General features: G+C 34.2%; 6 protein-coding genes and 1 long non-coding RNA gene across 16 annotated transcripts; 5 read left to right on the plus strand and 2 right to left on the minus strand.

The window, feature by feature from the left end:
* Positions 1 to 6,852: 6,852 nt before the first annotated feature.
* Positions 6,853 to 18,060, plus strand: LOC7455871 (vacuolar protein sorting-associated protein 53 A). 2 transcript variants are annotated; one of them, XM_002322532.4, is made up of 25 exons: positions 6,853 to 7,066; positions 7,155 to 7,250; positions 7,347 to 7,441; positions 7,687 to 7,743; positions 7,841 to 7,991; positions 8,596 to 8,666; positions 9,244 to 9,368; positions 10,321 to 10,481; positions 10,600 to 10,741; positions 10,874 to 10,937; positions 11,367 to 11,549; positions 11,644 to 11,685; positions 12,090 to 12,194; positions 12,281 to 12,340; positions 13,241 to 13,318; positions 13,892 to 13,999; positions 14,095 to 14,160; positions 15,069 to 15,146; positions 15,228 to 15,361; positions 15,445 to 15,538; positions 15,792 to 15,869; positions 16,434 to 16,496; positions 16,729 to 16,797; positions 16,886 to 16,981; positions 17,458 to 18,060. In XM_002322532.4, exons 2-25 carry the CDS (start codon positions 7,202 to 7,204, stop codon positions 17,749 to 17,751), a joined length of 2,463 nt encoding a protein of 820 aa, XP_002322568.2. In that variant the 5' UTR covers positions 6,853 to 7,066; positions 7,155 to 7,201; the 3' UTR covers positions 17,752 to 18,060. The 2 variants fall into 2 exon arrangements, with proteins under 2 accessions (XP_002322568.2, XP_024443602.1); XM_024587834.2 differs by having other exon boundaries at positions 7,176 to 7,250.
* A 1,069-nt stretch (positions 18,061 to 19,129) lies between these two features.
* Positions 19,130 to 23,932, minus strand: LOC7455874 (DEAD-box ATP-dependent RNA helicase 53, mitochondrial). 3 transcript variants are annotated; one of them, XM_052448021.1, is made up of 9 exons: positions 23,392 to 23,932; positions 22,960 to 23,087; positions 22,433 to 22,844; positions 22,131 to 22,229; positions 21,734 to 21,958; positions 21,066 to 21,227; positions 20,247 to 20,544; positions 20,037 to 20,213; positions 19,130 to 19,353 (listed from the first exon to the last, which is right to left on the minus strand). In XM_052448021.1, the coding sequence occupies exons 1-8, from the start codon at positions 23,773 to 23,775 to the stop codon at positions 20,080 to 20,082; spliced, it is 1,842 nt and encodes a 613-aa protein (XP_052303981.1). In that variant the 5' UTR covers positions 23,776 to 23,932; the 3' UTR covers positions 19,130 to 19,353; positions 20,037 to 20,079. The 3 variants fall into 3 exon arrangements, with proteins under 3 accessions (XP_052303981.1, XP_002323192.2, XP_024443568.1); XM_002323156.4 differs by having other exon boundaries at positions 20,037 to 20,544; positions 23,392 to 23,931; XM_024587800.2 differs by lacking the exon at positions 19,130 to 19,353 and adding an exon at positions 19,579 to 19,943 and having other exon boundaries at positions 20,037 to 20,544.
* A 3,490-nt stretch (positions 23,933 to 27,422) lies between these two features.
* LOC7453740 (probable glutathione S-transferase) lies at positions 27,423 to 41,058 on the plus strand. 4 transcript variants are annotated; one of them, XM_052447909.1, is made up of 3 exons: positions 27,423 to 27,872; positions 27,993 to 28,194; positions 40,671 to 41,058. In XM_052447909.1, the coding sequence occupies exons 1-3, from the start codon at positions 27,561 to 27,563 to the stop codon at positions 40,832 to 40,834; spliced, it is 678 nt and encodes a 225-aa protein (XP_052303869.1). In that variant the 5' UTR covers positions 27,423 to 27,560; the 3' UTR covers positions 40,835 to 41,058. The 4 variants fall into 4 exon arrangements, with proteins under 4 accessions (XP_052303869.1, XP_052303868.1, XP_006373657.3 ...); XM_052447908.1 differs by lacking the exon at positions 27,993 to 28,194 and having other exon boundaries at positions 27,424 to 27,872; positions 40,469 to 41,058; XM_006373595.3 differs by lacking the exon at positions 40,671 to 41,058 and having other exon boundaries at positions 27,434 to 27,872; positions 27,993 to 28,579.
* On the plus strand, positions 30,137 to 32,547 carry LOC7455876 (probable cinnamyl alcohol dehydrogenase 1). Its single transcript, XM_002322537.4, has 7 exons — positions 30,137 to 30,517; positions 30,615 to 30,744; positions 30,843 to 30,956; positions 31,165 to 31,395; positions 31,477 to 31,762; positions 31,841 to 31,991; positions 32,095 to 32,547. The coding sequence occupies exons 2-7, from the start codon at positions 30,659 to 30,661 to the stop codon at positions 32,289 to 32,291; spliced, it is 1,065 nt and encodes a 354-aa protein (XP_002322573.2). The 5' UTR covers positions 30,137 to 30,517; positions 30,615 to 30,658; the 3' UTR covers positions 32,292 to 32,547.
* A 1,852-nt stretch (positions 41,059 to 42,910) lies between the features above and the next one.
* LOC7453739 (probable cinnamyl alcohol dehydrogenase 1) lies at positions 42,911 to 45,123 on the plus strand. Of its 3 annotated transcripts, none has more exons than XM_024593275.2 (7): positions 42,911 to 43,065; positions 43,163 to 43,292; positions 43,391 to 43,504; positions 43,701 to 43,931; positions 44,013 to 44,298; positions 44,377 to 44,527; positions 44,631 to 45,123. In XM_024593275.2, exons 2-7 carry the CDS (start codon positions 43,207 to 43,209, stop codon positions 44,825 to 44,827), a joined length of 1,065 nt encoding a protein of 354 aa, XP_024449043.2. In that variant the 5' UTR covers positions 42,911 to 43,065; positions 43,163 to 43,206; the 3' UTR covers positions 44,828 to 45,123. The 3 variants fall into 3 exon arrangements, with proteins under 3 accessions (XP_024449043.2, XP_052303866.1, XP_002322570.4); XM_052447906.1 differs by having other exon boundaries at positions 42,918 to 43,089; XM_002322534.4 differs by having other exon boundaries at positions 42,919 to 43,292.
* Positions 45,124 to 46,311: 1,188 nt separating this feature from the next.
* LOC112326046 (uncharacterized) lies at positions 46,312 to 47,824 on the minus strand. Its single transcript, XR_002979798.1, has 2 exons — positions 46,939 to 47,824; positions 46,312 to 46,804 (listed from the first exon to the last, which is right to left on the minus strand). It is a non-coding gene; the product is annotated as an uncharacterized LOC112326046 (long non-coding RNA).
* An 888-nt stretch (positions 47,825 to 48,712) lies between these two features.
* LOC7455877 (uncharacterized) lies at positions 48,713 to 54,057 on the plus strand. Of its 2 annotated transcripts, none has more exons than XM_024587607.2 (14): positions 48,713 to 48,906; positions 50,036 to 50,282; positions 50,372 to 50,414; positions 50,706 to 50,732; positions 50,840 to 50,932; positions 51,429 to 51,622; positions 51,719 to 51,890; positions 51,984 to 52,106; positions 52,474 to 52,590; positions 52,894 to 52,914; positions 53,054 to 53,112; positions 53,283 to 53,373; positions 53,482 to 53,587; positions 53,698 to 54,057. In XM_024587607.2, the coding sequence occupies exons 2-13, from the start codon at positions 50,074 to 50,076 to the stop codon at positions 53,560 to 53,562; spliced, it is 1,230 nt and encodes a 409-aa protein (XP_024443375.2). In that variant the 5' UTR covers positions 48,713 to 48,906; positions 50,036 to 50,073; the 3' UTR covers positions 53,563 to 53,587; positions 53,698 to 54,057. The 2 variants fall into 2 exon arrangements, with proteins under 2 accessions (XP_024443375.2, XP_024443376.2); XM_024587608.2 differs by lacking the exon at positions 48,713 to 48,906 and adding an exon at positions 49,599 to 49,801.
* The last annotated feature ends 268 nt before the right edge of the window (positions 54,058 to 54,325 follow it).

Raw genomic sequence — 54,325 nt, forward strand, 5'->3', positions numbered from 1 at the left:
TTGGGTTAGCATCTCAAATCTATAATCCGGATCGTGAGACCATAATAACCCTATAAAAAATAAATCAAAATAAATTATGAAAATCAATTATTGATCAACTCAATATTAAAAGAGCAAATTCAAAAAATATTAAATTAAAAAAACTACGCAGGTCAACTTATGTTAACCTATTAAGCATACAACTCAGGTTATGAGATCAGGATAACAGTATAAAAAAAATATGAAACCTGATTTTCAACCAACTCAATGTTAAAAGATGAAATCGAAAAAAAAATCCATGAGACTATGATAATTCCACGTAAAGAAAATGAAAAAACATTACGAAGCTCAATTCCTAAACAATCTAATATTAAAAGATGAAGTTAAAAAAAGCAAAAAGATTAAGTTGTTCGAGAGTAAAATTGAAACAAATAATTAAAAAAATAGCAAGAAAAATAAATTGAGTCAACCTACCAAACTCGGGATCCTGGTCGTGAAATCAGAATAATTTCGTGGAAAGAAAATAAAAAAATATTTAATTAAAAAATGACAAAAAAAATTAAACAAGGGTCAACCCACGAAACGTATGCCCCGAGTTATGAGATCAGGATAAACTCATAGAAAGAAAATAAAAAATCATGAAACTCAAGTTTTAACAAACCTAATATTGAAGAATAAAATTGAAAAAAAATTATTAGAAAAAAAAAGCTCAAAAAATAATACTCAAGTCAATTCAGATTAACCTATTAAACTCGTGACCTGAGACCAATATAAATTCATAAATAGCAGATAAAAAAAATACATGAAGCTTCACTTCTAATAGATCTAAGGTTGAATATCGAGATCGAAAAAAAAATTAAATCTATAAGACCAATATATAACCCAGCATAAAGGAAATCGAAAAAAAAATTATAAAGCGCAATTCTCAAAACAACCTAATAAAAATTAAATTAAAAAAATATTAAAAAAAGAAAAAGATATTAAGCTGTTGAAATGTCAAATTAAAAAGAAAAAAAAACACAAGACATTATTATAATAAATAGTGTTGCGTGGGTGTGGCTAATGTGATTTAGCCACACTTTTTAATGTTTTTTTAATAATTTTAGTGAATAGTATTTAGTGGGTGTAATTATGATAATTTAGTCGCACCCTCTATTATTTTGTTAATTCCAATTAATAGTATTTTGGAGGAGTGACTACAGTAATTTAGCCACGCATTTTAATGTTTTTTAATGAAAGAAAAGTTTGTGAGAAGGTTGTAAAACAAGATTTTTGTATGAAGTAGAATTTTAGTTTACTAAAAAAAAAAACAACCTTAAAAATTATTTAATCATAATTTTGAAACTCGATCTAAAAATTAACCTAGGATAAGGCTCCAGAGTCACGGACAAAGAGTTAACTCGGGTTGATCAATTTTCTTACAAAAAAAAATGATTAAAATAATATTGTTTTAACAAAATAAATTCAAAAAAATCAATGGGTTTCTCATCGGATTTTACTCGGTGGATCGGGTCTCGTGTAAACTAATATTTTGATCGCATTTTGAAGAGTGAAGAGGTAAAAAGAAAAATATTTCATTTTATGCAAAACGCCTATGTTTAGATAAAATTGTTGGCCTAAACAAAATTTGGAGTTATAAAGACCCAACCTCACCAAGGTAACATTTGATTACTATCTTATAACAAAATTAGAAACAATAGAAACAGAGGTGACATGACAAAAAATAATAGAGACAATTATTTTTGATAGTGATGTACAAGACAAATAAACTATTTCGTATGATATTTGGTCATGGTAGACAAGACAAAATAAAATATAAAAAAATTATTTTACCATTAATATGTATTATTGTCAAACTTATATATTTTAAAAAATAATGAGATATTAATATTTTTTTACTTTAGTTTATACTTTATATTGAGTGTTGAAATTAATAATAATATAATAATCATAGTTATAAAACCTTAACCTGCCAGACAGGTTGACTCCAGTTCAAGATTGAAAAAAAAATAGAGGAAGGAATAATCTTATTTGACCCAGTAAAAAACCAGAGTCGACTCGGGTAAAAAAGCCTGATGATTTTTTTGGTCAAAATGAGGTTGTCATGATTAAAAAAAAATTGGTTCAACCCGAGTTGACCCTCCTGACTTGTGACTATGACCTTGCTTTAGGGTGATTTTCAAGTTGGGTTTTAAAAATATGATAATAATCATTTTTATTCATATATACTATCCCGACCTATGACTTGAGTCAACCCTTGAATTGGGTTTTAGAACCATGATAGTAATCACTTTTATCCTTATGTTGAACTGGGTTGACCCGAGCCTTGCCTCAGGTTGGCCTCCAATCCGGGTTTTAAAACGAAAACAATAATATTTTTTATTATTACATTGATCCAGGTCAATCCAAGTTGACTTTCTCGACTTGTGACCTCGACATCGCTTCAGGTTAACCTTGAATCAAGTTTTAAAACTATGATAATAACCACTTTTATTCATACATTGACCCAACTCAATAGTCAACTTGACCCGTGACCATGATCTTGCCTCGAATTAAGTTTTAAAACTATGATAATAACTATTATTATCATTATATGTATTAGTTGGACAATTTTAGAATTTATAATTTTTTACAATGATATATTATGAATAAAAAAAATATTATCTCTAAAAATATATCACTTTGTTACCTCCTGTTTTTGAAAATACATGAATTATCTCCAAAATTATACAAGGACAAATTTATTTTTATATAATTGTCTCTGCACTTCAACCAAACATAATTCTATTTTTATTTTCCATGTCATTTCTGTCATAGAACAATCACCTGTTACTACCTAAGTGTCTGTTTGTTTATGCGGTCGCGGTTGCGGTTGCTTTTAAAGCAAATCGCAACTTGTAAACGTTTGGTTAAGGAAAAAAAGTTACTTATTGTACATGGGTCCCACAGTTAATTGCGTGTGAAATGCAGGGAGAAGAAAAACAGCTAATTGTTGCTTTTCTTGCACGGATGAAAAGTCCAACCATGCTACATTGTTCATTGAACATGGAGCATGCCTCCACTATTCACTGAACAGTGGAGCATAGCTCCACTGTTCCGACCGGACCGGGTCTGGTCCAATGCGCAAAATGCATTGAACCGAGTCCGACCCAGCAAAATAAAAAAAAATATTTTTTAATTGTGTTTTATTCGCTTGGTGATGTAGTATTTGCAGAATTTGATCGTAATTCTAATTTTGTTCCTGATTATATTTTACAAGTTATGTTGTTGCACGTTTAAGAAACCAAGAAAACTGTCGAATGTATTTCAGACGTGATGAAATTGTAGATAGTTGAATAGAATAATAAAAAATATTTAACTAAAAGTATTATTTATTTCATGATGTAATACACAATAGTTAAATCTACAATATTTAAATTAAAAGCCATCAATATATATATTAAATTATTTTATAACCTTAATTTCAAAAGCATTTTTAACCAAACACATTAAACTATTTTTTATTCAACCTCAATTTCAACCACAGTTTTAACAAACATATATTTTTCCAAACTAACCTCAACTAAAAGTATTTTTTATAAAACAATTTTTTTCAAATCACAACCACAACAACAACGACAATACCAAAGTTAAATTGGGCAATCCATTTATTAAGGATTTGGATGTGGTTGCATTTTGGCAATCCATTTATTAAATTGGGAAGCAAGTCTTGCCACAAGGTTACCAAGTTACTAGTTACTGCTAAGAATTTAGTAGGAGAAGGAAACATAAAATTGTCTTTGAATAACAAATTTATTGATCGGTTGTATTTGTTTTTGCGTTTCAAAAGCGTTTTTGAAAAAAATTAAATTTTTTTTATTTTTTTTGGTTTCAAATTAATATTTTTTGGTGTTTTTAAATCATTTTGATGCGCTAATATAAAAAATAAAAAATTATTATTTTGATACTTTTCTGAGTGAAAAACACTTTAAAAAACAACCATAACTACAGGCTCAAACATTCATATATGTATAGGATACAATTGTCATTATAAAAAAAGTGCAGGGTTAATTTTGTCTGAAAAATTGTTGGCTAAGAATACTGGGGAGAAGCGCCTTTTCCATTATGTTCTTGGTGGGTGGAAAAATCTAGAGAGAATTTTTTCATGATTTCCAGCTTCAAATTTGTCAAAGCAAAAATAAAAAACACTTTATATTTTTTTTTAATTTGTAAAATTTATGCATTTAAACACAAATTTCATCTCCATGCTCCTTTTTATTTGTTTTTCCTGGAAAAATAAAGTAATACCCAATTACTAAACACACCCTTGAATTCTTCGAACTGCAGCGCTTCAAGGCACCTTTGCCCTGATTCTTTTGGTGGCCACTCCCACAAACTGGAAAAGAAAAAATCAGCTGCTCCCAGGTGAAATTAGAGAATAAATCGGACTCCTGAAAAATCAAGATAAAAATAGACCACATTCTATTTATATGATACGTGTTGTGTTCTGTGGGTCAGATATTTTTTTATAAAAAAAATTATATATACAATTTTTTAACATGTTTTTGTAATTTAAAAAATTTAAATTCAAATCAAATTTTTTGTGAATACATGCAATCAGATATTTTGAGAATCATATATATTAATAAATAAATAAAAAATTATTAACAATACCTAAAAATAATACTTAAAAAAATCAAGAGATAAATATAGATCAAGATATTTAATCTCAAAAGACGGGATATTTACTCGATTATATTTGCTAAATTTGTTTATTTAAATATTTTTTATTCAAGCAAGCGATAATAAAAACAGAGACACAAATTAAATTGATTTAATAAAATAAAAAGGGAAAAAAACACTATATAAGACTGCACATATTAGAAATATCATCTGAAAATAATTTTTGTTTTATTTTTAGAAAATAAAGTTCATCAATACAAAATATAAAAAAATATATAGATAAGTAAAAAAAACTCTTCAAATTTAAATACATAACCAAAAAAATTATAGTCATTTAAAAGAGGCACTCTAAACAAAATGAAAGAGAGAATTAATATTAATCTAAATATAAATTAGAGAAAAAACCATAAAAAACCATTATTTTTTTTAAAAAAGCAAAATTCAGGTGTTGTTGGTCCCATTTTTTTTGGTTGCAATCATCCGCCCCAATTATTTTTAAGAAAATCAGATGATGCGTCATCTAATTTGTCTAGATTCCGGCTACTTTGGTGGACGCAAAATCAAAGATTAAGTTTTCTTGTCCTAAAACCCATTTTCAACCAATTTTCGACCCAAAATACCTATAAAATACTTTAGAAACTGCGATAAACCTATCAATGACCTTAAAAAACCTAAAAAACCATCCTAAAAACTAAAATAAATTTGAAACCAAAAATCAATTTGGGTTTATATATATTTTTTACGAACTTTAAAGGTAAAAAAAACACAATACATAAATTCTTCCGTTAAATGAAACTATTTGACACAAATATCATCTATTTTGGTGGCTTAAATCAGTATTAACGACATGTTTCTCTTTCCACTGAAATCGAACGACCTCTCTCAACTAGGGACTAAACAATATAAAAAATAAACTTTTATATTAAAATTGAATTTGAAAAATATTGAGGTTTTAAAATTGTATAATTTGTATTATTTTTTAATTTTGAGAACCAAAATATATTTTTTAAAACTTACAGCGCACCACCTGTATTTGACCCCTTTTCATTTTTGTCCCTCTTTTTTTAATCCCATCCTTTTATAAGAAATTAAAATCAATAGATTTTTAATTGGGACTGAATTGCAAAAAAAAAAAAAAAAAACTTGAGAATCAAATTAAAAAAATTAAAAAATTAGTAATATTTGTCACGGGTTTACTTAGTGGCTGTTGTGTGTACGTTCTGAGGTTGTAATATTTAACAAAAACATGTAAAATGGATCAACATTTATCTATATATTTTACTTTGAATTCATGTATTAGTAATAGTAGATGTTTTATATCATGAAAACAAACAAAGATATATTTGAATATTTTCTCAACGTTCACTTAGAAAAATTCATGTTTATATTAAAAAAGTGATAAGAACATTTACTTCTCTAAATGTAAAAAATATCATAGAAATCAGGTTTAATTTAAAAACAATTTTATATTGCCATTTTTGAATAGAAAACTATATAATATGAACATAATTTATAGTGTTATGAAAACTGTTCTCAAACTTTAAGAAATAAACATATTCTATAAGTTTCTTATAAAAAAACGTGAAAACAAAGAATAAAATTGAAAAATAAAAATTATATATTATTAAATAGTGCCTAACCATGAAAACTCAACTAACCCAAACAGACTCAAATGATTTATTAACACTATGTAATAATAAAATAAAAATTAATTTGTCAATTATTCATTTAATTTACAGTTAATTTTTTAAAATATTTTTTATATGAAAATATAATAAAATAATATATTTTTATTTTTTAAAATTTATTTTTAATATTAACATATTAAAAAACACAAAAAACATTAATTTAAAATAAAAAAAATTAATTTTTTTTAAATATTTTTAAACATTATAAAACTTCTAAAAGTATCTGTACATCAGGTTCTATAGAGCTTTGAAGGGTGTTTAAAAGTATGGCTGAGATTGTTTTTCAAAGTGTTTTTTTGTTTGAAAACACATTAAAATAATATTTTTTATTTTTTAAAAATTATTTTTGATATAGCACATCAAAATAATTTAAAAATATAAAAAATTATTAATTAAAAAAATAAATTATTTTTTAATTAAAAAAACAAAAATAAATAAGTTCTAAAATTGACCAATGACAATGACCCTGACTTCATCATCTCAGCAATAGAGGAGAACTATCACAATAATGGTAATAATAAAAAAAAAGAAACCCGTGAAACGACAAGCCGAGAGGAGAACTACTTCATGAAAATGAAATGTTAAAATAAAAATAAAAATACTTAGTATATTTTTATTTTCCCTTTTGTCAAGAAAAATTGAACGTTGAACGGTTGAAGCAAAAACTGGAAGACAGACAGAGTCCAGTGGTCGAGAGGAAGAAGAAGATCATTCCTCCACAAGTCGTTTCTCTTCAGGTAAATCACCAACCACCACTCAGATCTCACAATCACTCTCAGAAATGTAGATCTATTAAGATTTTGGTAATCTAATTCTTCTTTTTAGGTGAATTTCGGCGACGTGAAGAAATCTGGCGTTTGATTTTGTCAAAGATGGACAAGTCAAGTGCACTGGAGTATATCAACCAGATGTTTCCTACAGGTTTTCTTTTGAAGTAATTCATGTGTTAAATTTAGTGGAAATGATGTTTATATTTCGGAGTATGATTTGTTGATTGATTCGTAAATTGATACGCAGAGGCGTCTTTATCTGGAGTTGAGCCGCTTATGCAAAAGATACATAGTGAGATTCGTCGCGTAGATGCTGGAATACTAGCCGCTGTTCGGCAACAGGTCGTGAATTGTGATCTTTTGTGCGTTTTAATTGTTGGTAGTTATGCATCTGCCTTGGCATTGTGAAGTCTTGAACTATTGCTGCGGCCGAGATTTTTGTTTATTTGTTTTTGGTACTAGATGAAGGAATATTATATGTAAATGTGTTATGCATTGAGGAAATAGAGAATTAGAGGTTAGAAATTAGAAAAACGCTTGTGTTTGTTTTTGATGGCTGCGGTTATGTGCATTTTGATGTGATTTAGAGCAATTCGAGAACAAAAGCGAAGGAAGATCTTGCTGCTGCTACACATGCTGTGGAGGTGAGTTGTGGGTTAAGTACAGTTTGTGTTTCATAAATGTGTTATTCTTGCTGGTAGACAGTTGTGAATGGTTTTTAAATTTTTCCTTGATGAGTAGGAACTCATGTACAAGATTCGGGAAATAAAATCCAAAGCTGAGCAGAGTGAGACAATGGTTCAGGAAATATGTCGTGACATCAAGAAGTTGGATTTTGCAAAGAAGCATATAACAACCACAATTACAGCTCTGCATCGTCTCACCATGTTAGGTTGGTCATGCCAATAAAAACCCATTGCTGTAATTGGAACTATTAGTATGCAATAACTGGTGATTTTTTTTATTGTTATTATTAACTACATCAAGCTTGTTGGAATAAGTCATTCAAATTGGATTGGTAGAGGTGTTGAGATGAGTTCTTGCAAGTTGATCAATATGATATTTTATTGCAAGGAAAAATTAAACTTGAAAAATAAAAAATAGCATTATATAGATCGGAAATATTGGTGGAACTTCTGATTGTGGTAAACTTTACCTTTCATGTATAAGTTGTTTTATTGAAACAGAATCAAATAAAACGTGAAAAAATCCCTGGAAAACTGGTATTTCGACCTCATGTGCAAATGCTTGTTTTCATCAAAACATGTTAATTTTTCATCATCTATATCCTAGCACATTGGTGCACCTTTCTGAGCATCACACCTTGTCCTACTTCCAAAAGTCCCATCCCTAGGGGAGATGCAGTATTGTGAAATGCAACACCTTTTTCACTCTAGAGAAAGCAAAAGTAAAATGTGATGAATCCTTTAATATTTTATTTGAACATTTAGTGCATAAATTGGTGGTATAACATATGTTTTTCGGTTCTATGGCAGTGTCTGCTGTTGAGCAGCTTCAAGTAATGGCTTCCAAACGGCAATATAAGGAGGCAGCTGCCCAGCTGGAGGTACCTAATCTGCTAGGGCATCATTTTATTTTTCTATTTTGGTGATTAAGAGGTGCTTTACTTTTTGTGTATCTAGTTGAACATTATCTCAATGATTTTCCTTTTCTTTTATTTCTGTGATTTCAGATAGAGACTAATGTATGTATTCCATTGCTTAAATGAGTTTTATTTTTTTTGGCTCAATGCTTTCCATTGGGGATGAACATGTGAATATCTTAGGACTTGTGCAAATGAGTGAACTGCTCCTTTGCAGTCATTTACTAACTTACTGGGACCACAACATTGAGACATAGGAGACTTGTGATTCTCATAAACTTCAGTATAAATGAATCGACATCCTTGAAATTTTTTTAGAAGGCCCATTGTTTACCCATTTGAATCTTCACCATGCAAACACCCTTGGAAACTGAAGCTTTTTGATTATCAATTTCATGTCTTATATCTGGTCTCTACTGTCTCAGTTGTATGATGGATTGTCTATGGATCTGAATGTATTTCAAATATTTTTGGAGCTCTTTGCTGTTACTCTTCTGATTTGCATTTTGTTTAAAACACACTGGTTCATGATGAATTCCAGGCAGTAAATCAATTATGCAGTCATTTTGAAGCCTATAGGGATATACCAAAGATCACAGAGCTCAGAGAGAAGTTCAAAAATATTAAGCAATTACTCAAGTCACATGTATTTTCTGATTTCTCAAGGTATGCTCTTCTGTTTCTTGATTGATGCACTTGTTTTTCACGATGAGAAATTGGAGATTTTTAGCAGGGATTACAAATTTAAGTAAACCACACAAACCTGATAGGACCTAACCTTTGCCTGCGAACAGGACAACCAATGCCTGGGTATGCTATTCAAAGATAATGATTTGAATGCCTATCCTCTGCTGTTGTGCTTGCCTTTTCTATCTGCATGCCTTGAACTTGAAGTATCTATGTTCAAGAATTTATTACAAACCAGTAGGATTTTGGACTCGAGATTAATACCTATTAGGTTTGTGATTTGATTTCTGGGTACACATAATGCACTTTAAAACCAGTTAAGTATGGTTTTAAACTATGCATGTGATTTGATATTTCTTTTGTGCATTATGTAAAAGTTGTAGATGATGTGCATCTTGATTTTAATCTGTAATTGTTTCCCCCGTGTTTGTAAAAGATATGTGAGCTGTTATAATATAATATTCAAAGCTGAGTTTCTCTTACACTAATTTGCTTTTATATTTTGTTCTGTTTTAATGTGCATATATTTTTGTTATTAATATACAATGAGTAATTTTCTTTTTGTAATTAAAATATATGGTGACTGTTTTCTGGCATTCAAGTTGGCTAACTGACCCACCCATCATGTTATATCCAATTGAAGAATAATATGCTTTTCAACTTTTTTTAACTGCTGTGGATGTTTAAAACTTTTGCACAGTTCATCTCATTTATAACCTAAATTTTGACTTAGAGCTCTCTAGAAGACAAAACCAATGAAAAAAAGTAAAATGAAAGAGAGCGAGCTGTTTCCAAAAGGCTGATAAATAGAAACAAGAGCAACTAATCATATTCATGTTTCAAGTACTTTTCCGTTGTCTATTCCTTCTACCTCTCTTGAGATACACACTATCTATGTTTATTTCTCTTTTTCTGTGTTATTTTATCTCAGCTTAGGTACTGGAAAAGAAACAGAGGAAGCTAATTTACTTCAGCATTTATCTGATGCATGCTTAGTTGTTGATGCTTTAGAGCCATCTGTGAGGGAAGAGTTGGTAAATAATTTTTGCAGCAGGGAGCTTACTTCCTACGAACAGATCTTTGAAGGAGCTGGTCTGTTGCTCTTATAATCCTTTTCTGTTGCACCATTTTATTATGTCCGTATCTTTTTTTAGTGCCATGCTTTTGTATATCCTTAATTTTGAAATTTCCATGTTCTCTATATGACCAGAACTAGCTAAGCTGGATAAAACCGAACGAAGATATGCGTGGATCAAACGTCGGATAAGAACAAATGAGGATACATGGAAGATCTTTCCTCCCTCATGGCATGTTCCTTACCGGCTCTGTATCCAATTCTGTAAGAAGACAAGGTGGGTCATTGTATTTTGGCATTAAACTTTTTTCGAGTATGAGTAACATTATCTTTCTGGAATAACAGCAGTGCTTTATTTGTAGGATAATAATGTAGATAACCATAAAGTTTGTTTTCAATGTGTTTACAGAAAGCAGCTTGAGGTTATACTTGATTATCTCAAAGAGAAGCCTGATGTTGGAACCTTGTTGATGGTAACCATTCTTTTGTTTATACATGTTGCTGATTTTTTCTTGAAACAAGTCACAGTATAGCAGTAGATATTGTATTGAGTGTTACTTTACTCTTCATTTTCCATGCCAAAGAAATTTCTTTCATAGTGATTTCTCTGGTATTGCTGATTTTTATTTTTCAGGCTCTGTTTTGAGTAATTTTATCTTTATTTTAAGCAATTTGTAGCAAGTTTTTACTTGAAATGCTATGCAGCTCCATCAAACTTTAATCCCTAAGAGACTGCGTCACCACACAAAACCTTCATTTTGCTCTATCTAATATCTTGGATAATTCCTTGGCAATGTTAATCATGTTTAATTTCTTTAGCATGTATTTTTTGTCAATTCTTTATTTCTTTATGACAGTTTGACCTCTCCTGATGTTATCTATACTCTGAAAATTGTCTAAAGGCACTACAAAGAACTCGAGAATTTGAGGACGAATTGGCTGAGAAATTTGGAGGAGGCACTCGAAGTAGAGAGATTGGAAATGAGATTGAAGAAATTGGTAAAGAAAATAATGGTCAAAATGTGTCAGATATTCGAAAGAAATATGAAAAAAAGTTTGCTGCAAACCAAGGGAGCGTGCCTGAAGTATGCATTGAATACTGCCTGATAAGTAATTAAAATGTTGTTAAAATGGGCTATCAAGTTAATTGTCTCCCCTTCTGGTGTTCTGTGCTTGCAGGAGAAGGATGGAAATAAAGATTTGTCAGTGCCAGGAGCTGGGGTAGATATTCTCCATATATGTTTCCATTACACATGGTTTAATAATTAAATATGCTTTATGATATGCATGGCTATTAATGCATATGCTGCATTGGACAAAAATTTGAAATTGATGGTGATTTCCAAGCCCATTAGGAACATCTTATTATGAAGTCTCTTAGTTGTTGAGCCAAAATAGATTGTAGATTGACTATTATTCAGGGCTACAAGAATGATAAAAAAGATCCTCTGCTTGGATGCATCATGAAATTTTAATTCAATAAATATCTCCCTTTCAGCTTTCTGATATTCGGATCTTAGGATATTCATGTGGTCTTTCTGATTCAATTTTGATATTGACATTTTTTTACCTTGCTACAGATTTTCTAAATTCTTGACAATTGTCTGTGCTCATTGATTTTGCAGTTTAACTTCCATGGAATCATATCATCTTGTTTTGAACCTCATTTGATAGTATATATCGAACTGGAACAGAAAACACTGATGGAGAATCTGGAAAAACTTGTTCAGGTTGTTTGGCTATATCACTTCTCTACATATGCATCTTGAAATGGCCTTGTGCTTATTTTTCAATGAACTGTAATTTCTTATCATAGGAGGAAACATGGGATATCGAGGAGGGTGGTCAGAATAATGTCTTAACAAGTAGCATGCAGGTAAGCAGCTGGACATAAATTGTATTTCTCATCATTACTGTAACCACAATGTATTACCAGTAGTTATATATAATTTACAGATACCTGGCAGATGATTCCATGGTAGTTAATATACCTTATTAGCATATTTTTTGCACTGCTAACTAAATATTACACCCTTTTAGTTGTTTTCTCTTTTAGAACAAGTTGACTTATTTTCCTGGTGCGAGTTTCCTGTAATCGTTAATTATTATGCATTTATTAGCATTCAATTTACTTCTCCAGATTGTGGAAGTGTAGATGGAAAACACATATATTAGGTTGCTAGTGAAGCATAACTGGTATAACAAGCATATACCTTATTATGCTAGTGTTATCTGCCTTGCATCAATCTCCAAAATTCTTCCCTTTCAGGCTGTAGTCATTTAAATGCTTCTTATACTGTTCATTTTGCATTACGAGTGAAGTCTCAATCAATTCTAGATAGAATTTCTTGTAATCTTAGTTTTTCTTAAATGTGCAATTGACTAGATGCCTTTTCTTAGTGGCAGTGTTTTTTCCCTTTCAATTTATTTTTTGATCGATTATAATAATTAATAGTGGAAGAATAATGTTAACGGGGCCAGGTTATCAGACAGCCAACTGAATTATTCTCTCAATTGCTTATTGTAGTCTCAATTGGAATGTTTTGTATGAACTGTCAGCATTTCTGCTTGCCATTTAGTGTTCGATCCATGCATTATGTGTTTACAGATCTGCAATTTGGATTGTATCTGGAAAGGCATGCTCTTGCCAAAGCAAGGTGCTGAAATGGCGATGAAATGGTTACCTTAACACTTGATCCTGCACCTATGCATGTCTGCTTAAGAATTTCACTGTAGCATTGTATTCCAATGACATGGAACCCTGTTGTGTTTTCAGTTGTTTCTTATAATCAAGAGGAGTTTAAAGAGGTGTAGTAATCTCACAAAGAACCAGACATTATTAAATTTGTTCAAGGTACCTCGTCTGAATCCATATCTTGGTTTTCATTTATTATTGTCAGTGTTACAGTTGTAATAATTAAATATCTTAAATATTTGAATATAGAAATGCATTTTGAATTTATGTGCACATGGGTGGTGACAGGATATTAAAGAGAATTTTTCTAATTTCATGTAACATATACATGTCATTTGGAAACTATCACGAAAAATCTCTTTTCTATCCCATCAATGTACCTTGGAAAGTTTATGATTTTAGGTTAGTTTCCTAAAGCTTTCATACTAAACAAGAAACAATAACAATTCTAATGATTAATTTCATTGGAAGCTGTGAAAGCAATTAAAAACAATTCAGACTTCAGTTGCTCAAATAGTTTCTCCTAGTCAGCAAGGCATTCCAAGAGGTTGGAACTTGTGTGGTTGCTATCGCAGAATAGGTGATTTCAAGTTTTAAACCATATCTTAATTGTAAAATGGATTCTACAGATTGTCTTGTGTTCAATTGACCTTGAAGCTGATGAGATGGCCTCTGTCATACGAGTATAGAAAATATTGGAGTTAGCTTATCCTATTTTCCTTCCATCATTAGGTATTTGAAAGAGTTCTCAAAGCATATGCAGCAAAGCTTAAAGCAAGACTACCTAAGGGTGGTATGGGGATTGTTGCAGCAGCCACGGGTATGGATGGACAAATAAAGGTATCAGCATACATATCAGAATTTCATAATTGCTTAAATCAGGTTATCTTTTACATAAACTATTTGTGTTTTGCTTATAATTTCACTTTGGACAGACATCTGACAGAGATGAAAGGGTGATTTGTTTCATTGTCAATTCAGCTGAATACTGCCAAATAACGGTCAGTCAGTTTCTCTGTTTGTTATTTTTCTCTGCAATTGTTTTGTATTGCATGTCTGTCTATCTTCCCATGTCATTTGTTGGCAGAAGTATATGTAAAGGACAAAAAAATTGAATCTCCAGAAAAACCCCAACAATAATTCATTATCTAAGGTGTTTTTGTTTTTCCCATTTTCTTTAACTAGTTAGAGCAAAGCCACCTACACAAGAAAAATAAGTTCCAAGGTTGCAATAAATCATGAACCAACATTTACAACTCTATATCTGAAGCCCCATTAGTTATATGATGAGATTCAGTAGATTTGCAATGCATGACCTTTTGAATAGGAATTAAAAAAGAAACAGTAAATGGAAGTGGACAAAGGAGTTTTCTCAACTGGTCATACCAAAGCGTGGTCCATGAACAATAGTCAACTGATCTGACTAGAGGCATTTCAATTGTTGACTTTGAGTTTGAAAAGTATAATAATCAAAATGGATACTGATGGTATTAGTTTCCTGAAATTAAAACCATGTTTTGTATCAAAATCAGTAACAAGAATTTGGCCTTTATAGCTGACCTAATTGTAAGTTTCAGGAAAAGATGTTTCAGCGGTTATGATTCGAGTGGCTCGTCATAATTGAAGTGTCAGTTGCCTATGTGCTATTGTACATTTACCAAGCTTCATCACTGTGTTTTTCTGATGCACCAAACTGCAATATTGGGTGTTCAGTCATGCTTTCCAATACAGGCAGCATGTAAATGCTATTAATGAAGCCTATTCTCAAAAACATTTAAGTTTGTTTGATGCTTGCTTCTTCTGATTGGAAGTGGTGGACGTACCATCAGCATCAAGTTGGCTATTCATTTGTCCTTGCTACAGGTGATACTTTGAAGTCTTCATAATCTTGCTTTAATTTTCTTGACAGTCCGGTGAACTGGCTGAAAGTGTATCCAAAATAATCGATCATCAATTAGCTACTGGAGTGGATATATCAGCAGTTGAGGTACTACCCATCCATCAATAGATTCTGTCATAGAAATTCTGCTTTTCATATATATAGCACGGGAGTCTTTCGATTGTGCAGGAAGAATTTTCAGGGCTTATTACAGAGGCATTAATGACCCTAGTACATGGCCTGGAAACTAAATTTGATGCTGAAATGGCTGCAATGACACGTGTTCCATGGGCAACACTTGAAAGTGTTGGCGACCAATCAGAGTAATCTGCATTGTTTAAAATTCTAATCTTGAATACTTGTGTTGGATACAAATTCCATAAATAACAGAACTATCTTTCTGCAGGTATGTGAATGGCATAAATATGATCCTCTCAAGCAGCATTCCAGCACTAGGAAGACTTCTTTCACCGATACATTTCCAGTACTTCTTGGACAAGGTGATTGGAGTGGGAGAGTTCATGATGATTATATTGCTATCTTGGTCTTAGAAACCTAGTGCATTATTTACTGTAGATCATTATTTGCTTTCTTTTTCCCATTTATGGCACGTTATGTTTTTAATCTAACTTAATGTCACATTCAGCATCATTTATTGAGGGTGATGCCACCCTTTGCTTTGGTTATCCCATGAACTTGCATGGTTAATACATCTCTTCCACACAAAGTGATCATTTTGAAATTTTTGTGCAGCTTGCATCATCCCTTGGCCCACGCTTCTTTGCCAACATTTTCAAATGCAAGCAAATATCAGAAACTGGAGCCCAACAAGTAAGGACTATTTTGATTGTTTCTTTTTTCTCTTCCATGATTTAGCTTGTTGGCTTCAATGACTAAAATTCAAGGATTGGTAATTCATGCATCTAGCCAATAACACAGCTGTTAGTTACATTATGTGATGCAAGGTTTTCTTTGTTTTGGCATTTGGGTTGCATCCCATGCACCAACTGAAATTTACTTCTGTCTTGAATATTTTTTTCTTCTATGAAATTCAAATTTCTTAGTCTATGCATTAGTGCATGCAAACTAGTTGACAATTTAAGCTTGTAATTTGTATAAAAGATTTGCATGGTGTTTGTTAAGCTGGAGCACCTAGTCTGCTATTTATTGATTTAGCTGTCTATTTTTCCTTTTTAAATCTATGTTGTAGTCTATCTTATCAGAAAACTTCTATACAATCAGATGAGTGAGATTGGATTTTTTTTTTAATGGCTTATTGCCTTTGAAAAGATTATACAAGTAAGAAAATAACGGCTTAAAAAAAAAATCCTTGGGACCATGTCATTTATTGTTTAATGTAATTCAGATATTACAAATGGCATGATGCAATTGCAGATGCTTCTAGATACCCAAGCTGTCAAGACAATTCTTCTGGAGGTTCCTTCCCTTGGTCGACAGGTGAGTTAGCTCTCCCATATAAACATTTGTACATTACGCATGGTCAAAGAGCAGTGGTAGAATTTAAGAATTTGGATACTGTTTGGATTGAAGCCTTCCAGCTTTGAAAGGTGCTATACTTCAGTAACCATAGCTCTTATCGAGCCTTATTGCCCAGATCTACAGAATATGATTTTATGGGCCTTGTTGCCCAAACTAAACTGTTTTTCTCTGTTTTATTTTGTTGAAACAGACATCAAGTGCCGCTAGCTATTCAAAGTTTGTGAGCCGTGAGATGAGTAAAGCTGAAGCACTTTTGAAGGTTTGTAATGAACTTTATGATGGTTTTTACTTTACAGCTCATTTGCAGTTTTTTTTTTTTCTAATACGAAGTAATTTTCATTTTACAGGTTATACTCTCCCCAGTTGATTCTGTGGCAGATACATATAGGGCACTGCTACCAGAGGGAACACCAATGGAGTTTCAGCGAATTCTGGAGCTAAAGGTTACTTGTTCTCTCGCTCTTTTCTTTCATTTCCTTTTTTCCCCCTTAGGAAGAGACTAATGCAATTTGATTCCGCATAGAGGCCAAAAGGTATTAACCTCGCGTGGATTTGGTTCAACTTTTTTTTCATTTGGTTTTTACATCTCTAGGAAGTAAAACTGCGTGATTTTATGTGCGTGCTTAATTAGGAACACAAGTTTTATTCCCACTTAAAAATGAGAAAGGAATGCATATTTGGTTCCACAATCATGGATATACTTTTACCTGTCAAACTTCGGTATATGGCAATTCCTGCTTTCTAGTTGTGTGGTACCGCAATTTCTATAAAAATCAACAGGTTGAAATTCTGTGTTTGCTCCAACAACTTTCAAGTTTCTGAACACCTCAGTAGTTAAACCTTTTCAAGCAAGTCTGCCATTTTTTTAAAATCAAATTTCTTTGTTCTGACGCACTCTTCATCATGATTGGTTGATCAGGGTCTTAAAAAAGCAGATCAGCAGACTATACTTGACGACTTCAACAAGCACAGCCCTGCAATTACTCAACCTTCAATTGCACCATCTGTCGCACCAGCTGCCCCCCTTGTTCCTGCAACTCCTGCAATTGCCAACTCAACAGCTGGATTTAGTGCTTCCCGAGAAGATGTACTTACTAGAGCTGCTGCACTTGGACGCGGTGCAGCCACAACCGGTTTCAAACGGTTCCTTGCTCTAACTGAAGCAGCAAAAGACCGGAAGGATGGCCCGTTTAGGAAACTCTTCAATGCATGAAATTCACACAATATTGTACATGTACATGAGGCACTTGTTCATCTTTCGTTTTTCTGTAAGTTCATAGGTTTCATCACTTTTTGGTCACATAATGATGTCAACAACTACCTATAAATTTTGTGTACGAGAAAAGAGTCGGTTCTTCAGAAAATCCCCCTCCATATGCCCCTTTCGGCTACAAGAGTATAAGGTAAAAGTTGAAGCCAGGCCATATTTTGCTTTTGCATGAATGCTGGTTTACTTGCAGTATGTTTGTAAGCTTCTGAATTGAAATTTGTAGGTTTTAATAAAATTTCTTTTTTAGAATTATTTTGAGAGTCAATAATTGAATTTCAAATAGAATTTAATTTTTAAAAACGATACAAAAGTAAATTAGAGATCAATTTAATATTAAAATTAGCTTTTGTAAAATAGTTCTCTTTTTTTGTCTTTCAAAAAAAGATGATGAAATTAATATAAAAAAATGAATTGATTTGAATTCTATTTATTTTAAATATATAAATTTATTTATCAACTGTATTCAAATTGAGTTAATTATTCAATAATTAAATTATAGTAAGGAATTTGAATTGGTTTCAAATAACCCGTTGCTCATCTCCTAATTATTCTGTCATCTCTCAGGAGGGAAACCACGCAAGCTGCCTGTCTAGGTATCGGCCTTTTATTACAAGATCTCTATGTTTATTTTTTATATTGACAAGCAGGGATCAGCCGGAGCCACCACCGGTGGTCCTTCCATAGCTTGAAACTAGCAGTGTTCGTCACAGTATTAGATTGGCTTTTAGGTCCACGAGGGTTCTTGATTTAACGAGATCCGAAACGTTGTTTTTCTCTTATTTAAACAAGAGAGATGAATAAAATAATTTAATCAAATACTTATCAATTGGACCCAGAATGCACCGGGTCTTAAGATCCAAAATTTGGTAAACACTTCTATTTTACCGGATCCAAGACCCGCCAAAAGTAGCCTGAACGAATTTTATGATTATAATTGTAAGTGTTAAAAAAAACATTATAAGAAAATGCAAGGGTAATTTTATTTTATTTTTTAAAAAATGTATATTTTTGATAATTTTTAAATAAATTAACGATATTTCACCTTTCCTGACTCGAAACATTTACCAAACCAAACGTAATATATATAATAGATAAAAGGAGATCAACAAAACGAACAGCGATTGTGCATTTTTCAAAATATCATAAAATATTTTACAAATAAACATTTTTTGAATGGAAAGAAATTCCTGGAAAACAGATTAATAAAGTTGACAGTAGGATTATCGGCAACTGTTAATATTAGTTCAAGTGGTTCTCAGGAAAAAAAAATGGCGAGGCAGAGAAACAGCTGGGAAAATTTCCTAAACTAGAAAGCTAGATAAAATATAAAAGCTCTTCTCTAATTATATGAATGACAGTCACCTTGTTTTTCACTTCATAATATAAACAGCAAACCATTTGCTTTTTTAAATTAAAAATAGCTAAACCTATTAGCAACCATTCCTCTCACCAACTGAAGCCCAGAGAGCCACACGCAGCCCTTCTTCTGCACACAACTGTATCCTGATCTCCATTTTCTTTCGTATGCAATTCTTGCCTCTTCATCTGTGATGCAAGCCATTAGATGTTATAGAATACAAATCTTTCGAGTGCAAGCAATTGACAAGGTGATCTCTTAGGTAGTGTTTGATTAGAGACAGGAACATGTCTTCCTATGACTTTTGTTTTGAAAAGACGTAATTCACTTCAAAAATATTTTGGAAACGGTTTATTTCGTCTCTATCTCCGTCCCTTTAATCAAACACATTTCTATCACGTAACCACAAGTAATTAGGACAAAAGGAGACGGGGGCTGCAAATGATCATCCCCATAAAAATTCAAATGATCAAATGGAGAGGCAGAGATCACCACCACAGTGCAAATAGGTGGTATGGGATTCCCAGCTAAGGGTTTTACTAGTTGAAGGGAAATGCTCCAAGTCCTCTTACCTCAAATGTTTTTTGCACTACAGATGTGCAAAGCCATTAATTTGATAGTTCTACTATAGGTATTAAGAGCTACTTTAGGTATTAAGAGCTCAGTACAAGATTGTCCTACGGAGTACTTTAGTAGTCGACTGAAGAAAGACACAAAATCAGCAGGTGTTCAACTAATAGATAAATGGCACATCTTCTGGACTCCTTGGGGATTGCATCTATTAGAAAATTCACACATGGAACTACTCAAGTTAAAATATTATGTTACCAAGGGAGCAGTGAGAAGAGTTTGGTAGGAGCAAGTGTTATACCATTTCATGAAGTCAGAATTGTATTCTCTTGCTGTTCATGCCATCACTTCCTGGAGTCTCCAAAGCCCGCAGATTGTCTAAAATGATAATCATTCTGTGATCTATTGGTTAGGCCTGAATTGTTGCCAAAACTGCTAGAACGGCCTGAACCAGAGTCCCCAAAACTGCTAGAACGGCCTGAACCGAAGTCACCAAAACTGCTAGAACGGCCTGAACCGAAGTCCCCAAAATTACTGGAGCGGTCTGTTCTTGGCTCGCCAAAGTTACTAGAGCGGCCAAAATTCCCTGATTGGTTTCTGTTATAGCCATTGCGACTTGATCCTGAAAATTGACCATCAGAGCGGCCAAAACCAGAATTCCTAAAGCCTTGCCCAGATCCATAATTCCCCTGACCACCATATCGACCACCATCACCAAATCCTCTTGGACTTCCAAATGAGTTAAATCGTCCACGACCCATGTCATTGTACATGTCTATGCTTTCACCATCAACAGCGATCTTAGGGAGCTGAAAAACACCACAATCAGGACACCATTTTTGATTGAGGTCAATCAAAAATAGAACACACATACTGAACACACATGTGGAACCTCGTAAAAACCAGAACATGCACATTGCAAAGGACTCCCACACCACATACATGGAAGCAGCTCCATCAAAGTTGTGCATCAACTTGTATTGAACAAAAATTGAAAAAATAAAAAGGATGTTCTCAAAAGAATTATAATCTCTCAAGTAATATGGCATGGATCCTTGTGGAATGGAGGTCAGTACACTACTAATGTGGCAATCAGCATATACTTACTTCCAGGTTATGTATATTTACTCAATTAGCTGGAACTGGGCATGAATCACATAAAAAAGCCTGTCATGATCTGTACATTGCATGAGTCTGATTCTAAAAATGCTGGTGTAAACTATATGCATGTCATTTTCTGAAAATTCACAATTGAAACTTGGTGACCTGGCATTTTACACATCCAAAACAATTGAAACATAAAGGTGGGTTAAAGGTGATTGATGGTTACCTCTAAAAATTTGCACCCTGTGTCACGTTCAATTATCCGGACTTGCCTGCTCTCATCTTGAGTATAAATAAGAATTGCAGTTCCTTTCTTCCCAGCACGACCGGTACGGCCAGATCGATGAACAAAAGTCTCTGAACATCTCGGAAGTGCATAATGTATTATCTGAGCAAGCAGTGGATGGGAATGCAAATGAGAACATAAGAATGGAATGGCAGGCCAAGGAATGAAAACTTGCTAAATAGCTATTTGAGTTGCTTACAATTGGTTTCAAAATATAGTTCACACATGGAAGATTTCGAAGAATATGATCTTCTGTGTTTGTGATGGATGATGGTTTGAGAAATTTGGGGATTTGGAAGCAAGAATTTAAGATATGAAGCCTTAGGGTCTCATAGTTTTGAAAGAACATGAACCAAATTAAGTTAGAAGATCAGAGAAAAAAGCTTTCAATACATGGAATTGTGAGATCTAATTGCAGATGCTATAGTAAGCCACTTAAGACAGAAGTACTAGCCTGTACTATTGCAATGACGGATTGAGTTATAGCAACAGAAGGACAGAATTTGGAGCTACATGTTGCATAACATTAAAGCTAAAGCTCTCCTCTACAATCAACTAATTATTTGTACCACAACTACAACAGTAAGATGTGAAATAATATAGCTCACCAGATCAACATTAGGGACATCAAGACCACGTGCCGCAACATCAGTGGCAACTAAAATATTGAAATGCCCCTCTCGGAAGCCTGAAAGTGTCCTTTCTCTCACACTCTGTGAAATATCACCATGCAAAGCCTCACATTTATAGGTTTTTGCCATGGCATATGCTAATCGATCAGCATCACGCTTTGTTTCAGTGAAAACAATGCACTTTCCTCCTTTAGCATGTTCCTAAGAAAATACATATCCGAAGTTGAGAGAGCAAAATTGTTGATAGGGTGAAAGTGAAAGGAACAATCATTATTAAGTTTCTCCATCATGTGCAGTTCGCATGATAGAAGCTCACTAAGAGGTTAAGGAAAAATAAAAAAAACGACAACCAATAGGAGCTCATGAGACATACTGTAATCAGAGGACCAAGAATCGATGCTTTTGCATACAAGTCTGAGGCAATTGAATAGAGGGTAATTCCTTCAGCCAGCTTTTTATCAGAATCTCCGACCTAAAATACATTTTATTAGTTAGAAACTGCAAGCAGTAATGAAAAAAAGTCGCACAAACACATCAACAACAGAAACTACTCAACCATGCAGATAAAAATAAAGGCCCAGGCTTTACAGAAACCCGGTCAACACTAATATCACATAAGAAATTATGGTGCCCACATAGATCTATTCAACTCTCCATGCAAATCCCCATACTTACAAGATCAATAGTCAGAGGATCTTTTAGATACTTCCTAACAAGTTCTCTGATCCAACTTGGCATTGTAGCAGAGAAGCACATACTATGGCGTTTCTGAGGTACACTCGACAAGATTGTCTCAATATCATCAACAAATCCCACACCAAGCATCTGATCAGCTTCATCAAGAACAACATGCTGAACTTCTGACAAAACCAGCGAGCCCCTCTTCATCAGATCAATAATACGACCAGGTGTGCCAACAACAACATCAACACCATATTCAAGATCCCTCATTTGTTGTGAAATAGGAGTACCCCCATATAAACAAGTGATATCCAAACTAGGTGCAGCCTCACGAAACTCCTTCTCTACTTGTCTTGCAAGTTCTCTTGTTGGAGCCATAACTATTCCCAATGGGTACCTCCCTCTCCTAAACAAACCCAACGCAAACCAGCCAAGTAAAAAACCCAAAAAAAAAAGGAAATCAAATTCAATCAAAATAAAATCCACCTGTGGCAGTAAATTAACACAATAAATGAACAAACCCGTGTTGCGCATTGAATTGCAAAATTTTATCAAGTATAGGAATTCCAAAAGCAAGTGTTTTTCCTGTTCCAGTTCGAGCTCGACCAAACATGTCCTTCCCTTGCATAGCCGGTTCAAGCACAGCTCTCTACATTTAAAAAAAAAAACAGAAAACAGAAAAAAAAAAATCAAACTTCTTTCATTCAATTATTAGCTAAAAAAATTCATTGAAATAATATAATTACCAACAAAGTATCAAACTTTAATTAAAATACAAAAAAAACTTTAATGTAATTGTTCACAAAAAAAAAATTATAAGAAATAAATTTCCCAGTAAATATAAAAATCGCAAAGTTAATCAAATTTTCATTTAATCACAACAAAAAACCAAAACTTTAATTAATATTAAAAAAACCCAAATTTTCATTTTCTTAAAGAAATGATAAAATTACCTGAATGGGAAATAATTTCGTGATCCCTTTTTTAGCTAAAGCGCCGACAATCTCTTGAGAAATCCCTAATCTTGAAATTTCAAGCCCCTCTTCATTCCCTTTCCCTTCATCATAGCCATAATCAGGTACAGCGTTAAAAGTTTCAGTCACTGAACTCGCCTTAAAATCCAACGGCCCAGATTTGACATGAAAGTCTCTAGCTTTGATTAGAGAAGCAAGAAAAGAAGAAAAGGGTCTAATCTCACCGGAGAGAGACCCGTTTCTGAGAGGAATTGGTGACGCTGTGGTCGATAATTGGTGATGTAGAAGGGTTACGGGGGCTAAAGCCCGATTTGGGGCTAGTAAAGAAGAAGAAGATGTTCTTCTTAGAACTGTTGATAGCATTTTTAGGGTTTTGGAAATTTGAGTGAGAAACCCTAAATCTGATTCGGGGATTTCTTAGGGTTTAAGAGGAACGAAGAGTGGCGGAGACTGGGGAGAGGGGTTTGCCAAGGTTTTACGAGGGAGTGAAGCGATAGGGAAGATATTTATGATGGTTTGATCATGTGGTTTTCAGAGGGTTTAAGAGTTGGTGCAATATCATTTGGGTTTTTGACACGTGGACAAAGTTCTAGTGGGGCCGATTTTAATTGCCTTGAAAAAGAATGAATTGAGCGGAGGGGAAGAGATTAAAATTTAAAAATATTATAAATAAAGGGGAAAAGTGGGTGAATTTTAGGATTATTTTGTGCAAGTTTTTTTTTTTACAAAAATTCCCAATTAATAAATGGAGGGATAGAGATTAAAAATGTTGCAAATAAAGGGAAAAAGGGTGAAGTTTAGGATTATTTTGTTCAAGTTTTTTTACAAAAATTATTATTTTATATTTTTCTATTTATAGAATATTTACAGATTGATTGATGATGAGTTGATTATATTTTTTTTTTTATTGCAAGTCAATCTACTAATATTGTTGAAGATTTTATAACCTTACAAACATTACTTACAATCCATTAATAATTAAATACTCAAAATATTGGTGTGTTCACAAAGTAATATGAATAACATGCACATATATATATATATATACACACACACACACTACAATAAATAACTTTTGAGATTGAATGGGTTGATATTGATATCATAGTTAAATTCTTCAATAATATTAATCTTTTTTTTAATATACGATTCAAATCTCTCAAGAAATTATTTATTTTTGTGTTTAAAACTTTATTTTGATGTGTTTGGCTCATAGTTTTTAAACCCGGTCTAGTAGCCAGCCCGGTCCAAGGCTCGGGTTCCGGGTTTTGACAGGGTCACCAGGTCGCCCAGGTCAATCCCTATTTTAAAAAAAAATCAAAATGACGTCCTTTTAATAAAAAAAACTAAAGTCAACGGGTTGTAATCGGGTTTTGCCGGGTCATGACCTTTCCTGTTGTTTCTTCAATCCGGTCCAGTTCCAGCCCCGGGTCGGCTGGGTGCCGAGTCGACCCGCCGGGTCAGGTTTCAAAACTATGGTTTGACTTGAAAGAATATTAAATTGATGATTTTTTAGTGTTTTTTAATAATGTTGATATATTAATATTTAAAATAAAAAAATATTTTAATATATTTTAAAATAAAAATCACTTCTACACAAGATTTCACATTTTAATACCAACTCCACTCTCAAAGTTTAAATTAGACAATGACTAGTTTCGATATTGCTCGGCCTCAAACATAGCCTATATGAATAAAAGAGAGGCCCTATACCACAAAAGAAAAGGAAAAAGGAATGCTCAACCCTCCATTTTGTCTCACTTGAATTTCTGGGAGGTTTAGCTGCTAAACCTAATCCAATGGACTGACTCTCAATATTAAGATTTTCATAGTTGAATCAAATAAAATATTAATATCACTAAATTTATTTCAATTCGATTATATTTTAATAACAATTTAAGATAATTCAATAAAATTCAATTCAAATTTAATCGGGTTAGAATTAATAAAATAAAATAAAATGTTATTGTTTTTTTAAAAATTAATATAATAAATTGAAAGTCGAACAAATAACCTCTCATCCCAACTTATTTTTTAAGTTAAATTTTAAATTGGATCTAATAAGATTTCATAAATAATGTTTTTAATATATAAATATTGTTTGAGGCTATTTAAAAAAAAAAGGTTCTATTTTATAAAATCTTGAATTTAAAAGATAGTATTTCACAAATAAAATGTTAATTGTTTTAGTTAAGATAGTGTTGTTTTGTGTTTTTCACTACCAAATCTTTTTTTTTATTATCTAAAGCAGTTTAAAACCCAAACTGGACGAACTTTGAGTCACAAATTTTATTTATGGGTTAATTTGTTGGACGGAACAGATTTAATAACTACAAGGACCACTTGTCATGGAGACTTGAACAACGTTAGAAGAATTTTTTATTTTTTTTTTATTTATACACTAAAACACGTGTAATTTTAACTGCATTTATTATTGTGTAAAATTTTATTTATTTTTTCAGTTTGGTTTTAATAGCTAGATCTAATTGCCTTGAGTTTGGTGGTTATACCAAATCCAAACATTATCACCTCGCTCACCATACCTAACTATCTTGGGTTTCGCATGACCACCAAATCTAAAGCTATTGGATCAGGTATAGCCACCAGACCCAATGGTAGACACAATCCTTGGTTTTGACATGATTGCTATCAGAGTTATCAGATCCGCCCCAGCCTGGTAGGTCAACCCAGGACCTGAGTAACCCAAGACTTTAGGCGGGTTTGTTTCATTCAAAATCTGGATCTGCAATTGGTCCGGAAAAAACAGGTCGACCCGTCGGGTTAACTAGGAACTCAAGTGACACTTCAAAACTAGGTAAAGACTCGTTTTTTTTCAAATGTGTTTTTCTCCTAGTGATTTTTTTCAAATGTAGGATTTGAAACCCTTTAGTATATATACTTTATATTCACAATAGAAAAAGTTGTGTGTTTTTTAATGCGAGATTAAAAAACCTTTTTGATTTAAATACTTTAACTTAAAAAATAAGATAGTATCTTTTCAACGTAAGATAAAAAATATTTTGAAATAATCTTTTAAACTTAATTATTTACAACATGTATAGCACATATCTATATGGATTGTTTTTTAATTTTTTCATATGAAATATCAAAACCTAAAATATTTTTTGTTAATTTTTCGGGTTGACCCGAGTCAACCTGTGTAACCTGAGACCTAACTCCTTGGTCGGGTCAACTCTCGTGTCAGGTTTGATAACTATGGTTGTCATGAAAATATAACTTTAAGGAATGCAATTGAAAAGAAATAAAGTGACATGACCAATTAAAAAACTAAAAAAAAATAGACAAAACCTCCTCTCTTTTATTTTATTTAGATGACCTCTTTTAAATAATATTAATTTTTTGTTAAGTGTTTAATTTTCAGAGTGATTTTTATGGTTCATCTATGGTTTTGTTTTTATCTTTTATATAAATAAACTATGTTTTTGAAAATAAAAGATGTTTATAATTAGATGATATTTTTAATACGTGTAGCCTTACATGTTATGTTTTTTATTTTATTTTATTCAATCAATTTAATGTTTTATTTTTCAAGATTCAATATCTTGATCTACATTTATCTCTTGGTTTTTTAAATTTTATTTTTAGGTGTTATTAATGATTTTTTATTGATTTATTAGCTCATATAAATTTTTAATTTTTTTTAATTAAATATATATATAGAATTTTTAATTTGTTATATTTTTTAAACTATCAAAATGCCTTTAAAAAACTTGTATAAATAATTTTTTATAAAAAATAAAAATACGTGACCTAACTAGTTCAATTAATAAAGACGAAGACCAGCTTGGACTGGCCACCCAGCCATAGGTCATCGCTTACGTGTGATACATATAAATAAATGTACAGAGAGAGAGATTTTGTCAAAGCAGTCCTTGAGCTTTAAGTTTTTTGTGTCTGCCCCAAAATGTTGTCTTCCAATTTGTATTCCAACCCTCCCAAAACTAGTAGGAAAAACAAGTAAAACAAAAGGTTGTCCGAAAATAATGGGTAGAGCCTGAGAACTGGCAAGAAAAGCAGGGAGAAAGTGAGATTTTGCTGAAGTGTAGTGGCCACATAGCAAAAGCAAGAGTCAGAGTGTTATCTATAAAGGCATCGAGCTATGATCAATGGAATAAAGAAAACACAACATGGCAGAAGAAGTTAAGGTGTTTAGAACATGGTCAAGTCCATTTGCTCTGAGAGTCATCTGGGCACTGAAATTGAAGGGTGTTGAGTTTGATACCATATATGAAGATCTCTCCAACAAGAGCCCTTTACTCTTGCAATACAATCCTATCCACAAGAAGGTTCCCGTGCTTGTCCACAATGGTAAAGTCATCTGTGAATCACTTGTCATTCTAGAATACATCGACGAGACATGGAAGCAAAATCCTCTGTTGCCTGAAGATCCTCACCAGCAAGCCAGTGCTCGTTTCTGGGCCAAGTTTGGTGATGATAAGGTAATTGTTTAAGTCCTCTGTCTCTTTCAGAATAATCAGTGATTTTTATATGATTGAATTGCCTGAACTTGATCAAACATGAATTGATTTGAAGCAACATTGCTTTACGCGTGGTTGCAGGTTTTGCAATCAATTGTGTGGGGTGTGCTTCTGAAGGAGGGAAAAGAGCTAGAAGAAGGGGTCCTTGCATCCTTGGAGAACTTGAAATATTTAGAAGAAGAGATAAGAGGAAAGAAATTCTTTGGTGGGGAGACTATTGGGCTAGCGGATATTGCATTAGGATGGCTTGCTTATTACCTTGATATCTTTGAGGAGATACTAGGTCTAAAACTGATAGACCAGGAAAAGTTTCCATCCTTAGCGGCATGGAAGCAGGAATTTGCAAATGCTCCAATCATCCATGAGAACTGGCCGGATAGGGACAAGCTGGTTAACAAGTTTGTTGCCATGCGTGAGGCCAAACTTGGAAAAGAAACACCTAAATGAATGGTTTATGCAGTTTAATTTGCAGACCTTTAATGTTACTAGAACATATGAATAATTCAGATAGAAGCAAATCACCTTTGATAGTGATCCCTGCTATTGTTACTTTCCTGTGGGTAGCTGCAGCTTCATCTTGAAGCCTATGATCAGAATCATGTATGTTATTGTCCCTGCTATGTTGTCCAATGAAGGAAATAAAAAACTTTCTCTAAGTTATTTTCAAATGGCTTCAGCAGTGTCAAGATCAGCTTCAAATTCCACATGATGGACAGACAATAGAGAGTTTCAAGAAAACAATTATGAAAGAAATCTCTTAATGTAGTAAACTTTGACTGTGAGCCATTTTTTGTGATTCGATCCGATAGTATTTTGCAGAGGAAATGGCACTCAAAAGAATCTGAAAAACAGATTGAAATTTCTTCAACAAAAGAACAATTTTTTCTCATCTGATTTAGTTTCAGGAACATATAAAAGGGAACTTTCTTTCATTGCATCTTCAACATTCTGCAACTGTGATTTCACCAGCATTAATTAACAATTGGTGAAAGTTAGGAATTGGTTGAGATCAGACAATGTGTCACATGATGGATCATGGATCAACTCGTGTCATCTGTGCTATATCGATTTCCATTGCTTCTCCTGTTTAGTCAAGAATTCTGTAACCATTTTCAATTCTTATACCATTTTTTTCCAAACTTGAAATTATGCAGTAAGAATAACTCTACGTGGAATTTGTTACACTGATGTGCTTTTCACCAGGAGTAAACTTGAAAACTTAACGTATCCTAGTGCCTGGGATGCGATGAGCCCTTTTTTCTCTCTACCGTAATGCAGGTCATAGCTTATGAAATTTAGGTTTTTTATTTTTAGTTTTTTGGCAGAACTGGATTCTTACAGTTGCAAAAGAACTGTGATGATCAATTTCCTGCATTTCTCTCACTTGACATGGTTATGTTTTGTTGTGCAGCCATGGATTGTTCGATAAGAGATTCATCACTTCGAAATTGGTGACCATGAAGTTGAGTAGGAAAATATGTCAGGCCATGCAGAGATTATGAGAACTGCAATGAAGGGCTTGGAGTTCATAGCTCAAATGGACTAGTTACCACATTCAATGGCAATGATGTGGATGGCACCATCACAGAAACAAGGATACTTCAGTTTCTTAGTTATTCTGGTAACAAAGACAACTTGAAGACTCAGACTATATTTTTAAACCTTAAAGAAGTCCGGACGAGCTAAACGAGCTTGTTGACGGAAACAGGACAAAAGGAATTTAATTATGAAGGAAACATCAATCGCAAAAAATACTTGGATTTGTAGCCTATGCTTTTTATGCTACGATGAAATATATATTCTACAGATTGAAAGAGCAGGACTGCTAGTTTCAAATTCATTAAGCAGTCTCAAGTTCGCATTAATCTAATGTAGCTTAATTTTAAAGAATATTATAAAATTATTTTTAAAATTTGATTTACCAATCTAATTTTTTAATTAAATTGAGATAATTTTAATAACCAGATGACACAAGTACGAATTTGATTTTCACCAGAAGATACGTTTCTAGAAAGTGTTATCTGAGGCTATTTATTAGAGGTTAATATAAAACCATTCTTGAGGTATCACCTCGCTGATTTTGAGTTAAAAATAATTGTTTGACACACAACGCAAGCAAAAACTAGAGAACTGGTCATAAGGAGAAAGGAAACTAGAATTTATTTTTTTTTAAAAAATTATATTCGTTTTCACTTGCATCTTTGAACATGTTTACTACAGTAATCTCACCAATTAATTAACAACTGGTGGAAGTTAGGACCAACATGAGATCAGATACTGCGTCACATGATGGCTGATACATCACCACATATGTCATCAGTTGTTCTGTTCCGGGTGAAGAATGCTGTAGCCACTCACGATTTAATCAACTTTTTTTCCGACTTCATTACAAACTTTCTTGCCTTAATATGGAGTCTTTCATGACGTTTATGATCCAAAACTGTGACCACATTTATTTTATTTCCAGTCTTGATCCCCCATAGAAGCCTCCTGGAATCACTATATATATACTTTGTTATATGCACGGCCCTATCCACAGCTGCTGCTTATCCCTTCTCTTCCTGCTCTACGCTGAGCATTTATCCTAGCTCTGGAGCATTTTACAGGTCCAATCTCCTAGATTTCTCTTTGTATTTCTCGGTGAACTTTCCAATTGCTGATTCTTTCACTGAAACTGAATTAACGTGAGTAAATTCTATGCAGGTCATTGTTGAAGTTCTGCTTCATTGCTTAGAGAGAACCGGAGGATGGCTTCAGATAAGAGTGAGAATTGCCCTGCCTGGGCTGCAAAAGATGAATCAGGAGTTCTGTCCCCGTATAAATTTAAAAGAAGGTATGAATATCATAACGATAATGGCAATCAAAGAACTCATAGTCATCGATGTTATTCACATATATTCAACTACTAATTGACTGTGAAAACTTCTGCAGGGATGTTGGGAAAGATGACATTTCAGTAAAAATAACACACTGTGGAATTTGCTATGCTGATGTTCTCCTTACCAGGAACAAATTCGGAAAGTCATTATACCCAGTAGTGCCAGGGTGCGTGATCGTTAAGGAATAATATAAATTATATCTTAATATCTTACTAGATTAAGTCTATGAATTGAGATATTTCTTTTAATATGGTATCAGAATTTTAATAAGGTAGTGATGAACATATGTTCTGATGAGAAGGGAATATCACGGGGAATTTCTTGTGTTTCATTCTCCTTCAATTGACATGCTTATGATGTTTTATTTTGTTCAGTCATGAGATAGTTGGAACTGTTCAAGAGGTTGGATCTGATGTTCAACGCTTCAAAATCGGCGACCATGTTGGAGTGGGAACATTTATCAATTCATGCAGGGATTGCGAGTATTGTAATGATGGGCTTGAAGTGCATTGTGCAAATGGAATTATTACCACCATTAACAGTGTTGATGTCGATGGCACCATCACAAAAGGAGGGTACTCCAGTTTTATTGTTGTTCACGAAAGGTGTGCATGCCTTTGGACTTTAGAATTCGTAATGTGTGAAGCACATGATACATAAAATAACTTTCTTGTTGTCTTTAACAGATACTGCCACAGAATACCTGACGGTTATCCGCTAGCTTTAGCGGCACCATTGCTGTGCGCTGGCATCACAGTCTACACCCCCATGATTCGTCACAAGATGAACCAACCTGGAAAATCCCTCGGGGTGATTGGACTGGGCGGCCTTGGTCACATGGCTGTGAAGTTTGGAAAGGCTTTTGGAATGAATGTCACAGTTTTTAGCACAAGCATATCGAAAAAGGAGGAAGCCTTGAATCTGCTTGGAGCGGACAACTTTGTAGTGTCGTCGGACACGGAGCAAATGAAGGTACGCAGTCCGATGAGTTTTCTCTAGCAGCTTACAGGGATTGAGACTTGCCAGTGGATTAATGATCCTTATTTGCAGGCTCTAGATAAATCCCTGGATTTCATTATTGACACAGCATCAGGTGAACATCCATTTGATCCATACATTACAACTCTGAAGACCGCTGGAGTCCTGGCCCTGGTTGGCGCTCCAAGTGAAATGAAGCTCACTCCTCTGAAGCTGCTTCTTGGTAAAGTGATTTATATAAGGAAAAAAATGCAAGGAAATGTCAGTTTAAGTGTCAGAATTCTGATTTCATTAATCTGGGTTTGCATTTTTCCTTACTGTGGCAGGTATGATATCCATTTCTGGAAGTGCAACAGGAGGCACAAAACATACACAGGAAATGCTGGACTTTTGTGGTACTCACAAAATCTACCCCAAAGTAGAAGTCATACCAATTCAGTCTGTGAATGAAGCACTTGAGAGGTTGATAAAGAATGATGTGAAATACCGATTTGTGATTGACATTGAAAACTCCCTCAAGTGATATATAGTATCCATAAAGGATGTCAGGCGGTCTTCTAGTCCTCCGAAATGGAAAACCAAGTCATCTATTTTGTATCATATAGTTTCGTTTGACAATGAACTGAGAATAAGATAAAGCAATAGCATCTACTTTCCGATCCTAAAAAGCTAAAACAGCCTCTGAAATGCATGGTTCTTAAGGCTTTGTAAACCTATTAAGAATGCACATTTTATAAGTATTACTTTTAGAGGGAATAAATTTGTGAATTTATAGTTTATATTTACGGTCTTTTTCGCTCAACAATATTTATTTTGTGTTTGTTGTGTATTTAATTTTTATCTCCATTAGTTTGAGTTATCATTTTTGTCTGATACGATTATATTTTTTCTTGGATCTAGACTTGTTCTATTAATCTATATAAATTGTCTAGAATAGATTATCATTTAATCATGATAGATCCATACCTGAGTCAACTTAGGATTACCAATTATTTCGAGCCTAATTATATCATATGCACAACGAAACCAACACTAAAAAAACATTAATCACTATATTATCAAAATTCCTGCTAATTGGATCAAAATCACAACACTGATCCGATGGAAAAAATCAGTTGGTTTTATTTTTGTGCATGTTATATATTGTTGCAGAGAGCAAATTGTTGAGCATAATAAGAATTCTTAATTTCCAGAGGGCAAAAAGTTTACCATGTCAAGGTATGCGCGCGGCTCCTTTATTTCCTTCATATATTCTTGGTCTTCTGTTGAAGTATCACTGTCGCAAGCACTCTTGTCTGATACTGGTATCTCCAGCTGAGGGGCACCGGTTTTTTGATAGACATTGTCAATTGAACACTTTCCAGCAACTGCTTCAATTTTCTGTTTACAACAAAATGCTATCACAAGCAGCAGAATCCGAACACATGCTTTGCGTTGTTCGCAACAGCGGCTATCTCTTATTAGAATATGAGTTAGCTTATAAGCCAGACTGAAGTCACTACATTTTCATGGTCATCGTCAAAGAATCCAACTTCCCAACACTAGAATTTCCAAGTTGCTTGAGCAATTCCACATAAACTTATGCAAGGCATTGCTCACCATGTCCTGCTCCAGGCGACCAAAAGCTTCAAAACAGCTGGTTTCTTCGTTCTTTTCAATAATTCACGTCATAATTGTTGAAGTTTGGTACCAAAGCTGGAACAGGATTACTTAGTAGTAATCTACTGCATTGCTATCTATCTGTTAGTTGATAGCATTATCTAGATTAGGATGTTTCTTTCAATTCATTTGTTTAAGCTTATCTAGGATTAGACTAGCTTGTTATACAACTCCTTTGATAAAAGGAGAACATAGCTGATACGTTTCTTTAGTGTTTCATTTTTCTATAATGTTTGTTTCCTTCTATAAATAAAACATTGGGGATGACAGTAACCAACTGAGACATTTTCTGCTCCTTGTTCTTTCAACTGTAAAGACTTTGTTCTTTGTTTTTTGTTCTCAGTTCATAAACATTAGTCTGTTCTTTATACATCAGTTTTTTACAACAATTGATATCAGAACATTCTGATCTTTGAAGGGGTTTTGTGAGTGAGAAACACGAGAGTACAGTGAGGATAAATCAAAGCTTTCTGCTTTGAAGGTTGGTGAGTGAAAACACGAGAGAATAAGTGAGTTTTTTTTTAAATGGATTCTGCAAATTTTTCACCAAAAACACCATTGTTTACAGGGCAGAATTTTGGTGTGTGGGCTGTAAAAATGGAAGCCTATCTCAAAGCTCTTGATTTATGGGAGATAGTGGAAAGTGATAGGCAACCTACTCCTCTAGGTAATAATCCCACAATTGCACAGATGAAGTTTTTCAATGAAGAAAAGGCAAAGAGATTCAAAGCTCTTTCTTGTCTTCATAATGCTGTAAGTGAGGACATCTTCACAAGGATCATGGCGTGCAAATCGGCCAAAGAAACATGGGATAAATTAAAAGCAGAATTCCATGGTGATGAGAAGTCAAGAAGGATGCAGATTTTGAATCTGAGAAGACAATTCGAAGGTCTGAAGATGAAAGAAACTGAAACCATCAAAGATTTCTCTTCTCAAATTTTGAAACTTGTGAATCAAGTGAGACTTTTGGGAGAAGATTTTCCAGATTCAAGAATAGTAGAGAAAGTTCTGGTAAGTCTACCAGAGAATTTTGAACATAAAATTTGCTCTTTAGAAGATTCTAAAGATTTTTCTGAAATGAGCTTGCAAGAACTGGTAAATGCATTGCAAGTCGTGGAGCAAAGACAAGCTTATAGACAAGAAGGAACAAGTGAAGGAGCTCTTGTTGCAGTTTATAAAGAGAAGAGTCGGACTAAGAATTTTTACAGAAACAATCAAGAAGAAAAAAGAGAAAAAAGGAGAGGCTGGCAATTTAATAACTGGCAACAGAACAACAACAACATCTTCACTGAAGGGAAAGAGAAGAAAGAACATTTTCCTGCTTGCAAATTCTGTCAGAAAACAAATCATCTTGAAGCCTGGTGTTGGCTCAAGAATGCACAATGCCGAAACTGCAAACAATTTGGTCACATTCAAAGATTCTGCAAAAATAAAGTAGAACCAGAAAAACAAGCTCAAGTAGCCGAGAGTTCAGAAGTGGAGGAAGATTTTTTATTCATGGCTACAATACAGGAGATGTGTAACACAACCAAGGCAAATGACTCATCATGGCTTATTGATAGTGGCTGCACTAATCACATGACTGCAGATCTGAGCTTATTCAAAGATTTGGATAAAAGCTATCAATCTAGAGTTAGAATTGGGAATGGAGACTATGTGAAGGTTGAAGGAAAATGAGCAATTGAAGTAGAAACTTTGTCAGGTACAAAAACTCTTAAAAATGTTCTTTATGTGCCTAAGATCAATCAGAATCTAGTTAGTGTGGGACAATTAATTGAATCTGGTTACTCAATATTCTTTAATGATGGAGTATGTGATATTAAAGATAAAAATGGAGTGCTACTGCTTTCTGCTAAAATGATGAACATAAATTTTAATGTTGATTGGAAAGAAGTATGTTTGAGTGCTAACACTTGTGAAAACAATGAATCTGTTTTTTGGCACAAACGGTTGGGGCACTTCAATTATGCAACTTTAAAGAGAATAGCTGACCTGCAGATGACTCACGGTTTACCAGATATACAGGAACAAAAGAGTATTTGTGAAGCCTATCAGTTAGGAAAACAAACTAGAGTTGTTTTTCCTGACAATGCATTCAAAGCACTGTCAAAACTCCAGCTTGTACACACAGATGTGTGTGGGCCGATGTATATTGAATCATTGAATGATTCAAAGTATTTTCTTCTATTTGTTGATGATTATAGTAGATTCTGCTAGATTTACTTTTTGAAATCAAAATCTTATGTGTTTGCTGAGTTTGTTAAATTCAAAGCAGCAGTTGAACTAGAAGCAGGAAACAGGTTTGAAGATCTGAGAGGAAGAATTGGAATGTGTAGCTTTGGAACCAAGGAGGAGTGTTGAAGTTTGGTACCAAAGCTGGAACAGGATTACTTAGTAGTAATCTACTGCATTGCTATCTATCTGTTAGCTGATAGCATTATCTAGATTAGGATGTTTCTTTCAATTCATTTGTTTAAGCTTATCTAGGATTAGACTAGCTTGTTATACAACTCTTTTGATAAAGGAGAACATAGCTGGTACGTTTCTTTAGTGTTTTATTTTTCTATAATGTTTATTTCCTTCTATAAATAAAACATTGGGGATGACAGTAACCAACTGAGACATTTTCTGCTCCTTGTTCTTTCAACTATAAAGACTTTGTTATTTGTTCTTTGTTTTTTTTTCTCAGTTTATAAATATTAGTCTGTCTTTATACATCAGTTTTTTACAACAATAATGGCGATGTATATAATCGAACTAGACGACCTAGACCTTAACTTATTCAGTACTGTCCACCCATTCAATGATTCATTTGAAACAGAAACAACTCCTTGCTTACCCTTTCCCATGTCAAGTACTGTCCATTAACTCTGCATGGTACCAGAAAACTGGCAATAGTAATGGAAACGTTGACGGATAATAATCTGTGCCGCTACTCTCCGATGGAAATTTCGGTCGCCAATATTCCGTTGACGATCCCATCAGCAATATTTTGTTTTTTTTTTTAATGGAATAGACAACGGAATATTTCATCAGTAATTTATTTACCGATAAAATGGCCGACAGAAACTATCAATGCATTTTATTTTTTTGGCACTAATATCTTGTTGGTATTATTAACAATTACCGGTGAAAATACCGACAGTTAGAAATTCTGAACAAAACTTTGTCCGACGACGTGTTTCAGTTGGTGATCCATCGGTGATAAAAGTTTTCAACGGAAAGGTGCTTACTCGCCGACAAAATATTATGTTGGCGTTTTTCAATTTTCTAGTGGTGGCAATAATCTCTCTTTCTCTTGCTATATTACTTCTACTAACTTACAGCCAACAAAAATGAATATTTTCTAATCAAGATTTTCATTCCAATTCAAGCTCCACTCTTAAAGTAACAAAACACAGTAAAGCAACTAACAAGGCAAGTGAATAGCAAATCCTCTAAGCAATTGTCAAAAACAAACAAAACCCCAGAAAAGTTGACCTAAACACTTAATGAACTAACAAAACAAAGCATGCCATTTCTATGTCCTCGAGTTGAGCTAAGTCTAGATCCTTGTTTGAGTTGTTTCCCACCTGCATAATCAAAAACACGGGGTAATGTTCACTGAGAAGAAATCACGTAACAAAAAAAGATGACCGTTTTGCTTAAAAAAAATCATCAAACAATAAAATTTGTTTGCTAACTCTTCAGTGATCTTAGACTTACCAGTGGTTCAGTTGAGCCACATACTTCAAGAGAAGAAGACAAGCAAGCCATTTCGGTGTTTTAACTGCTTTCTTGCGAGCTGCACATGATAATAAACTGCTTTGGGTAAAGCCATTTATATATGTGCAGGAAGTGCAATGCTGTGACTTTGTTACCAACCTTTTCTGCCATCTGTGTGCTAATTGCCAAGAGCACAGGGAGATTCGTAAGAGGTCTGGTGAATCATAATCCCCCTGATCTTACACTGGCAGTGGTCACAGCTCCACTGCTCCAGACAATGGAGTCAGGTAACACAGAGTAATGCTGCTGCTGCTACAACATTCCTAGCAGGATCACCAAGCATGTACCTTGTTTCACTCTAGATCTGGCATGTTTTTCGCCAGATTATGCTGCTTAATTAAGTCAACTTGTGTTGCTTTTAGAAGCATGTTGTCTTAAGATTGTATCGCTAGACTGATGGAGTTTTCTTACATGGTCATTGTCAACTATTCCTTGTTTTCGGCAATTGAACTTAAGAGTTAAGGTAAAAGAACAGGAAATTCTGCTAATTATCACTGTTTTGAAAGGATCGTGTGTTTTTCATATTTAATAAACCCAACTCACCCGGCGAGTTGATTCGCCCGATGAGTCATTTCGTGGGGCTAAATCGAGTTGGCATGGACTGAGATTTTTTGAAACAAGAAGCAATGATTGAGGAGCATATCCAGCCTTTTCTACTTTCTCAAGCGGCGCCATGACAGCGGTAGTGCTCGATCTGTTTGTCAGATTATCATCAACCCCATCCACTGACGCAAGTTTCCATAAAAGCACGCCAAACACTTTTAGAGGTGAAGTGCTTTTCAAAGAAATTATCTTACTCTTTTCCTTTCTTCGAAAAGAAGGCATTCTGACATAATTTTTGTTTCCTGATTTGTTAAGCAAAACATTGCATTTAATGTGGCAAGTGTAGAGGGTTGTGACTGAATCCCTTCTTCTTTTTTCAATTGACAGAGTGGCTAAATCACCATAGCTTTAATTCAAAAACATATCATTCATTGAAATAATATTCTATATTTTTTATAATTTATATTTTATAAATTTATTATGATTTCATACTCAAGTCCTGGATCGAGTTTTTTTAATTTAGTTTACATTAAAAATAATTAGATGTACTGTGTAAAGCGGGGAATGATATAGTAATAATGATTAAGAGACAAAGCCTTTACTGTCACTGACCATGACTGAAAACGGCCCCAAATTGACCGCTTCCAGGCCCACTCATGTCTAAGGCTCCTTTGCATGCATGGGAGTAGCTGCGCTGGGCAGAGGAACCAACAAGCTGCTGTTTTCCCATAAGATGTGGTTATCACCTTCAGAAGACAGGACAGAACACGCTTGAAATCTTGGGTTCGCTCCAGCAGATCTCCGATCAAGTTATAAAACTTTGCCTAATTTAGCAGATTGATTCGGTGATTCATTGATTCAGATATATTTTGTTGAGATTGTTTTCGAATCAAATTAGAAGTTAATTTAAATAATATAATAACTAAATTCAGATGAGATTATTTTCGCGGAATTCTAATGATTAAAAAAAAAATCTCAAAGTTCACTATATAAATACTAGAAGAATGTTTTATTTTTTCAATGTAGGATTTGAAACCTTTTAATATATATATACTTTATGTTCACAATAAAAAAAAATTATGTTTTTTAATGTGAGATTAAAAAACCTTTTTGATTTAAATATTTTAACTTAAAAAATAAAATAATATCTTTTTAACGTAGGATAAAAAATATTTTGAAATAATCTTTTAAACTTAATTATTTACAACATGTATAGCCCATATCCATATGGATTGTTTCTTAATTTTTTCATATGAGATATCAAAACCTAAAATATTTTTTGTTAATTTTTCGGGTTGACCCGAGTCAACCCGTGTAACCCGAGACTTGACTCCTTGGTCGGGTCAACCCCCGGGCCAGGTTTGATAACTATGGTTGTCATGAAAATATAACTTTAAAGAATGCAATTGAAAAGAAATAAAGTGGCGTGACCAGTTAAAAAACTAAAAACCAAAAAAATAAACAAAACCTCATCTCTTTTATTTTATTTAGATGACCTCTTTTAAATAATATTAATTATTTGTTAAGTGTTTAATTTTTAGAGTGATTTTTATGGTTCATCTATGGTTTTGTTTTTATCTTTTATATAAATAAACTATGTTTTTAAAAATAAAAAATGTTTATAATTAGATGATATTTTTAATACGTGTAATCTTACATGTTATATTTTTTTTATTTTATTCAATCAATTTAATGTTTTATTTTTCGAGATTCAATATCGTGATCTACATTTATCTTTCGGTTTTTTAAATTTTATTTTTAGGTGTTATTAATGATTTTTTATTGATTTAGTAGCGCATATAAATTTTTAATTTTTTAATTAAATATATGTATAAATTTTTTAATTTGTTATATTTTTTAAACTACCAAAATGCCTTAAAAAACTTGTATAAATAATTTTTTATAAAAAATAAAAATACGTGACCTAACTAGTTCAATTAATAAAGACGAAGACCAGCTTGGACTGGCCACCCAGCCATAGGTCATCGCTTACGTGTGATACATATAAATAAATGTACAGAGAGAGAGATTTTGTCAAAGCAGTCCTTGAGCTTTAAGTTTTTTGTGTCTGCCCCAAAATGTTGCCTTCCAATTTGTATTCCAACCCTCCCAAAACTAGTAGGAAAAACAAGGAAAACAAAAGGTTGTCCGAAAATAATGGGTAGAGCCTGAGAACTGGCAAGAAAAGCAGGGAGAAAGTGAGATTTTGCTGAAGTGTAGTGGCCACATAGCAAAAGCAAGAGTCAAAGTGTTGTCTATAAAGGCATCGAGCTATGATCGATGGAATAAAGAAAACACAACATGGCAGAAGAAGTTAAGGTGTTTAGGACATGGTCAAGTCGATTTGCTCTGAGAGTCATCTGGGCACTGAAATTGAAGGGTGTTGAGTTTGATACCATATATGAAGATCTCTCCAACAAGAGCCCTTTACTCTTGCAATACAATCCTATCCACAAGAAGGTTCCCGTGCTTGTCCACAATGGTAAAGTCATCTGTGAATCACTTGTCATTCTAGAATACATCGACGAGACATGGAAGCAAAATCCTCTGTTGCCTGAAGATCCTCACCAGCAAGCCAATGCTCGTTTCTGGGCCAAGTTTGGTGATGATAAGGTAATTGTTTAGGTCCTCTGTCTCTTTCATAATAATCAGTTATTTTTATATGATTGAATTGCCTGAACTTGATCAAACATGAATTGATTTGAAGCAACATTGCTTTACGCGTGGTTGCAGGTTTTGCAATCAATTGTGTGGGGTGTGCTTATGAAGGAGGGAAAAGAGCTAGAAGAAGGGGTCCTTGCATCCTTGGAGAACTTGAAATATTTAGAAGAAGAGATAAGAGGAAAGAAATTCTTTGGTGGGGAGACTATTGGGCTAGCGGATATTGCATTAGGATGGCTTGCTTATTACCTTGATATCATTGAGGAGATACTAGGTCTAAAACTGATAGACCAGGAAAAGTTTCCATCCTTAGCGGCATGGAAGCAGGAATTTGCAAATGCTCCAATCATCCATGAGAACTGGCCGGATAGAGACAAGCTGGTTAACAAGTTTGTTGCCATGCGTGAGGCCAAACTTGGAAAAGAAACACCTAAATGAATGGTTTATGCAGTTTAATTTGCAGACCTTTAATGTTACTAGAACATATGAATAATTCAGATAGAAGCAAATCACCTTTGATAGTGATCCCTGCTATTGTTAGTTAGTTTCCTGTGGGTAGCTGCAGCTTCATCTTGAAGCCTATGATCAGAATCATGCATGTTATTGTCCCTGCTATGTTGTCCAATGAAGGAAATAAAAAAATTTCTCAAGTTATTTTCAAATGGCTTCAGCAGTGTCAGGATCAGCTTCAAATTCCACATGATGGACAGACAATAGAGAGTTTCAAGAAAACAATTATGAAAGAAATCTCTTAATGTAGTAAACTTTGACTGTGAGCCATGTTTTGTGATTCGATCCGATAGTATTTTGCAGAGGAAATGGCACTGAAAAGAATCTGAAAAACAGTTTGAAATTTCTTCAACAAAAGAACAAATTTTTCTCATCTGATTTAGTTTCAGGAACATATAAAAGGGAACTTTCTTTCATTGCATCTTCAACATTCTGCAACTGTGATTTCACCAGCATTAATTAACAATTGGTGAAAGTTAGGAATTGGTTGAGATCAGACAATGTGTCACATGATGGATCATGGATCTACTCGTGTCATCTGTGCTATATCGATTTCCATTGCTTCTCCTGTTTAGTCAACAATTCTGTAACCATTTTCAATTCGTACACCATTTTTTCCAAACTTGACTTTATGCAGTCAGAATAACTCTACGTGGAATTTGTTACACTGATGTGCGTTACACCTGGAGTAAACTTGAAAACTTAACGTATCCTAGTGCCTGGGATGTGACGAGCCCTTTTTTCTCTATACCGTAATGCAGATCATAGCTGCTGAAATTTAGGTTTTTTATTTTTAGTTTTTTGCCAGAACTGGATTCTTATAGTTGCAAAAGAACTGTGACGATCAATTACCTGCATTTCTCTTTCACTTGACATGGTTATGTTTTGTTGTGCATCCACGGATTGTTCGATAAGAGATTCATCACTTCGAAATTGGTGACCATGATGTTAGAGAAGGAAAATATGTCAAGCCATGCAGAGATTGTGAGTACTGCAATGAAGGGCTTGGAGTTCATAGCTCAAATGGACTAGTTACCAGATTCAATGGCAATGATGTGGATGGCACCATCACAGAAACAAGGATACTTCAGTTTCTTAGTTATTCTGGTAACAAAGACAACTTGAAGACTCAGACTATTTTTTTTTGGCAAAAGTTTCCATATCGAAAGGTCCAAACCTTAAAAGAAGTCCGGACGAGCTAAACGAGCTTGTTGACGGAAACAGGACAAAAGGAATTTAATTATGAAGGAAACATCAATAGCAAAAAATACTTGGATTTGTAGCCTATGCTTTTTATGCTACGATGAAATATATATTCTACAGATTGAAAGAGCAGGACTGCTAGTTTCAAATTCATTAAGCAGTCTCCAGTTATTTTAAAGAGTAATTTAAAATTATTTTTAAAATTTTATCTATCAATTTAAATTTTTATTCAAGTTGAGATAATTTTTTGATACCGTATCAAAATTTTGATTCGATTTTCACCACAAGTTCGTGCAAGATAAGTTTCAAGCCTGGAAAGTTGTTATCTGAGGAGATTTATTAGAGGTTAATATAAAACCATTATTGAGGTATCACCTCGCTGATTTTGAGTTAAAAATAATTGTTTGACACACAACGCACGCAAAAACTAGAGAACTGGTCAAAAGGAGAAAGGAAACTAGAAAAAAATTAATATATATATATATATATATATATATATATATATATATATATATATATATATATACATATATTCGTTTTCACTTGCATCTTTGAACGTGTTTACTACAGTAATCTCACCAATTAATTAACAACTGGTGGAAGTTAGGACCAACATGAGATCAGATATTGCGTCACATGATGGCTGATACATCACCACATATGTCATCAGTTGTTCTGTTCCGGGAAAAGAATGCTGTAGCCACTCACGATTTACCCAACTTTTTTTCCGACTTCATTACAAACTTTCTTGCCTTAATATGAAGTCTTTCGTGACGTTTATGATCCAAGACTGTGACCCCATTTATTTTATTTCCAATCTTGATCCCCCATAGAAGCCTCCTGGAATCACTATATATATACATTGTTATATGCAAGGCCCTATCCACAGCTGCTGCTTATCCCTTCTCTTCCTGCTCTACGCTGAGCATTTATCCTAGCTCTAGAGCATTTTACTGGTCCAATCTCCTAGATTTCTCTTTGTATTTCTCGGTGAACTTTCCAATTGCTGATTCTTTCACTGAATCTGAATTAACGTGAGTAAATTCTATGCAGCTCATTGTTGAAGTTCTGCTTCATTGCTTTGAGAGAACTAGAGGATGGCTTCAGATAAGAGCGAGAATTGCCTTGCCTGGGCTGCAAAGGATGAATCAGGAGTTCTGTCCCCGTATAAATTTAAAAGAAGGTATGAATATCATAACGATAATGGCAATCAAAGAACTCATAGTCCTCGATGTTATTCACATATATTCAACTACTAATTGACTGTGAAAACTTCTGCAGGGATGTTGGGAAAGATGACATTTCAGTAAAAATAACACACTGTGGAATTTGCTACGCTGATGTTCTCTATACCAGGAACAAATTCAAAAAGTCATTATACCCAGTAGTGCCGGGGTGCGTGATCGTTAATGAATAATATAAATTATATTTTAATGCCTTACTAGATTAAGTTTATGAATTGAGATATTTCTTTGATATGGTATAGAGTTTTAATAAGATAGTGATGAACATGTTAAGGGAATATCACGGGGAATTTCTTGTGTTTCATTCTCCTTCAATTGACATGCTTATGATGTTTTATTTTGTTCAGTCATGAGATAGTTGGAACTGTTCAAGAGGTTGGATCTGATGTTCAACGCTTCAAAATCGGCGACCATGTTGGAGTGGGAACATTTATCAATTCATGCAGGGATTGCGAGTATTGTAATGATGGGCTTGAAGTGCATTGTGCAAATGGGGTTATTACCACCTTTAACAGTGTTGATGTCGATGGCACCATCACAAAAGGAGGGTACTCCAGTTTTATTGTTGTTCACGAAAGGTGTGCATGCCTTTGGACTTTAGAATTCGTAATGTGTGAAGCACAAGATACATAAAATAACTTTCTTGTTGTCTTTAACAGATACTGCCACAGAATACCTGACGGTTATCCACTAGCTTTAGCAGCACCATTGCTGTGCGCTGGCATCACAGTCTACACTCCCATGATTCGTCACAAGATGAACCAACCTGGAAAATCCCTCGGGGTGATTGGACTGGGCGGCCTTGGTCACATGGCTGTGAAGTTTGGGAAGGTTTTTGGAATGAATGTCACAGTTTTCAGCACAAGCATATCGAAAAAGGAGGAAGCCTTGAATCTGCTTGGAGCAGACAACTTTGTAGTCTCGTCGGACACGGAGCAAATGAAGGTACGCAGTCCGATGAGATTTCTCTAGCAGCTTACAGGGATTGCGACTTGCTAGTGGATTAATGATCCTTATTTTCAGGCTCTAGATAAATCCCTGGACTTCATTATTGACACAGCATCAGGTGAACATCCATTTGATCCATACATTACAACTCTGAAGACCGCTGGAGTCCTGGTCCTGGTGGGCGCTCCAAGTGAAATGAAGCTCACTCCTCTGAAGCTGCTTCTTGGTAAAGTGATTTATACAAGGAAAAAAATGCAAGGAAATGTCAGTTTAAGTGTCAGAATCCTGATTTCATTAATCTGGGTTTGCATTTTGCCTTACTGTGGCAGGTATGATATCCATTTCTGGAAGTGCAACAGGAGGCACAAAACATACACAGGAAATGCTGGACTTTTGTGGTACTCACAAAATCTACCCCAAAGTAGAAGTCATACCAATTCAGTCTGTGAATGAAGCACTTGAGAGGTTGATAAAGAACGATGTGAAATACCGATTTGTGATTGACATTGGAAACTCCCTCAAGTGATATATAGTATCCATAAAGGATCCCAGGCGGTCTTCTAGTCCTCCGAAATGGAACACCAAGTCATCTATATATTTTGTATCATATAGTTTCGTTGCATTTGGCAATGAACTGAGAATAAGCATCTACTTTCCTATCCTAAAAAACTAAAACAGCCTCTGAAATGCATGGTTCTTAAGGCTTGTAAACCTACCAAGAAAGCAGATTTTATAAGTATTATTTTTAAAGAAAATAAACTTGTAAATTTAAGGTTCATATCTATAGTTTTTTTTCCTCAATAAATATCTATGTTATGTGTTTATGGTGTTTTCAGCTTCTATCTACATTAGTTTGAGCCATTATTCTAGTCTAACACGATTATATTTTTTTTTGGACTTAGACCTGTCTTGTTAGTTTATAAATATATCTATTAAACTTTTTATATAAACTGTCTAGAGTATATCATCATCAAATTATAGTAGATTCATACCTGACAGTTTAGGATCACTTATTATTTTAAGCCTAATTATATCATATGCACAACAATCCAACACTAAAAAAACATTAATCACTCAATTATCAAAATTCCTGCTAATTGGATCAAAATCACAACACTGATCCGATGGAAAAAATCAGTTGGTTCTATTTTTGTGCATGTTATATATTGTTGCAGAGAGCAAATTGTTGAACATAATAAGAATTCTTAATTTCCAGAGGGCAAAAAGTTTACCATGTCAAGGTATGCGCGCGGCTCCTTTATTTCCTTCATATATTCTTGGTCTTCTGTTAAAGTATCACTGTCGCAAGCACTCTTGTCTGATACTGGTATCTCCAGCTGAGCGGCACCGGTTTTTTGATAGACATTGTCAATTGAACACCTTCCAGCAACTGCTTCAATTTTCTGTTTACAACAAAATGCTGTCAGAAGCAGCAGAATCCGAACACATTCTTTGCGTTGTTCACAACAGCGGCTATCTCTTATTAGAATATGAGTGAAGTCACTACATTTTCATGGTCATCGTCAAAGAATCCAACTTCCCACCACTAGAATTTCCAAGTTGCTTGAGCAATTCTACATAAACTTATGCAAGGCATTGTTCACCATGTCCTGCTCCAGGCGACCAAAAGCTTCAAAACAGCTGGTTTCTTCGTTCTTTTCGATAATCCACGTCATAATCGCGATGTATATAATCGAACTAGACGACCTAGACCTTAACTTATTCAGTAGTCCACCGATTCAATGATTCATTTGAAACAGAAACAACTCCTTGCTTACCCTTTCCCATGTTGTCCATTAACTCTGCACGGTACCAGAAAACTGGCAATAGTAATGGAAACGTTGACGGATAATAAACTGCCGCTACTCTCCGATGGAAATTTCGTCGCCAATATTCCGTTGACGATCCCATCAGCAATATTAATTTTTTTTTTTTAATGGAATAGACAACGGAATATTTCATCAGTAATTTATTTACCGATAAAATGGCCGACAGAAACTGATCAATGCATTTTATTTTTTTGGCACTAATATCTTGTTGGTATTATTAACAATTACCGGTGAAAATAACGACAGTTAGAAATTCTGAACAAAACTTTGTCCGACGACGTGTTTCAGTTGGTGATCCATCGGTGATAAAGGTTTTCAACGGAAAGGTGCTTACTCGCCGACAAAATATTATGTTGGCGTTTTTCAATTTTCTAGTGGTGGCAATAATCTCTCTTTCTCTTGCTATATTACTTCTACTAACTTACAGCCAACAGAAATGAATATTTTCTAGTCAAGATTTTCATTCCAATTCAAGCTCCACTCTTAAAGTAACAAAACACAGTAAAGCAAACTAACAAGGCAAGTGAATAGCAAATCCCCGAAGCAATTGTCAAAAACAAACAAAACCCCAGAAAAGTTGACCTAAACACTTAATGAACTAACAAAACAAAGCATGCCATTTCTATGTCCTCGAGTTGAGCTAAGTCTAGATCCTTGTTTGAGTTGTTTCCCACCTATAAAATCAAAAACACTCGGTAATGTTCACTGAGAAGAAATCACATAACAAAAAAAGATGACCCTTTTGCTTAAAAAAAAATCATCAAACAATAAAATTTGTTTGCTAACTCTTCAGTGATCTGAGACTTACCAGTGGTTCAGTTGAGCCACATACTTCAAGAGAAGAAGACAAGCAAGCCATTTCGGTGTTTTAACTGCTTTCTTGCGAGCTGCACATGATAATAAACTGCTTAGGGTAAAGCCATTTATATATGTGCAGGAAGTGCAATGCTGTGACTTTGTTACCAGCCTTTTCTGCCATCTGTGTGCTAATTGCCAAGAGTACAGGGAGATTCGTAAGAGGTCTGGTGAATCAGAATCCCCCTGATCTTACACTGGCAGTGGTCACAGCTCCACTACTGCTCCAGACAATGGAGTCAGGTAACACAGAGTAATGCTGCTGCTGCTACAACATTCCTAGCAGGATCACCATGCATGTACCTTGTTTCACTCTAGATCTGGCATGTTTTTCGCCAGATTATGCCGCTTAATTAAGTCAACTTGTGTTGCTTTTAGAAGCATGTTGTCTTAAGATTGTATCGCTAGACTGATGGAGTTTTCTTACATGGTCATTGTCAACTATTCCTTGTTTTCGGCAATTGAACTTAAGAGTTAAGGTAAAAGAACAGGAAATTCTGCTAATTATCACTGTTTTGAAAGGATCGTGTGTTTTTCATATTTAATAAACCCAACTCACCCGGCGAGTTGATTCGCCCGATGAGTCATTTCATGGGGCTAATCGAGTTGGCATGGACTGAGATTTTTTGAAACAAGAAGCAATGATTGAGGAGAATATCCAGCCTTTTCTACTTTCTCACGCGGCGCCATGACAGCGGTAGTGCTCGATCTGTTTGTCAGATTATCATCAACCCCATCCACTGACGCAAGATTCCATAAAAGCACGCCAAACACTTTATATGTAAAGTGCTTTTCAAAGAAATTATCTTACTCTTTTCCTTTCTTCGAAAAGAAGGCATTCTGACATAATTTTTGTTTCCTGATTTGTTAAGCAAAACATTGCATTTAAGGTAACAAGTGTACTGTAGAGAGTTGTGACTGAATCCCTTCTTCTTTTTTCAATTGACAGAGTGGCTAAATCACCATAGCTTTATTTCAAAAACATGTCATTCATTGAAATAATATTCTATATATTTTTTTTAATTTATATTTTATAAATTTATTATGATTTCATACTCAAGTCGTGGATCGAGTTTTTTTAATTTTTATAATTTAGTTTACATTAAAAATAATAATTAGATGTACTGTGTAAAGCGGGGAATGATATAGTAATAATCATTAAGAGACAAAGCCTTTACTGTCACTGACTATGACTGAAAACGGCCCCAAATTGACCGCTTCCAGGCCCACTCATGTCTAAGGCTCCTTTGCATGCATGGGAGTAGCTGCGCTAGGCAGAGGCACCAACAAGCTGCTGTTATCACCTTCAGAAGACAGAACAGAACACGCTTGAAATCTTATAAAACTTTGCCTAATTTAGCAGATTGATTCGGTGATTCATTGATTCAGATATATTTTGTTGAGATTGTTTTCGAATCAAATTAGAAGTTTAAATAATATAATAACTAAATTCGGATGAGATTATTTTCGGTTAATTCTAATAATTAATAAAAAAAATCTCAACATCCAATTTCCCACCAAGAAAAAAAATTGGGAAGGGAATTAAGTATTATATATACTCTAAACTCTCTATAAAATTCAGGGTCAACAAAGGATTAATAATTTAAATACAAAAATAAGATTATTACCCCAAAGGAAAATAGAAGTAGTAGCAGCCAGGTAAGCAGCCACTCAAACAACATCGGCCATAGAAATCCTAAAAGACCTTTTCTTTTTCTTCTCATACTCAAGCATAACACTACACGTCTACCCTCCTCCTCCTGCTGCTGCTCCTCCTCCTCCTGCTGCTCCCTTTCGGTTTTCTCGAAACCTCCCTCCCTCCCTCCCCCCTCATTCACCACGCCTAACCCAATCAACAATCCCTGAACCTATTTCTGGTGTTGCATCTGTAGCTGTGGCAGGTGACAGGTGACAGGTGACGGTAAGTTTATTAATTTGTTAACGTATATATACATTCCTTTTTTATTTCATGATTAAATAATATTTTCAGATCTAAAAGATAGTCCAGGATTCTGTTTTCTTAGATCATGGAAATTATTTGATATTTTCTATAATTAAATGCTTTTTTGTTTGTTTGTTTAAGACTGACAATGCGTGTAGTTTTCCTTGTCTTTGTATGCACCTTACTATTATCAAGATTATATTTTTTTTCTCCGAGAAGTATATACTGTAACGATTATGTATGCCTTTTTTTCCCTTATCATGGTGTTGAAAATATTTAGTTAATAAAAAAGTATTATGATGTAGCTGAAATTATGTTTTTTTTATAATCATCGAATTAAAAATATTACACAGTTTTACATTAGTTCAATTTAAGCTTCTGTTAACCTACTTTTTCAAGCCCAGGACAACTGCAACACTTAAACACTGTTTCATAGATAGTTTCAAATTAATAATTTTTTAGTGTGTTAATATAATAATATAAAAAATATTTTAATATATTTTTAAATAAAAACAATATTTTGAAAGACGATTTCTGCTGCAGTTTTTATCTCTTTGTGTCACGTGATGCTAGTTTTTGGAACTTTTCATGACATGGGCTCTTTGACATTTTCGTTCATGCATCCTTTTTTTTTCATGTTTCTGAGTCCTAATGGCTGTGACATGGTATTGGAACCGAACCTTCCCTTTCTTTAACAACCCTGAAGAGTCTGTAAAATGTTTCAACCATCTGGGATTCTCTCTCTCTCAATGAATTGATTTTTGTTTTGTTTTGAAAAGTATTGATTTTTAGAAAGAATTTTTAATTAAATTAGAATTAGTTAATTATAGAACAATGTGGAGTGGTATTATTCGACAATGGTTAAGTTATAACGGTAGGTATAGAGCTCAGGTTTCTATTTTGATTTGTCTCATTATGCTTTTGATTCGAGACAAGCATTTTGATTAGTATATGATTTTGTTTTCCTTTTCATATAAATGATTCTTAAAAAAATAGTATAATTTGATCTTCTTTCTATAAATATACCATTCAAATCTGTCAATAAATTGGGTTCTGATATTTCTCTTCATTGCTCTCTCTCTCTCTCTCTCACTCTGGTTTCTTGTAGATTGAGAGGGACCAATACTGGAACTTTTCAAAAGCACCATGCCAACGTGCCCCCAGTATTGTTCACAATGGGCTAGAATTTACGTGAAGTATTGTCTCTGCAGTATGAAAGATGGGGTTTCTTTAACTTTAGGTGTGATTAGTGTTTTGAGTTGGGGAGTTGCTGAGATACCTCAAATCATCACAAACTATAAGGAGAAATCCACTGAAGGACTTTCCCTTGCTTTCTTGTTGACATGGATTATAGGGTGAGATATATCTGTTCTCTTGCTAGATTCTTGTTTTTTTGTTTTTTACCTTTAGATGATATATTAATTTCTAATGCTTTGATTTTTAGGGATCTTTTCAATGTTTTTGGCTGTATGTTGGAACCAGCTACTGTAAGTGGTCTTTTTTTCTTATTTTTTAATCTCTAGTACTGCTAATTGCTAGTCTTGACTATCCATTTTCCTTTCTGGAATTTCGAATAACCTGTTATTATGTTATTTACTCCCATCAAATGATGCTGTGCTGGATGATTGTACATGCATTTCTTGTTTGAATTTCTAGGATTTATTAGCTTGTGAAATCATGAGGTTTAAGTCTGCACAAAGCTACAATGGTTATATATCATAACTGTTCACTTTGAATTCATTGATGGTTTAACTGAAGTTTTGTGCTTGATTTTGCAGCTTCCAACCCAATACTACATGGCAGTGGTAATGATATCTGCAAAAGACCAAAGCTTTCTTACATGGCCAACTTGCCTTTTGATCTAGTTTCTTGTCCTTGAACGATTCGTTTACATGGCTTTGTTGTTTTGCAGTTGTATACAATTACTACCTCAGTTCTGACAGCACAAACTATTTACTATGGTCACATCTATCATCGACTGAAACGTAACAGACGATGCATCAAGGTAAGAATCTCTATCTACATGTATTCTCTTCTTATAATGAAACAACAATTTTCAACTATTAAGGACGTATTTTATTGAGTGAACGATCAAATTTCTTGGACAGAGTCAAAAGGAAACCAACTGTCATGAAGGTGGGTTTGGGAGGCAGAAAATTGTGTTAACTATTGTGAGACAAAGCCTGGCCTCGAGTGAAAGACTGAATTTTTTGAGTTTGTGCTGCATTTTATTCTATAATTTACGAATGCCAGGTCTAGTTTAATAAAGAAATTCTTTGAAACATAAATTTGGCTGTCCTATTGGAAAAGATGTACATTAATTTGGTTTTCTTAAATATAAATGGAAATATATGTCAAATAGATTTGATGACAGACACGCTGTTTATGGACTCTGCAGGTAGCTAATAAATCTTTGCACTTCTGTTTCTAATACGCTGTTCAGGTTCTTGTTTAGTATTTGCAGATGTAATACACTGCTAATGCTTTTCACTGTGATCCAGGCCACCGTCTCTAGTCAGACTGAAGAGGCTGGAAGAATTAGACAAGGAAATAGTGATGCTGGAGCACAAGTCAACAATGCTGGTAAACAAAGAAATGAAACTGCCTCTCCTGATGGCGCAAATGGTTCGAGTTCACCGATTCCTTTTCCAACACTTTTTCAAAAAAGTTCCCCTGGAAGAGAGCTATACTACATGTAAACTTCTACTCTTGAATTTGTTGTTATGCCTTAGATTTATGAATCAGGACCTCAATACAATATGGTTCTGTCTCAAATGTAATTTTCTTTCAGGTCAGCAAGATCTCTTTCAAGCAGCCATACTCCCGCAGTAGGATCCTTTTTAGCACAAAGAGTGGCTTCTCCATCATTTTCGATGAGGAATTCGATTGAAGATCCACTGCTTGGTGGAGATGCAACCACACAATCTGCACCGAATTTGAACACCAAAACCATGCTATGTGTGGTTAGTATATATACCAATCTTGCAGTCATGTTTACTGAAAAACTCTACACAAAATGACTTTCTATGATAATCACGGACTATTTTTTATTTCAGGTGTCTGTAGTCACACTCTTAGGAACACTTAATCTTCATCAATCAGCAAACAACAGGCTTGCCAGAGCCTTTGAAAATAAACATCAAGGATTTGTGATTCAAGTAGGACGGAAGATCTTGCAGGTATATTCCAAATTAAATTTTAGTTTCATTTAAGTAATCCTGGTGAATTAAATTTTCAATCTTTGTGGAGAAATGATGATTTCATGTCTTTCTGTTACTGGTCTCTCCAATGTAATATCCCCCTTTTCCTGCTCTTTCTTTTTCTGAGTTAGTCATCCAGCTAGATGCTTGTAGTGCATCAGAGATGATTCACCAAATGTAGGATGACATGTGAGATGGAGGATGGTATATATGTATGATAGTAAAACATAATTCTAGAGTCGGTCACTGGCTTTCATGTGTTGCTTAATTACAGATAATTTTTCTAAAAATATATGTTCTTTGTAGTCTCTTTTGATATCTTCTTATCTTGTTTTTCGGACTTCAGGCGAGTAGCAGAATGTCACATGAAAATTATAGTGAGGGAAGTGGAATTGGAACGTTCCTTGGTTGGTCGATGGCAGCTATTTACATGGGTGGACGGCTTCCTCAAATTTTCCTAAATGTGAGATGATCTTCCCAACAAAATATACCAGTATTATCACTATTCAGTGTTCTTTTTTTTTCCTACCCAATGCCAGAAGGTCATTATCATTTAACAGGAAATAGTAGATAAAATATGTTAGAAATGGTTGAACTGTGACAGAAATACATCGCCCCCCCCCCCCCCCCCACCTTTTTATTTTCCTGGCATGTTTGCACTTTCTGTGGTGTATTGTTGCTTTCTCTAGATCAAATTTTAACTAGTAATGCTTGTCTTCTAAATGTCTACAACTGAATCATTTTTCGTGGTTTATCAATTTTGCAGATCAAGAGGGGCAACGTTGAGGTAAAGCATATTGACTTTTGTAACTTCAGTGTTCTTCGTTAAATACTGACATACTTTCGACAGCATAATTATGCGGCCTATATATCTCTTACATGTTTCTCCAGCCCAAAATGTCAACTTATATTTCCATGCTATTCAGGGGCTTAATCCATTAATGTTCGTCTTCGCTTTGATTGGGAATATCACATATGTAGCAAGGTGCATATAATTTCCCATCCTGCTACCATCTTTGATTTCAGTCTTGTTGATTCAAGTCATCTTTGAACTTTCATGCTGGCAATGTATGGTCTCACCGGTGAATTCTATCATATTTATCTAAATCTCTGCCTTTTCATTTTTGGGTTTGGCATTTATCACCTTTTCAATAGCATACTAGTCGATAGCGTGGCATGGTCAAAGATCAGCGCAAACCTGCCATGGCTGGTGGATGCAGGAGGTTGTGTGCTGCTTGACACTTGCGTATCCTTGTTAACTCATAGTTGTTTTGTTTCCCTTCGTGATTGTCAACCTGGATAAGATGAGTCCTGTTGTCTTCTATTTTCTGTCGAACCTTAATGTCTTGACTAGATACTGCTTCAATTCGCCTACTTTCGCCACCGGAGGCGCCAGTTACTGGAGAACAAACTACTGAACTGTAATTCAGCTTAGATGGTGACGACGCATGTTGACTGATGTATCTTGCTCTCCGCCTCCTGACATGATCTTTCGTCATTTCAGTCCATGTTATTGTTTCATAGCTAGGATAACTGTTACTGGGATGCTAATATTGTTGATCCATTGCAGCTTTCATTGATCGGTTCAGACACTTCATGGATCCATGGCATCCGAACATTCATCATAGCTGCCCATCAAACTTGATCAGACACAAGCCTTGCTGCCAATGGCCATATTGTGAAGATAACAAATCTTCATTTGGATTTTGTTGAATGAGCCAAGTGATAGCGGTTTTGATAGTTATTTACCATCTGGGCTTCCATGGCAGATGACCACCAATTCCATTTTTGTACTTCACCTCCAATCTAGTCCATTCCTTTAAATGTATTTATGAGGCCGGACGTCTCAAAAAACACCAAATTTATCATGAGAATTTAAACGTTGCTACGTAGAAAACTTGTTGGTACAATTTGAAAATGTTTTTGTGCATGAGATTTTTAAAGGATGATAAATGCATGAGATTTTAAACAGTGATATTAAACCCGGACCGGCCCGGCGGATTGACCTGAGACTCAGTTGACTCGGTAGCTGGACCGGTCCGGGTAAGATCAAAGACCGATCAATGCAACAACTCGGCAAAACCCGGTCAACCCATGACCCAGACAAACCCGGACAAGACCTGATTTGTTTTTTCAAATGTGATTTTTCTTACTCTTTTTTTTATATTTTTTAATTAGTTATTAATACTTTTTAAAAT

Source organism: Populus trichocarpa, chromosome 16, assembly GCF_000002775.5.
Source record: "Populus trichocarpa isolate Nisqually-1 chromosome 16, P.trichocarpa_v4.1, whole genome shotgun sequence".
In the NCBI taxonomy this organism is placed as follows: domain Eukaryota; kingdom Viridiplantae; phylum Streptophyta; class Magnoliopsida; order Malpighiales; family Salicaceae; genus Populus; species Populus trichocarpa.

Excerpts from the sequence above, each read along its gene's own strand:
- LOC7455871 (XM_002322532.4), top strand. The coding sequence starts at position 7,202 with ATGGACAAGTCAAGTGCACTGGAGTATATCAACCAGATGTTTCCTACA. Across the intron at positions 7,992-8,595 it reads GCATCGTCTCACCATGTTAG|TGTCTGCTGTTGAGCAGCTT; the intron begins GTTGGTCATGCC and ends GTTCTATGGCAG. Across the intron at positions 8,667-9,243 it reads AGGCAGCTGCCCAGCTGGAG|GCAGTAAATCAATTATGCAG; the intron begins GTACCTAATCTG and ends GATGAATTCCAG.
- LOC7455874 (XM_002323156.4), bottom strand. The coding sequence starts at position 23,775 with ATGCTATCAACAGTTCTAAGAAGAACATCTTCTTCTTCTTTACTAGCC. Across the intron at positions 23,088-23,391 it reads CGAAATTATTTCCCATTCAG|AGAGCTGTGCTTGAACCGGC; the intron begins GTAATTTTATCA and ends TTTTAAATGTAG. Across the intron at positions 20,545-21,065 it reads CAGGGTGCAAATTTTTAGAG|CTCCCTAAGATCGCTGTTGA; the intron begins GTAACCATCAAT and ends GGTGTTTTTCAG.
- LOC7455877 (XM_024587607.2), top strand. The coding sequence starts at position 50,074 with ATGCCAACGTGCCCCCAGTATTGTTCACAATGGGCTAGAATTTACGTG. Across the intron at positions 50,415-50,705 it reads GTATGTTGGAACCAGCTACT|CTTCCAACCCAATACTACAT; the intron begins GTAAGTGGTCTT and ends TTGATTTTGCAG. Across the intron at positions 52,915-53,053 it reads TCAAGAGGGGCAACGTTGAG|GGGCTTAATCCATTAATGTT; the intron begins GTAAAGCATATT and ends CATGCTATTCAG.
- LOC7455876 (XM_002322537.4), top strand. The coding sequence starts at position 30,659 with ATGGCTTCAGATAAGAGTGAGAATTGCCCTGCCTGGGCTGCAAAAGAT. Across the intron at positions 31,396-31,476 it reads TTTATTGTTGTTCACGAAAG|ATACTGCCACAGAATACCTG; the intron begins GTGTGCATGCCT and ends TGTCTTTAACAG. Across the intron at positions 31,763-31,840 it reads CGGACACGGAGCAAATGAAG|GCTCTAGATAAATCCCTGGA; the intron begins GTACGCAGTCCG and ends CCTTATTTGCAG.
- LOC7453739 (XM_024593275.2), top strand. The coding sequence starts at position 43,207 with ATGGCTTCAGATAAGAGCGAGAATTGCCTTGCCTGGGCTGCAAAGGAT. Across the intron at positions 43,932-44,012 it reads TTTATTGTTGTTCACGAAAG|ATACTGCCACAGAATACCTG; the intron begins GTGTGCATGCCT and ends TGTCTTTAACAG. Across the intron at positions 44,299-44,376 it reads CGGACACGGAGCAAATGAAG|GCTCTAGATAAATCCCTGGA; the intron begins GTACGCAGTCCG and ends CCTTATTTTCAG.
- LOC7453740 (XM_052447909.1), top strand. The coding sequence starts at position 27,561 with ATGGCAGAAGAAGTTAAGGTGTTTAGAACATGGTCAAGTCCATTTGCT. Across the intron at positions 27,873-27,992 it reads CCAAGTTTGGTGATGATAAG|GTTTTGCAATCAATTGTGTG; the intron begins GTAATTGTTTAA and ends GCGTGGTTGCAG. Across the intron at positions 28,195-40,670 it reads TATCTTTGAGGAGATACTAG|GTCTAAAACTGATAGACCAG; the intron begins GTCTAAAACTGA and ends AGGAGATACTAG.